The following is a 72089-nucleotide window of genomic DNA, read 5'->3' as shown; positions in this document are numbered from 1 at the left end:
TGGGTTAAATATTACGTCTGTGTTCTACAACCGCAGTGAGATATAATGAGATATTATTGTGCATTCACAAAGTACGAATGTACATGGGTTAAATATTACGTCTGTGTTCTACAACCGTAGTGAGATATAATGAGATATTATTGTGCATTCACAAAGTACGAATGTACATGGGTTAAATATTACGTCTGTGTACTACAACCGCAGTGAGATATAATGAGATATTATTGTGCATTCACAAAGTACGAATGTACATGGGTTAAATATTACGTCTGTGTTCTACAACCGCAGTGAGATATAATGAGATATTATTGTGCATTCACAAAGTACGCATGTACATGGGTTAAATATTACGTCTGTGTTCTACAACCGCAGTGAGATATAATGAGATATTATTGTGCATTCACAAAGTACGCATGTACATGGGTTAAATATTACGTCCATGTACTACAACCGCAGTGAGATATAATGAGATATTATTGTGCATTCACAAAGTACGCATGTACATGGGTTAAATATTACGTCTGTGTTCTACAACCGCAGTGAGATATATAATGAGATATTATTGTGCATTCACAAAGTACGAATGTCCATGGGTTAAATATTACGTCTGTGTTCTACAACCGCAGTGAGATATATAATGAGATATTATTGTGCATTCACAAAGTACGAATGTACATGGGTTAAATATTACGTCCATGTACTACAACCGCAGTGAGATATAATGAGATATTATTGTGCACTCACAAAGTACGAATGTACATGGGTTAAATATTACGTCCATGTACTACAACCGCAGTGAGATATAATGAGATATTATTGTGCATTCACAAAGTACGAATGTACATGGGTTAAATATTACGTCTGTGTTCTACAACCGCAGCGAGATATAATGAGATATTATTGTGCATTCACAAAGTAAGAATGTACATGGGTTAAATATTACGTCTGTGTTCTACAACCGCAGTGAGATATAATGAGATATTATTGTGCATTCACAAAGTACGAATGTACATGGGTTAAATATTACGTCTGTGTTCTACGACCGCAGTGAGATATAATGAGATATTATTGTGCACTCACAAAGTACGAATGTACATGGGTTAAATATTACGTCTGTGTTCTACAACCGCAGTGAGATATAATGAGATATTATGGTGCAATCACAAAGTACGAATGTACATGGGTTAAATATTACGTCCATCAGCATGTTAACGGACGTGTGAAATGATATGGAAACACGTTTATCAAATGTTTATGTTCCCAGTGAATGTAAACTTTATCGCTAAAAAGCTTTGCCTTATATGCATGTCACGTAAGTATTTGTTAAGATGTTTATTTTCTTATTAGGTCTATGTTTCTTGTTATAAATACTTGTGCATTTACACAGGAGGGATTTCCAATGGATTCCTGGACATTATCCTCAAAAAGTATATGCATCGCTACTTCGAAATAATAGGACATCATAACCGCAATACCTGTATTGGGACTTTGTTTTTGTAAACTGTATTGAAAAGGGTACCGAGCGTACCAGGCCCCCGTGGGATGACAGCTTAATATATCTATCCAAAACAACTTTACAAACAGCCTGTCTCTGAAACACATGTCTTTGTTATACACCACATCACACAGCTGTGTAGTTTACTTTTGGTCTGGAAGGCAACTTAGTGTAGAGGTATTTGTGCAATTAAATCAAATACGTTTCATGCCGCGCTCTACAGATTTGGCAAATGATGTCATGATGCCACAAGGCACCATGCAGTGCTAAATATGCATTTATTGTTGGCACACGTGCTTATACACAAGGAAATGTCTGAACAACGCAGCCGTTCAAATGACACATAATTTTTCAATATATCACCATATGCACTTACTTAGGTCGTATAATACCCCAGGCTTCTTGGCAGTGTTAGCACGAAAGCGAGTGAAAATACAGATAGCTTTAATATATAAACTGTAAAAGAGAATAGTAACATGTCCATCAACAATTCTGAAATATTACACATGGTTATGTACAGACAGGTATGTATTAGCCCAAAGCCAAATTTGAATTGTGTGGTATGAGTAGTATTTGATTAAATTGTACAAGCACCACAACGCAATATTACCCGAGCATTACTATTAACGACGAAGACTCGACTGAGGGTCTTAAGTTAGTGTATGGCATTGTCCATCGATCAGTGGATCCTGGAACACACCATGCAAGCGAGGTTCATCTTTCATGAGAATAACCAACTCTATGGGAGAACATCTTATCGTGTGCTTCAGTATCCAACTTGACTGTTCTCACGCACACATATGGTGTCATATGAGTGAGTGAGTTGGGTTTAACGCCGCTTTTAACAGTATTCCAGTTATATCATGGCGTGTCAGCTTAATGTGGGAGGAAAGCCCGAAGTGATGCAGGTCTAAGACGTTTACCACTTCGGTGAAACCCACGAGCACGGGTATGGTGCTGACAAACCTAGAAACATAATCGTGGTGAACCGGGATTCGAACCCACAATCATAGGTTTCTGGCGTGACCAGGGGATGGTGTCTAATGATACATGATGCAAGGACCCAAGGTAAAGCAATAGTCGTACACAAACATAGTAAATGTTGCACGCATGATGCTATTGGGTACAACGAAACATGATCAGGACAGTTGGTTCACTGATATATACGAGGGTTGATTGAAATGCTCTGAACCTCACATGTGAATGGGACATCATTGTACTCATCCCGGACAACGTACTACAATTGCATGGTTACTAGGGTTGGTTGGCACTCAGCAATATTCCAGCTATATGACGGCGGTCTGTAAATAATCCAGTCTGGACTAGACAATCCAGTGATTAATATCATGAGCATCGATCCACGCATTTGGGATCAATGACATGCATCAACCAAGTAAGCGAGCCTGACCACCCGATCCCGTTAGTCGCCTTTTACGACAAGCTTAGTCACCTTTTCCGGCAAGCATGCTGAAGACCTATTCCACTCCGGAATCTTCACGGGTCTGGTTACTAGGGGGACCAGAGTAACATGTCTGTATGAGTAGGTGGTAAGCCATCCTGTATGATTTGGGGGACCAGTGTGGACACACGTATGATTTGAGGAACCGGTGTTTCATCCCTGTATGGTTAATGTGACAGATGTATACCAGTAATTTGGGTGACCAGTGCCACCACTCATCATGATTTCGACGTTACCTGCATGATTAAAGTGATAAGTGTATCATCCATTCATGACAAGGACTACCAACGTGCCATTCACGTATGTTTCATTTGGACAGTGAGGTTGTCATTGGAACTACGCGTGTACAGACAGCCACACTGAAGTGAAAACCATATGGCAAGTTGATGCAGATTTGTGGTGAGCCATTGTAATGTAAAATAATATACTCTACAAAACCCTACAAAATTAATACCAAAAATGTATTCGTCATTTTACATTGATTGGGATTGATTTGTGCGGAAAGAATGAGGTACTGCAGAAATTTGGGGAAAACATGTGTAAATCGCAAAAACACAATCACGTGAGAGCCTGGCGCCGAAAAACACCAACATGACCAGCGCGTGAACTGCCTGAACATTAGTTGCTGCTCTATAAAAACGTTGGGTTTTCATTTGCATGTAATCACAATCTTACAGCAAGTGAACAACGAAAACATGCCACGAATGACGGAGGACCAACGCAACAACGCCATCGGCCGACTGCAAACAGGAGAATCATCTTCAGCTATAGACAGGTTTTTCCACGTAGCACCAAGCACCATTTAGAGACTGTGGAACCATTATCGGTTACATGCCTTCCCATGTATATCTACTAGAGTACAGGACAGATTCAAACGGCAACGTCACTTACGTGAAAGAACCCCCACGCCCACCACTACAACCATGGCAATACCAGGATTGCGTAGGATATCAGCCCAAACAATGAGGAACCGTTTACGTGCTTAAGGTATACGCGCCAGACCACCAGTTGCATGTGTTATTTTGACGAACCTGCATCGTCGGCTGCGACGTCAATGATGTCAAGGTCACAGAGAATTGCCACAACTGTGATGAAGACAAGCTTGAGATTCTTCGGCCTCTTCCTTCCCCTTATGCAACAAAAGAACGTCATATTCCAAAAGACACAACGCCCGACCGCACACGGCAAGATTGACACTTTTTTTTCAGGGATCACAGCATCAAGGCGCAACCATGGCCCTCCAGATCTCCAACCCTATTATAGGATGCACTTGATCAACGACTGCGAGCACGTCAGCAACAACCACAGGACCTCCGACAGTTGTGAAGATTCCCCATGCCACAATTCGGGATCTGATTGCTTCCATGGGACGATGCTGCCAGTCAGTTTTGGACTTTAATGGTGGTCCTACATCATTTTGAGAATAGATGACCGAAACCTTTAAAGATCTACTGTTCCATGTGTACCATACAGAACCTGGGTCAATAACAATGATGTATGCCAATTTTGAACAATCGATTACCATTTGTTAATTATCAATACCATATTTAGAATATACACCTAAAATTCCTTTTTGCGTTTCCTTTTTGGCAGAGTTTAGTTGATAGACGTCGTGTAAATTATGGCCAACGAACGTTTCTTCCAAACGCTGCTTTATTTCAATCGGAGGTAATATTTTCGTACACATAAGTCCCTACTGATAGCTATGACACCTGTGCTAAAAGGAAATTCCATTCCATTTTTAATATTTTTAGGTCACGTGTTCCATTAAGTCTGCCTGTCCTTTGGTATCTCTTGATGGTTGCCTTTAATGTCGAATGCTGCGTCAGGTGGAGCAATACGCGTTCGCATAATATCCTTTCATACATATGAGTATAATCTGTTGACAAAAAGTACCTTTAAAGCGGTCAAAAAGAATGTAGAGAAGGTGCATAAAAATAGAACTCATGAATAAATTGTAACCAAGTTATCACAAACTCTTCGACGTTGTGTATGGTCTCCAGGCGGTGAAGTGGCCCTGTGATTAAAACGCTCGCTCGTTGCACCTAAACGCGTGGATTCCCAGGATTAATCATATATGCAGCAATGTGTAACAGCGTATGCCATTTCACAATACAAATGTGAGCACAGTGTTTGACAATCCTAATGGGCATTCTCTTTGTAAGACTAAACTGTCTTAACTTGCAATACTGATTTTTTAAAGTAATTATTCATGAACTCGTTATGAACCAGTCAGGCTGTGCTTGTATCAAACAAGGTCGTAATTTTATTGTGCCCATCAGTTCATCCGGTTCATGAACATATAAAAATATAATTGCATGTTATATAATCCTTTGAATATCTCTCTTTATGTATATCCAGAGGACGTCATGATTAAGCACTACATTCCAATTGCTTTTTGATAAATGCATACACCGGAGCAACTTTACAGTCATGCCAGTATTTTCAGTTTATTCACAACCCAATTCTTAAAATGATACCAAACGTCTATAATAAAATAAAAACAACATATCTGCGCATAGAAATTCAAAATGATGGCAATCTGTACACCAAGCAGTGTGACAAAAGGCTATATTTCCATTTTCCCATCGTAAAGTCCCCCTTTATGTCAGTATGGCATCTTCTTTTCCCCGAGCATGTTCGTAGTAGTCACATTTAACGGAAAGACATCAAAGCTTGGTGAAGATGTATATCTAAAGCCTCATGTGTATGGATGAATTTATATCGCTCAATAATGGTAAAAAAGCCAACCCCCTTCCACTGAGTCACCAACCTGAACTGGAAATAAAGAAGACCAGTCAGACTGCTTGATGTGTTACATATTTAGATATATGCATACAGATTCATAGTGACAAAACATTCTCGACAAGGCTGTATGACAAGAGGCATGTCTTCAACCTTCCAAAAGTCAACTTTCCCTTCACAGGTATGTCGAGCAATATCCCTGCTTCAGCCTTTGGGGTTTACATTTCACAACCTTTAAGGTAGATGCTGATTTTACCACGATTTCAAAGAACGTGTCACGACTCTTGCTCAGAAGTTGTTTGATCACGATTGCAACATTCAAGGCCTCGTACATCTTTCAAAAACAGCCCATTTCCTTCCACTGAATTACCGACCTGACATAGAAATAAAAGAGACCAGTGAGACCGCCTCATCTGTTTTGTATTTTAAAATATGCATAAAGATTCAGAGTGAATCGATCAATATTCCAACAGCTCAAGCCGTTGGTGTCTACATTTCACAACTTTTGAGGTTACGGGAGCATGCTGTTTTTACGAAGGTTTCAAAGAGCGTCATACATTCAAGGTCTTAGTAAAGCTTTCGAAACGTTTTATGGTAGAGATGTGGACGCATTTCATTTGATTTCCTACTTTGACGTGTACCATATGTTCCCGTGTCTTAACGTGGATAGTTGAATAGCCTTTGCATGTATTTGTGATGGGTGCCACCTGTGGGGCAGGATACCCTGACCTTATTGCGAACACCTCATATTTTCGCTATTTGATGGTGATTCGTGAACACATCTTTATGACATGGTCGGAATCGTACAATGGGCCATGTTTGTAGTAGAGATATTTTATGATTATGGAAGGGTTTCACTTTAATGGATCGGGTGGTTAGGCCAGGTGGCCTGGTGGACAACGTGATGTACCCAAACGACGTGGAATATTTTTCATAATACTGATCACTGGATAGTCTCGTCCAGACACGATTGTTTTTAAGTCGCCGTTGTATGACGAGTATTTCTGGATGTCTTTGGCAACAAACACTTACTCGTCCCCTAAGCTCTGTATATGCATTAGGTATGCTTCATATATATTTAATGATTGTACAAAAAAATATATTTTACTGTGCTACATTTTTATGCTCGGTGTGTTTGGTAAAATGTATATGTTTTATTTATGTTTGGAAACGTGTCTCGTAAGCTTTTATTTGGCTGGATATTTTACATTTTACTGTTTATATTACATGTTATACTTTTATTCTGTATACAATGTGTCTCTATACTAAAACATATCTTATCTTTAATATTGCTGAGTCAGGCGTTACACAACAAAAAAAACGAATGCGGACTTGTTCGTTTGAATCACACAACCGACTCCCTCTTCAGAAAACGTAAGGCATTACTTCTACATGTAGGTGTAATGTCTGCTCTTTTAATATCAAGCATCAAATTTATGCCATTGGTCTTTTTTCGTTTCCAATTCTTATGATTTTCACAGCTATTTTTCCCGATACGCCAAATGGAATCTGTTTCGAATGATAATCTAGACTGGTTGTTTAATGTTTATGTTTTTATATTCATGTATCACCGGACGAAAATTCCAGCTATATCTGCAAATCTGATCGAATCTGGACCGAACAAACCAGCCGAGGACATTTGGAGGAATTTCCAACCCTGTTAAATTGCCGTAAAAGGCGACTATGCTTATCGTAAGCGGCGACTAAGGGGATCGGGTGGTCAGGCTCGCTGATTTGGTTGATGCACGTCACTGTATCCCAATTGTGTGGAACGATTCTCCTATCGGATTTTTTGGCCCAGACTCGATTATACACCGACCGCCGTCATATAGCTGGAATATTGCTTAATGCGGCGGTAAACAGCAAACAAACAAACAAAATCCAACCCCGCTGCGGTACGAGGACAGACATTCAACTAATTAAGTCAGTTAGATTAGCATAGTATTTGATAAGAAAATTTATCATCCCTTTACAATTCAATACATAATTGTAATTTCCCTACCAGACCCTGTAGGAGGGCTAATCCCTGTGTATTGTAACGATGGGGCGTTACGGTAGATCGTCCTTCATACCACACTCTCTCGTGTAGTTATACAACTTGGCATGCGTGCTAGGTAATGTGTTATATATATTATGCAAACTCTTACATAACCAACGAAATTCATATCAGATAAAACGATAAGCCTTACCTCTATAAAGCCCTGGCCTGTTATAAGTCTCGTCTTGAATCTGTGCAGCTGGATATTAGAGATAGGATATTCTCTGGCGTTATGGTTTTATGTATCATAAATCCTTGTTTAGCAGCACTTTTGATGAAATGCATGTCATTACGCAAATAATATTTGTTCACAACCTGCGCTTGGCCTACTATGTAAGAAGTTAGAGAGTATACATGTCACGTGACATTTACTCCAACCAATAGGAATTTTCCGTGTTTACTGCTGAATCAGGAGTGAGGTGGAAATGAGAGGCACTCACTCATAACTGAAGCCCGCTGCTCAAAGTGGTTTCAGCGCAACGACTATCGTAAACCTATGTGAAAATATGGGAGTTACGATCATGTCAGTGATAACATTGCATTACGATGAAGACTGTGTGTGTGTGTGCGTGCGTGCGTGCGTGCGTGCGTGCCTGCGTGCGTGCCTGCGTGCGTGCCTGCGTGTGTAGGGGGGAGGGGGCCAAACTCTTTTTCAATCAAACCATTATTATCTTTGAGAAGTTATTATCTTTACCAGAACATGCCGCATATTCAGTGTAATATTAAAAAACCCTAAAAGGCTTCATTTTTGCTTTAGCTTAGAGGCCCCTCAAAGCATTTCAGTACGAGATAAACGTTATGAAAGCGGATTGTCGTGCATTCACAAAGCGCTTGGGCTCATATGATGGTTGGCAGGTCGGGGTATTGAAAAAGGCAAAAATAGGGGAGGCATAAGGCATAACGTATACTGGTTTAGAATTTCTCTGTCAATGTAAAATATATTGTTAAAACAGAGTTGTGAAAGAGTGTTTTGACATGTTTATTTCATATTAATGAGGGAAGAATGAATTAATATCTACACGAAAAAGGAATGTATCAATTTAGGGCTGCTTACGAAACATACTCAACAACACCTGTCTTTGTTAAACAATACAGTGCACGGAGCAATAAAGATCACGTTTCGAATGATATTGGAGGTTACTCAGAGCTGTGGGATCGAATGTGGCATTTCATGATGTCACATGGCATCCTACCGTGTGAAATGTAGAAATTTATTGTTGACACACATTCATATAAACAAGAAGATGTCTGAACGACGCAGTCGTTCCAATGACTCAGAAAATAACTATCTTCGGCACTGATCTAGGTAGCTGTTATTTGTCGTGTGCTGTTTGTACGAAGATTTCAAAGAGAGCCCTATGCCCTATGTTATGATATAGTCGGAATCGTAAAATCGACTCTGCTTTAAGTAGAGATTTCTTATGAATATGGAAAGGTTTGTTTGTTTTATTATTTAACCCCGAACTCTTTACACTGGTGTGGACTGAAAATACAGCTGGCCTTTATAAGCAGAATATGCACATGCTAATCAACATTTAGATATTGTTATGTTCAGGTATGTGTCTAAATTGTACCACAATACTGTATTACCTTCCCGGTGCCTATCGGATCCACTGGTTTCGAATGTCAGATTCATCCCGAGTTAACAGTAATACAGGAAAGCCCGAGGTGATGCAGGTCTTAGACGTTTACCACTTCGTGAAACCCACGAGCACGGGTATGGTTCTGACAAACCTAGAAACATAATCGGGGCGAACCGGGATTCGAACCCACAATCATAGATTCCTGGTGTGCCAAAGGGACGCAACTCTGCACAACGAATCACTGCCCCTTAGACGACAGGGCCACCCGTGACCCCTCATCCCGAGTATTGGTATTAACGCCGATGACTCGACTGTGGGTCTTAATCTGTAAGTCCATCGACGACAAGATTGTATATAGATTTGGTGTAAGCAGAGAGATAATCCTAACCCGGAACCCTGACGTGCCGGTTGTCCAATCTTTTAACGCACAATAACAAAGTTGATACAAAATAACAATTATCCACAGCTATTTCCCCAAACGATGAATACTCACGTCTAGAGTGTGGTATTTTTGTTTAAGGCTGAGTGTTTGATCTCCATGAACTCGGAAAGGGGGAATTTGCAGAAACGTTATTCAGTGAGTTGAGGGTAGTCACCTGGTGCTCCTTATAAGAGCTGTTTATTTCTACTATGAACCACCAACATTATGTACTGTCTCTTTAAGTGTGATGATAAAATGCACAAGATCTAACAATATTTACCCGTATTCAAATAATGATGACTCCCTCAATAAAATCCGACCTCGGCAATGTCGGGCAAGTCCATTTTATGCACAGGTGGGTATTTCCCGCATATTCTCACAATCCTCATGTCCATTACCTGCACTATTTTTTCTCAATACCGATTGTCATATCTCTCCCGCCTTTGGATGCGATCGTTCGGCCCTTGTGTTTATCTGCGTTGTCAAGCTACATCTATGTTAACAACTCATACCGTCGTCCAGTACACGACATCATTTAGTTGCGAGCTCATGTCCGAATCTCCACAAATGACGCCATGATAGAACAATGTTTTATCGTGAAACAAACCAAAGTTCGTTTTTCATTGTTCTTGGCGATGTATCGCGGAGCGATCTTGTATATACGTATACGTCACAACTTATGGTAATAACACTGGTGTCTGCACAGAAAGGAAATTCCATCGTTAAGTCGTTAGGTCACGTGTTACATTAGCTCTGCCTGTCTTTGAGTATCGATTAATGATTTCCTTTAATATTGAATGTATCTGTATATAAGTTTGGCTGAAAGGGCACTCCGGGTGCACATAATACTCTTTTATACGTATCAGTATATCCATCAAAAATAAGTATCTTCAACACGAGCTATATTCGAAGAATATATTGAGGTAACCTAATTATTACAAACTATTTAACTCGTGATATCGATGTCTCTGTGGTCTCGGGGCCATGAAGTTGCCTAGTGGTCAAAGCGTTCGCTCGTCACACCGAAACGCGGTTCCATTCCCGCCGAGATATTGCTAGAATAGTGTAAAAGCGGCGTAAAAGTATATTCACTCACTGTCATTATGGTCCGACAGAACCCGATTCTGTTTTCCAATATCGGCACTCCGGTTGTCTCGAACTACGGGTAACACGGGACATCGTACTTGGTTTCCATCATCAATTATATATGAACACATATTTAACAGCAAATAAAAGCGAGAAAACCCTCTCCATATTCACTATAAAGCTCTGCTAAAAGTAGAGTCGATTGTACAATAACAACCATATCGTGAGTATGTGTCTTTGAATCACTATCAAACAGGGATGATAGTTCGCAAATGTTCGCGACAAATGCATGCTAGTGTATACTTACGGCCCTGCACGCTCTTTGTGACCGACAAACAGCTTACTTTACGTAACTGTATTAACTTGATTTTAAAGAATAAACACATTGTATGACCATGTTTACGAATCAGACTAAGTGTACCGCATAACGTCGTGATTATGACCGCTCACAGTGGGGATTCGGGTTTATGATCATTACTATCATATTAGATGCTATTAAATCACAAGGCATGTGACCTAAATAATATTTGTTAGCTTGTAGACATAAATTTTATATGCCTCGTAGTAACTTCGGATGATGTCTGATGGAGAACTTCGGCATGCAACCAACAGTATATTACTTGTACCAAAAACAAACGCAAGTTTGGATTTGGGTCACTGTTTATCCAGTGACGGGACCACAAACAAATTAAATAAGGAAACAGATTATATAAGACAAAAGCGTTGACAATTATATAAGTGGATATCTGTGATGAGACCAGCTGTTCGCGAAAAGGGTACATGTCCATCCATACAGGTGATGAGATGATATGGGGTTTAACGTCGTGTGTGTGGCTGTTTGTACTAGTCCGGACTGATGCCGATGTAATGCACCATACATCATGGGAGCACTGTTGACAAATCAAATGCAGTGTCATTTTGTCTTGTTTTTTTCACATCCACACATAGAATTATCTCCAAATTGTTTTTTTATGGATTAGATGTTTTATGAAGATTAACATCATTATCATTATAAAAGACACACATGCGCATATCCGTATCGTCCGTTTTAGGCTACCCTCATTTGACTTCAAATAAATCTGACATTGCTGTTTTCCTGTAAAATTGTCAATAGGACTCCTTGTGACTGAAATACTTCAAACCACGGATAGGTATATCGGTACTTACTCGATATTTCAATGGCAACAGTCTCCGAAATATTCTATGTTTTAACGGACAGAAAACATTTTTCTAGCATTTCCGACAAGACACCTAACTTGCCCGTAGTGTACAGGTCTTCTTTCAGCTTTGGTTTGACGGCTTTAACAATTATTCTGGGAGGACACTCTGAAGATATATATGGACGACACCTGGGAGAGTTACCATATTTGTCGAACACTTGACCAAACATGGATAGGACATACACTGTTCTGATGGTGTTGATCTGTCGAAAAGTAAGATAGTACATAGCAATTAGCCGCATCTGTTATGCAAACTGCCTGCTCAAAAGTGGGATCATTTCTTCTTTGGCAACTTGAAATTCAGACCTCATAGCTTAAATCATCAGATTGATTTGTTACCTTGCATAATCGGCCACTTTACACGCCAAATAAGGATTTTCATGGAAAATGATAAATACAAAATTCTTTGGTATAGGCCCGTATACAGCTTCAGACGTATCCAGGCCAACAAACCTGATCTTGTCCTTTTTCATAGATCCAATGAAATTAGTTACATTATTGAATTTTCCGTCCCTTTTGACGTTAATGTGATTGAAAGAATCCAAAGAAACATGGCAAATATGCAGACCTCGCTTATGAAATGTCATGCTTACATCCCAAGTACCAAGTTGTCCGACTCCTCATTGTTCTCGGTGCCTTAGGTAACCCCCAATCTGTTGACTAGCATTGGGATAGTATCCAGGTGTAATATAATTTTAGTATGTACATCATCATCATCATCATCATCATCATCATCATCATCATCATCATCATCATAATATGTGCACTCCATGCTCAAAGCGCTAACGAAGGGCGGTCGGGTAGCCTAGTGGTTAAAGTGTCGTCACGCCGTAGACCCGGGTTCGATTCCCGACATGGGTATAATGTGTGAAGTCCATTTCTGGTGTGCCCCTCCGTTACATTGCTGGAATATTGCTAAAGGCGGCGTAAGACCGTACTCACTCACTCACTCACTCACTCACTCACCCAAAGCGCTAACGCCATTTGTCAGTTGATCAGAGTGCATTTGACTTCCAGTCTCAGCTCCCGGGCAAGTATACAGCCTGTGAGGCGCTAGAAGGTCAACAGCCATATTACCATCTCATCTCTCCGGCTACCTATTCAGCCACTTGCCCAAGGAGACACCACATGTGCTACAAGTGCTTCAGTGATAGGCAAGACCAAAGCACTAGAAACCCTCGCACGTGGCCGCCCATCCAACTACTCTCCGCTACAGACTTTGTTTAACTTCACCAGATTTGTGACCTGTGCGCTGTGCACAAACCACGTGCCACCTTACATTCCCATAGTACAGTGAGTGAGTGAGTGAGTGAGTTGGGTTTAACGCCGCTTTCAACATTATTCCAGTTATATCACGGTGTGTCAGCTTAATGTGGGAGGAAAGCCCGAAGTGATGCAGGTCTAAGACGTTTACCACTTCGGTGAAACCCACGAGCACGGGCATGGTGCTGACAAAGCTAGAAACATAATCGGGGTGAACCGGGATTCGAACCCACAATCATAGGTCAAGTCCCCCCCCCCCCCCCCCCCTCCATCATTTGTGTTAGTCATGGTACAATAATGTACCCGCATTTGCTTCCACATAGTCGAATCCTTATTGCGCCATCACAACTTTTATTGACTGTTCAAGCAGTTGCAAATGGTTAGATTCAGATAAGTGATCCCTAATTGGCGCACGGATAATGTGGTATGACGAGCTTTTTCCGCCTGACATGTTTCACTTTACCATAGCTTTGACAGTAATGTGTAGATAGCAAAGACCCTGTGTAAAAAAACATGCATAGTTGGAAACAATATCTTCTTCAGAGTATATCAGACTTCATCATGTTCATTTAAAAAGCAATTACGGCCCAGACAGTCGTCCGGATTTATTTACAACGTGAGAATTGAATGCATTACAATGCATAAATAGGAGCAACGCTTCATGAATATTGCATAAAAAGAACACAAGATGTGTTTATCATGCGTTCCCGCTGCGACCACGTATGTTGCAAGATGCTGTAGGCGTATAAATCCCACGATGAACAGAGTTTAATAGAGCCATGTGTTTATTCCAGTAAATGACGAAACCAGGCGTGACAGCACAGGTTGTTATAGAGTGATAACATATGTAAAATTAGGGGATACGACATTTAGGCATCCCCATGGATCTTTGCTGATCTGTTTCTTTATTCATAAAGAGGTCTTCAGCAACCCATGCCTGCCATAAAAGGCAAGTTTGCCAGTCGTAAGAGACGACTAAGGGATCGGATGGTCAGGCTTGCTGACTTGGTTGATGGATGTCATCGTATCCCAATTGAGTAGATCGATGCTCATGATATCAATTACTGGATTGTCTGGTCCTGACAGCACTGTCAACTCTTCATCACTGTTAACCCCGCAGCACTGTCAACTCTTCATCACTGTTAACCCCGCAGCACTGTCAACGCTTCATCACTGTTAACCCCACAGCACTGTCAACTCTTCATCACTGTTAACCCCGCAGCACTGTCAACTCTTCATCACTGTTAACCCCGCAGCACTGTCAACTCTTCTTCACTGTTAACCCCGCAGCACTGTCAACTCTTCATCACTGTTAACCCCGCAGCTCTGTCAACTCTTCATCACTGTTAACCCCGCAGCACTGTCAACTCTTCATCACTGTTAACCCCGCAGCACTGTCAACGCTTCATCACTGTTAACCCCGCAGCACTGTCAACGCTTCATCACTGTTAACCCCGCAGCACTGTCAACTCTTCATCACTGATAACCCCGCAGCACTGTAAACTTTTCATCACTGTTAACCCCGCATCACAGTAAACCGTGTCTCAGAGTCAACTGTGTATCGCCGTTAACACGGTTCCTCAGTCAACCCTCCATCACAGTTAACACTGCATCACTTTTAACCCCGCATCTCAGTCAACTATGTCACCGGAATATTCTATATAATGTCCCCCTGTCCCCGGTATATCATATAGAATGTCCCCCTGTTCAGGAAATATTCTACAGAAATGTCCTCTGTCCCCGGACACACACACACACACACACACACACATACGCGCGCGTGCACACGGACAGTCAGTTCATTTCAGTATTTAAGACCATTTCACCCATTTATAAATGAGAAATTCGAAATTTTTGTCCACTCTAAATCACAAATTACATTTTTTAAAAATTAAATTCAACAACAGATTTTATTTTATTTCCACAATGTGAATGTAATAAATATCATGTTAAATTTGACGTTACATGCCACCTCTGTTTACAATTACATTGTGGAGCATTTCAGAAAAATACAATATGACTACTTTTTATTTTGATGTACAAAGCATATTTAACTCAGGATAAATTATTCCTACATGTTTTAGCCTGTCTTTAAAAAAAATATCGATTACCTACCTACCTACCACATGATGTTCATCTTCCAGTATATAAAAAAAAACATTACTCAATGCCACAGTGTCATCAACACAGCATTTGCTCTTTCTAACACATTGTATAGAAAATAGATTAAAACACTACAAAATTATCACAATACTTTTCCATATTTACCATCTGTTACACATAATATATATTTTTCACATTCTAATTACGATTTATAAGTTGAGTTAAAGACTAGTGTCCTTTTCGATATGAGATAAGAATGTCAGTGTTGTGCTGTAAAGTCTAATATTCTCCTTTTCAAACTAACATTTAAGCTTTGTTCATTTCCTAATTCATGAGTTCTTCAAACAATACCAAAACCATAAGTGAATACCACATTTCTAACATGAGTTCCCAATTAGGCTTTTTTGCTACCACATCTACTTTTTAATATTTGGTTACAGTGATAGATGTATCTGTGGAATATTGGTAATATTTCCTATGCTTAATCGGGTACCTGCCACATTCCCCATACACTACAGCAATGGGCAATCTCTATTAACTTTGAAGCATGAACAAGTGATCATGAACACACTCTATGCGTTCTCTTTCACTGAACCCCTTATCCACCCATCGGGTTTTTGTACTGAAAAAATCCGCCCTCCTTGGTCTTGACAGATACAGTAAGCCCAGGGAAGAGATAAAATTAGGGAGGCAAAGTTTGCTTTTTTTTAGGGGTCAACCTTTAGTATTAGGGGACGGTCGAGTGGCTCTGGGGTTTTGTATCGAGACTACATATTTCTTCAGCAGCAGCTACACTACCAGGTATATTTTTGTTACTTAAAACTTTGATCCAAACTTGTTTTCAAGAAAAATACCTTGCAACAACGTATTTTCTGTGGCAGGTAATTATTTTTTATACAACAGTGTGAAGCATAATCATTTTATCACAGTTAACCATGTGTCAAAGTTGGCTCTGCATCCCAGTTTACCCGTATCTCAGTTTACCCTGTGTCATAGTTGGCTCTGCATCCCAGTTTACCCGTATCCCAGTTTACTCTGTGTCATAGTTGGCTCTGCATCCCAGTTTACCCGTATCACAATTTACCCTGTGTCAAAGTTGGCTCTGCAATCAGTTAACCCGTATCACAGTTTACCATGTGTCATAGTTGGCTCTGCATCACAGTTAACCCGTATCCGAGTTTACCCTGTGTCATTGTCGACACGTATCCAAGTTCATCGCGGATTACATTAACCTTTAGAGTTTACCCTAGTGCTTGACACACGTGCATCATTGTAAACCCCGCATACATTAGATCAAGCACGATGGTTAACACTGCATAAAGTTAACTCCCCATTATAGGTTACCCTTCGTCATGTTAATCCTGCATTGTAATTAAAGTCAACATTAGGCAATCAGAAAGAAGTAGATATTTTCGAGCCATACGGCACATCGCGCAGGCTTCGATCTGAAAAATATTTTGACAAAGTCATCGATTTAGAATTGAACGAAAGGAAATTCTGAAATGTCCTGTATATAATCGAAGCTGGACCAGACAATCCAGTGATCGACATTGTGAGTGCAACCTTTTTTTTCTTTTATAGCAATGTTTTCTGGTTTTCAAAACTTGTCATGAAATGTGAGCATAGATTCATGCTATCGCGGGACGAAGACACGCAATCAACCAAATCACCGAGCCTGACCATTCAAAAGATTTGGTCAGACCCCATGGGTATTGCCCTATGTAAAAAGGCTAATTTCCTTCTCAAAACCGGTCGTGCTGAATAGAATATTTGCGATGGGGTCTGGCGTTAACGGATTAAAGATTACCATTCAACATCACAGCTCCACTGCCTCCAAAGGTACAATGTACATGTGACTGGACATGCCGAGCTGACAGGACCCGACGGGTAGCGAGGACAAGGCTGACTTGGCCCTATTCACGATACCAATGAACGAGCGTGATGCTTGACAAAAGTTGACTCGATAACAATGAGCCCGGTAGTGAGTGTTTCAATGAGGCCTTCATTGTCGGTTGTTACACTCAGCTTTGCTCCAGGGCATGTATGAAATACACAAGATGGTTCAAACTGAGGCGAGGGTAGGCGAAATGGGGCATAATCTAGCGTCCAGTATTTATGCTCTTACGTAGCGGTGCGCGTGCGTGCGTGCGTGCGTGCGTGTGTGCGTTTGTGGTTGCTTGTAGTTGTCCGGACTAGACTTCTAGCCCATGGATATCCACCTCAAACACAGTATACCGATTTTTTTATAGAAAAAGGTTTTATTTGAATCAAGTTGAGGACACGTGATACTTGTACAAATATTATATTATATTATTACTTAATTCTTGTAAAGGTGATTTTGGCTATATGCAAGACTTGGTCTAGAACCGAGAAATTAAGGTTTCGCCCTTTGTTTATTGTTTAACGCCGCACTGAGCAATATTCCAGCTATATGATGTCGGTCTGTACATAATCGAGTCTGGACCAGAACATCCAGTTACTTTGTGAGCCTTGCTTGGGTCAGGACTGGTGCTTCTGTGAACCAACACCAAAGTCGCTATCAGTTTCTGCAAACCTGTAAAACGTTATTGTTGTCTAATTCTGCCTCTCCAAGTAAGGGAGCACGGGTGGCCAAGTCGCCCAAGACGTCGCAACTCGCTGTGCAGACTTGCGTCCCTTCGGAACACCAGAAACAGGTGGGTTCGAATCCCGGTTCGCCCCGATTAAGTTTCTAGTTTTTTTAGGTCGGGGTTATAATTAAAACTCTCCCTACCTACGCAGAATCAATTTAACTCTTAGGTGCTACACTAAACTCTACACTAAAATAAGCAAAGTGTCCTGAAATAGACAAATCAACCTACCTCGGCGTTATCAGTCGATATCCGATGGTGAAACTGGTAAAACGTGGAAAAGGTTTAAATAATCAACCAGCGACTGTGAACCCTCAGCGATTAGTGATACCTGGCGATGCGAGATGAAGTGACGGTTTTTGTGGGCATCACCCGTACAATGTCAAGGGGATGGAGGAGGTTGGTCACGTTCGGGCAGTCAGCCAATGCCGTGTAGGGGTATTATCTTGGTGACCGTAGAGTGTCCTTCAAATATAAAAGGAATTACTGTCGGAGGACGAGATGGCGAGTAGCCTGTGTATCCCGAGCCCTGAGATTTAAAAAGTGTGCGTGTGGTGTGTGTGTGTGTGTGTGTGTGTGTGTGGTGTGTGTGTGTGTGTGTGTGTGTGTGTGTGTGTGTGTGTGTGTGTGTGTGTGTGTGTGTGTGTGTGTGTGTGTTGATGATGTTGATTGTATCTTATTTTCCCGATCACCACCACTCTGCAGTGTGTTGTGTTGTGTTGTGTTGTGTTCGGTGCGGTGCGGTGCGGTGCGGTGCGGTGCGGTGCGGTGCGGTGCGGTGCGCTGACTTAGTTGATAGCGTGTTATCGTTCCCCGACATGGAGCGTTGTTCACAATATCGACCACTGGATTATCTGGTCCCGACCGCCGTCATTTCGCTGGATTTCTGCTGTCAAACAAACAGCGTTGCGTTCAACAAACCATTGAATTAAATTGACTTGAGACAGCAGTTTGCTAAGAGTTAGCTGTATCATGGCCTCAACGTGCAACCATAGTGTCACAAGTCAACCAATCCGCGCCCTCCAGTAAAGCAAATACTTATGTTTACCATATAATGGGTAAGTTTCTCGGCAGGATAAATATACACATATATAAGGTCATGTATGTACTACTTTCAGTGTTTACAATCAATCATGGCGTCTATAGGCTATTGAGTCGGAATGGACCATCGGGGATCTGGACAAATTACTGAGATAATTCTTATCACTATCACTATCTAAATAATAGTCTGAAATAAATTAGTATTTAAAAGGGGCGGAGGTGAGGCCTTTCACAAGTGGAGATAATTTTAGAGATATAAATTGTGAAGACATTCAGCGAGGACGGTCGGGATGTCATTATCAGTTTGCATACCTGTGCTTGTAAACATCTGCGGCCTGTGGGTCTTTTTCCGATTTAGAAATAGCTGGATTTGGCCGAAATATGTGCCTAATTTTACCTTGTTTCATTTTGTCGCTGTGTGGGATATTTAACTGCATTTCGCAATCACACTGACAATGACAATTACTCTAGCGGGGGAACCGATAGATTATCGCGAAAAGCGACCCCTGACCAAACTGGAACATTATCAGTAGGGAATGGTCTTTTTTTCCTATATGGTCGTGACTATTGTCCTCGCCACTTGAGACCGCCTCCGTGGTCTAGTGGTAGAGCGTCCGCCCGGAGAGAGGAGGGTCTGGGTTTCGATCCCCGACCGCGTCATACCAAAAGACGTTAAAAGATGGTACTTGTTGTTACCCTGTCTGGCGCTCGGCATTAAGGGGCTAAAACAAGGACTGGTCGGCTCGGAGTCAGTATACTGTTTCTGAGTAGGGTATTCCGGCGATTACGAATATCATTTACAGTTATGACAAAAATTGCAAAGTGAGCTTTTCAAGAAATATAATGCATTTTGTTAGCGATTTTTTACATCATCATTAAGTTTTAATTACGTGCTTACAACCCGGTTGATGATCGGCAGCCAGACTAGTGCGAGCTTGCAAAATACAATGTATATTTCTTATACAGGATATTAACTATCCTAAAACGCTCTCGCGGGATAACGCCTATGGATGCATGCATATAACATAACATGAATGTGCTGTTTCTGATTTATGGCAGTATATAACAAACCTCAATGTCTCTCTGTGGTCGCCGCCATATGGGATTCTACTTTTGATTGATTTTTTTCTCATAAAATGTACTTTATATATGATCGTTTCTTCAAAAGTTCTGCAAGCAAGTCTGATCAAGCATGGGTCGCTGAAGACCAATTCTACCCTGATGTTCACGGGGGGTTAATATGCGTAAGAGTGCAATTTGATTGGCTGATACGCGAACCATGACCTCTCTGGTACTTCTTTTCATTCCTTCATAATGGTATCATCACTATTTGATAGTGATTCATAAACATATGCTCATGATATAGTCATGAATCGTTCAATCGACTATTTTAGTAGAGCCTTTTTATGAATATGGAAAGTGTTTTGTCGCTTGTAATTTCCTAAAAAAACAAGTATGAACACCTAAGATTTATCAATTAAAACAAATTGTGTACATAATGCATTTGTATTAATTTATACAACAAAATCATATATTATATGAACGTTTTATATCAGATATAAAGTAATTGGACCAGCGGGAAATGACAAAGGGAATTAATTATGAGGACTTCGAAATTCATATGTAAAAATGTAAATCGACGAATGCTTACCTACTTACTGTACTTTGTGGTTTTAGGTAGATGATCAAACCACACTGACCCAATAGCGCTCGTTTCTTTTCCCTTGACAAACTAAACTATCTGTAAAATGAGGTTAGGATAACGATGCATTCGTGACCAACTCGTGTTATTCCGGGACAAGCCGGATAGCGACTCGTGCCCCTCTCCATTCGTGACCAACTCGTGTTATTCCGGGAAAAGCCGAATAGCGACTCGTGCCCTACTCATGGTCATTTTTTGCGACTGGGTTCCGCCTTAGCCCAAAAGGGCATGCCTAAAACAATTGTCAACTCGTTGCGTAATGGTTCACATATGTTTCCCATATATTATATATATTTCAGATGCAATTTAAAGCACATCGGGGCATGGGGAATTATACAGTATGATTGAACACATTTAACTGTGTCTTGGGTATATTTTTAGATGCAAGACTTATGTTAAATCAAAACATATTTCTAAGAGATTCTTTGACGAGGAATCACATGCGCTTTCTGATTGGCTTGTCGTATTTTTGCACATAACATTCATCGATGGGTTCTTCTTGCAGGTTCGGAAAGGACCCGGGTGAGTGGTGACGAATAGACAATGATGATGATGATGATGAAGTTGTGATACCAACTGAAAATATGTCTATCATTATTATGCACGAAATGCAATCAGATGACCTAGGTTGACCTACCCAACTCAACAGTTTGAATCTCACAAATAAACTATTATGCTGAAAAACTGTTCTTATCAAATATCGCCACTGGGTGAATTACTGCGATGAAATCCGTCATGTGAAAAAGATTAATACCGTCGAAAATCGTCCTCGATAATGACGTTTCCATAACTTGTGAATACTGACATGTCTGTTAGCTCTTTGTTATCATATTTCAAAGCGGTCTCTATGAACACACAGTGCTGACGTGAGCCAGATCCTTCAAGACCACAGAGTGCAGTAGCATGGAGAAATCAAACTATGTCAGTCGTATCATGCTGATAGAGTTCTTAAAACGGTTCCCTCATCGAAGTTTACAATTTTGTTTAATTTCTCAAATAAATAAGCGGTCTATATTTACACTCTTCAAAAAAATATAGAAAAGCACAGGTAGTATGTAAATCATTGAACCCGATTTCACAAAAGATAAGCATAAGCTTATAATTTGTCATTCAATTGTCAACATTTTCAAGTTCGAAAATGCCGAGATTTGACAGCAAATCGCTTCATGAATCAAATTCTTCAACCTCACCTTCTTCCAATCATTGACCGCCAGCGGGGTCTGTTTCAACAGGACAACGCTTCACCGCACACAGCTCGTGTCACGGTAGAATACCCTCATAATACCATCATCAACGTCTTGCCCTGGCCGTCGAAATCTCAAGATCTCAACCCAATCGAACACCTCAGGGATGAGCTCGTTCGAAGTGTACGTCAAAGTCAGAACACGCTGCAGACACTTCCACAACTAGCCAACGCGTTACAAGCAGAATGACGTAGAATCCCGCAGGACAAAGTGAGTGAGTGAGTGAGTGAGTATGGCTTTACGCCGCTTTTAGCAATATTCGAACAATATCACGGCGGGGGACACCAGAAACGGGCTTCACCCCACGACAGAATTCGTACACTTATCTAGTCCGTGCCGAGAAGATGCAGAGCCGTGACTGCTGACCGGGGCGATCATACGAGATACCGAGTTTAGCGCACCCTTGTGGAAGTATGTGACATGACAATGAACAGTATTCAATGCCTTTGTACAACGACAACATGTGACTATCGAGCTCCAAAATTTCATATTTGTATCTATTAAATCTAATTAAATATATCGACTTCTTTAGGTACAATAAATTTACTAAAAATCTACCTGTGCGTTTCTTTTTTTGAAGAGTGTAGTTCCAGGGATATCACGGTATGCATGCGGGAAGTGATGTGGCTCTATGGTTTTATTTTACATATTTAGTACAATACACACTTTTCTCTCATTATTAGGTCATGGTCAGAGCATAATTCATTAATTACCCTCGGTGGTAGTAAATAGGATACAGAATTCGTTCCCATTTCGTTTCAAGCAAAGTCCCTAAAAAATAGTTCTTCCATGTCCCTCGCTAAAGCTGGGGAAAGGTTTCAAATATTCCACTCGGGACATACTGGAAACTTGATATAAAAAGGGAAGTTTCACATCTTCATCCTTTAGTTCTTATTGAGTAGGTGGGGATATTGTGTTAGTCAGACTTGAGCTATCTACATAACGTTGACTTCATTCATGAGTACATGTATATAAGCCTTTTTCAGTTTGTCACGAAAAATAAACCATACAAAAAATTGAAGATTTTCTTAAATCAGCAATCGTGCATCACACAAACCAGTGGCAGACAGCATGAGCTACAATGTGACACTATTCAGTGTCCGCAGGAAATGAAGTGGATGACCAACATGTACTTCGCATATCATTATATTTAAAGACCATGTTTACGTGTAGTCCTGCTATACAGGTACATGGTGAATACCTACAGAGCAGTTCTTCAAATGCCGCATTCCATCTCTGGACACCTGGACAATGGATAGTTAGAGATTAAATAGTTTGTTTACAGAGCCCCATTAACTTGACCAGGCTATGTCAACATTGACTACAGTCCATTTGGCGCCAAATGAGAACGATGAATTGCAAAATAATATAATCAAGTTTCTGGCCCGTTTTAGGGAACTTGATTATAACTTAATAAGAAGAAGAGGAACGATTACAATCAAGCAGCTTACTGTCAGTGGTGTTGTTTATAACACAGAATACACGAGATGGAACAGCAATACATATAGAATTATAATAATGATAATACATGAAACATATAGAATAATGATCGAACGATTGAAAATGTAAATACTTGAGGGAGAAAGCTGGAAAGGTAGGGGGTAGTGCTAAGCACACTTTCATGTCTAGAGGACCCGTGAAGATTCCAGGGTAGATAGGTCTTCAGCAACCCATGCTTGCCGTAAAAGGCGACTAAAGGGATCGAGTGGTCAGGCTCGCCGACTCGGTTGGTGCATGTCATCGTTCCCAATTGTGTGTATCGATGCTCATGATATTGATCACTGGATTGTCTGGTCCAGACTCGATTATTTACAGACCGCCGTCATATAGCTGGAATATTGCTGAGTGCGGCGTTAAACAACAAACGAAACCAAAAACGATATAAGTGAACATATATGACATCGACAGTTTTTTCAACACATTTATAGTATTTTTTTATTAATTTTATTGGCAAATATTTCACACTAGCTGCTACTGTGGTGAAACTGGTGGTGGGTTACTGGTAGTCTGGGGTCTGGTTTTAATTGATAAGATTAAATCGGTGGAAGAATTGTGTTTTGATTTTGACATGGTTTGTATTATACCCAAACTGTATAATTAAAAGTATACTCAACAACAAAAGTTCTTGTGACACAAATATTTTAAAGTATTTTTCAAACAAGTGAAATTTGGTTTTCAATATTGTAGTACATGTATGGAATCAAGTCACAAAAACGCAACTGCTACAAAAAAGCATGCATTCCATGCAAAAGTTGACTTTTATGCAAGCCCCGTGTATTTCACTATCAAAGAATGGGTATAAAAACATGTGCATTAACGGGATTCCATGTGCATTGTTTAGCATCGTGCTGACAACAATCACTCAGAAAAACAACAAAATTACGCAATTATTCAACATTACGAAATGCCATGCCTGTCCGAAAATGAGCGTCTTCGAGCCATTGGTATGCTTGAAGCAGGATCGAGTCAACGTGATGTTGCAAGACAATGTAACGTCCACAGAAACACCATTTGGTGTTTATGGCAACGTTGGCAACAGACGAATGCAGTCAGAGACCATCCTCGGAGTGGCAGGCCACGCGTAACCAATAATCGACAAGACAACTGGATTCGAACAACACAACTAAGAAATCGATTCCAGCCAGTTCAGTGACTGCAAGAAGCATCCCTGGCCTTCGACGAATATCTTCACAAACCGTACGTCGTCGCCTCAGATGTGCAGGGATTGTCGCCAGAAGACCCGACAGACGTCCCATTTTGACAGGAAACCACCGTCAAGCACGTCTACAGTGGTGCAGACAGCGTCTACGCTGGACGGCCATGCAGTAGGGACAAGTTCTATTCACTGGCGAGTCTCGTTTTCACCTCAGCCACAGCGATGGGCGGATTCGAGAGCTCCGAAGTCCAAGTGAAAGTTACGTCAATCATTGTGTCATGGAAGAAGATCGCGGCAGCGTTATGGTATGGGGTGGGATTACAGCAAGACAGAGTACCCGTTTGATAGTGGTAGAGGGAAATATCAATGGACAGCGCTACCGCGACGAGATCATCGGCCCTGTTGTTCTACCGTTTTTGCGTCGTCATGGCCCAGGCATTACCTTTCAACATGACAACGCCCGGCCTCATATTGCTCGACTTGTTCAGGATTCTCTTCAACAAAACAACGTGAATGTCATCCCCTGGCCGGCTAGGTCCCCTGATCTCTCCCCAATCGAGCATTTTTATGAAATCACGCATTTTCTGAAGTCAGTATGGCGAATTAAACCATTTGAACACATACAGGAGTCTTTTATCTGTTGCAACCCGAAATTGTTTCAGATTTGATAAAAAACATATCTTATTCAATGTCATAGGAACTTAATTTTGTTGTTCAGTATGTATTAAAGTTACTTTTATTATATCCCAATTACATGGATCGATGCGCATGGTGTCAACTGGATTGTCTGGTCCAGACTCGATTATTTTTCATACAGCCGTCATATAGCTGGAATATTGCTGCGTGCGGCGTTAAACAACAAACAAACAAACGCTACTTTCTTGACAGGTATTAACTTGCTCTCCCCGTTATATGGCTGTAATATTGTCAATGCGATTTTACGATGCTTCTGGGACTTAAAAAGCAGAAAAACAACAGTGGCAAAGCACACACACACTCTATTTTATTTCGAAAAAAATCTTGCAAATGCAAAGTATGTATGACACATAATAAATTTATCTCATTCCTGTCGTTTACATTTCCCAGAAAAACAACGGCATTAAACCTTTCTCACTCGCTCGGGTAAATATTCGTCAAATAAACAATGTGGCTTTAAACAAGCAAAGGGACGCAACTCGGCCGATATAGGTCAGGAAAGTAAAGCAAACTGATCGAGTCGCTTCACAGTGAGTGGAAGATTTTTTGTATTTATTCATATATGACACGTCACATAATCACTAAGCACAGATCAAACAATCGCTATGTAGTTTTAATTCGATGATAGACGTGTCTGGTCTTAAAAGGTTCTAACTTAAAACAGCTTTATCTGCTGATTGTAGTGCAATGGTAATCTCGTCATAGTCAGGTAAGGTCTCCAAATGCGCCTCCTAACACTGCTCTACACACGCGGTCTAATAATCTAAGATCATGTGTGTGGCTGGAATAGCAGTAAGGTGATTCTGCTTGACATCAGCTGGCTTTATCAGATCATTAGAAAGAGGAAGCCAATGCCCAGAAAAAACGAGATTGCACGCAAGGAGGGGTAACTCTAATTTGTTAACACCCAGATTCACACTGTATACAGCTTTATTTAGATGGCGATATGTGGGATAATGTTGCAAACACATTCAGGTCTTCATGGGAATACATATCTCAAATTACTGCCGAGTCATCAGTAAATGACACATGCAGCTTGCGATCTGATCTGCAGCCTGCTGTGCAGTGACGAACGGGGTCAGACTAAAACGGCACGGCGTAAAAAAAGTAGTAAAACTGGTTTGTGAACCGGTGTAGGTTGCTCAACTCAATCCCCGGCTGAAGTCACTTTGGTTGTCAGTCTTACAGACCCTGACTCAAATATATATTATCCAATATAGCCCATGCAAGTCTATAATGTTTGGCTGCATTATCAGGATAATGAAGAGAGTCTCTGGGCTCCCTTTTATTATATTTTCATTAAGATAATTGAACAGCTGTTGTTGTTTTTTCTGTACGATATGTTCACTAGATGTTAGTCTATCACTTTTGTAACTTAGGCCTAGGCTAAGATCACCATACAGTGTTTTGGGCATAGGCGAAGATCACTCCCAACGTCTAACATCACTCCACCTTTGTGGGCCCAAATCACTCCCCCTATACTATTACAGAGAGTGAGTGTGGTTTTACGCCGCTTTAAGCAATATTCCAGCAATATCACGGCGGGGGACACCAGAAATGGGCTTCACACATCGTACCTATGTCGGGATTGGACCCCGGGTCTTCGGCGTGAGGACCGAACGCTTTAACCACCGCCCCTATACTATTACAAATGTCCATGGTTGATTGTATTAACCGGTGTTTTAACTATTTCATTAAAATATTATATAACTTTAGTAGCCTTAGGCGTATTTTGCTGTGCTATCATGCTATGTTTGAAATACCTTTATTTCTGAGAGCCGCCCTGTACATTGTCAGGACTTCGAGGATCCGTTTCACTATATATTTATTTCTCCACTCTTTTACAACGTATCTTTCAGTACTCAGTCGGCGTTATCGGCGGTTACGACACTGTCATGTCGACGAAGGCGCTGGGGAACTTTGTACAGTGTCCTGTGTGTAGGACCAGGTAGGACATTTTGGCGTACCTGTGATAATGTTCAAAGCGGCACCATAACTCATCCATTTCTTCGGTTCGCCCTGATTATGTTTCTAGGTTTGTCAGCTCCATACCTGAGTTCGTGGGTTTCACCAAAATGGTAAATGTCCGAGTTCTGCATCACTTCGGGCTTTTTCCCCATATCAACCTGACACGCCGTGATATAACTTGACAAAATACTGTTCGTAAATCCCCAAATCAACCACTCACTCGTTCCTTCCTTAATTTTGTTATTCAGTGATGTTGTTATCAAGTTAATGTTGTTATGCAGTTAGTGTTGTCATTCAGTTAATCTTATTAAGTTAATGTTGCTATTCCGTTCATGATGTTATTCAGTTGGTGTTGTTATTAAGTAAATTAAGTCATTATTCCGTTAATGATATTATTCAGTTGGTGCTGTTATCGAAATAGTGTTGTTATTAAGTAAATGTAATTAATTTAGTGTTGCTATTCCGTTAATGTTGTTATTAAGTTACTGTCGCTATTCTTTGAATGTTGTTATTAAGTTACTGTCGCTATTCTTTGAATGTTGTTATTAAGTTACTGTCGCTATTCTTTGAATGTTGTTATTAAGTTACTGTCGCTATTCTTTGAATGTTGTTATTAAGTTACTGTCGCTATTCTTTGAATGTTGTTATTAAGTTGGTGTTGTGATTCAGTTAATGTTATTATTCAGTTAGTGTTGCTATTCCGTTAATGTTGTTATTATGTTAGTGTTGCTGTTCCGCTAATGTTGTTGTTCAGTTGGTGTTGTTATCAAGTTAGTGTTATTATTCAGTTACTGTTGTTATTTAGCTAGTGGTTTTGTCAAATTAGGGTTGTTATCCAGTGAATGTTGTTATTCAGTTAGTTTTGCTATCCAGTTAGTCTTATAATTCAGTGAATGGTGTTGTATAGTTATTGTACATGTTATTCAGTTAATGATGTTATTAAGTTAATGTTGTTATCCAGTTAGTCTTGTTATTCAGTAAGTACTGTTAAGTTAATTTTTATATCAAGTTGGTGCTCTTGATCTTATTCAGTTACTCTTCTTATCCAGTTAGTCTTGTCATTCAGCGATTGATGTTATGCGGTTAGTGTTGCTATTAAGCTAATGCTGTTATCCAGTTACTGTTGTTATGAAGTTAATGTTTTTCTTCAGTTAATGTTGTTTTCTAGTTGATGTTATTAAGTCAGTGTTGTTACTTAGTTAATGTTATTTTACAGTAAGTTTGTTATTCAGTTACTGTTGTTATTCAATTACTGATGTTATAAGGTAATGTTGTTATGAGTTGTTGTTATCAAGTTAATGTTGCTTTTCAGTTAATGATGTTATTCAGTTGATTTTGTCATCCAGTTTGTGTTGTTATCATGTTGAGGTTGTAATTCAATGAATGTTGCTATCCATTTAGTGTTGTTTTTTCAGTTAATGTTATTGAGTTAATATTGTTTGTCCAGTTAGTATTGTTATTCTAATGTTGTTATTACTTAATATTGTCATCCAGTTAGTGTTGTTATTAAGCTTGTGTTGTTGCCCAGTAAATATTGTTATTCGGTGTATGTTGTTATTCAGTTACTGTTGTTATCCAGTTAGTGTTATTCTGTTGTGATGTTATCTGGTTAGTGTTGTTATTAAGTTAGTGTTATTTAGCTAATATTGTTATCCATTTTGGGTAGTTATTCAGTTTGTGTTGTTATTAAGTGTTGTTATTAAGCTGGTGTTGTTGCCCAGTAAATATTGTTATTCGGTGTATGTTGTTATTCAGTTAATGTTGTTATCCAGTTAGTGTTATTCTGTTTGTGATGTTATCTGGTTAGTGTTGTTATTAAGTTAGTGTTATTTAGCTAATGTTGTTATCCAGTGTGGGTAGTTATTCAGTTTGTGTTGTTATTAAGTGTTGTTATCAAGTTGGCGTTGTTACTCAGTTAGTGTTGTTACAAAGTTAATTAAGTTATCCAGGTAGTGCTGTTGTTTAGCTGGTGCTGTTATCCAGTTTGTGTTGTTATTCGGTTAATGTTGATATTTAGTTAGTGTAATTGAGCTAATTTTGTTATCCAGTTAGGGTTGCTATCCAGTTAGTGTTGTTACAAAGTTAATTAAGTTATCCAGTTAGTGATGTTGTTTAGCTGGTGCTGTTATCCAGTTTGTGTTGTTATTTGGTTTGTGCTGTTATTTAGTGTTGGTATTAAGCTAGTGTTGTTATCCAGTGAAAAGTGTTATTCGGTTAGTGTTGATATTTAGTTAGTGTTATTTATCTAATTTTGTTATCCTGTTTGTGTTGATATCCAGTTGGTGTTGTAACTCAGTTATTTTTTTTACAATGTTAATTGTGTTATCCAGTTATTGTTGGTATTAAGCTAGTGTTGATATCCAGTGAATGTTGTTATTCAGTTAATTTTGATATTTAGTTGGTGTAATTTAGCTATTTGTGTTATCCAGTTAGGGTTGTTATCCAGTTAGTGTTATCCAGTTAGGCTTGTTGTTCAGTTTGAGTTGTTATCTAGTGTTGTTATTCAGTTAGTGTTGTTACTCAGTTAGTGTTGTTACAAAGTTAATGGTGTTATCCAGTTAGTGCTGTTATTTAGCTGATGATGTAAACCAGTTAGCGTTGTTATTTGGTTTGTGCTGTTATTTAGTGTTGTTATCAAGTTAGTATTGTTTTTCAGCTAATGTTGTTATTACTTAATATTGTTATCCAGTTTTTGTTGTTATTAAACTAGTATTGTTATCCAGTGAATATTGTTATTCGGTTAGTGTTGATATTTAGTTAGTGTTATTTAGCTGATATTGTTATCCAGTTTGGGTAGTTATTCCGTTTGTGTTGTTATTAAGTGTTGATATCCAGTTGGTGTTGTTACTTAGAGTTGTTCCAATGTTAATTGTGTTATCTAGTTAGTGCTGTTATTTAGCTGATGTTGCTAACAAGTTTAGTGTTGCTATTCTGCTAATGTTGTTCTTACTTAATATTGTTATCAAGTTATTGTTGTTATTAAACCAGTGTTGTTATCCAGTGAATAGTGTTATTCGGTTAGTGTTTATATTTAGTTAGTGTTTTTCGGCTGATATTGTTATCCAGTTAGGGTTGTTATTCAGTTAATGTTGTTATTTAGTGTTGTTATCCAATTGGTGTTGTTACTCATTTAATGTTGTTATTTTTTTATTCTGTTATCCAGTTTTTGTTGTTATTAAGCTAGTGTTGTTATCCAGTGAATATTGTTATTCGGTTAGTGTTGTTATTGATTTAGTTTTATTTAGCTGATGTTGTTATCCAGTTAGTGTTGTTATTTAGTTTATGTTGTTACTCGGTTAATCAGATACTGTCCACAATAGACAGTGCTACTGCAAATATGTAATAACACTCTATCCCTTTAAAATTGGGCATTATACATGTCAATTGTCTATCTTTGAAGAATAAAATGTTGCAGTCACATCCCCACGAAAGGGATACTTCAAGATGGCGTCTATGCTTCTACCTGTGAAAACTGTGGCCACTTCTTCAAGTTCAAGGCCACAGGTCCTCTCAAGTCCTCGGTTACATTCACCGTCAATGCAACTTCGTACACAGGTACATTTGAGGGAATTGGTGTACTAGTACTTGTCAATAAATTGTAAGTGATGTAGCAGCAGAGAAGTTGCCATCTCATGTAGAAGCTTCAACCCAAACATACCAACATGTTCTACAATACGGTCCTTCATAACCTCGTTGTGATTGCGGGTTAGAACATATGCTTGTCGTAGGAGGCGACTAAGTGTATCGGGTGGTCAGGCTCAATGACTTGGTTGATTGCTAGTCTTCATACCCAGATGCTTGGGACGGTGTTCATAATATACGTTACATGTGTATGGTCGGGAATATTCACAGCCTGTCGTCATAGAGCTAGAATATTGGAATATTAGAGTGTGGCGCTAAACAACAAAAAAACAAACATTATGTGACCCGCCAAGAGAAAAGGGACCTTATGGGTGCTAGGGTACAATTGTGCTATGACGTCATGAAGACATTTGACGTCAACTTACGTCAGTGAAGATCGACATGTGTGATGTCATGTATCTCTGTAATGAATATGAATTGAAGCTTGTGAATTGTATTTTTGTGTTCCGAACATGCAATTTTCAAAATGTGTTTTTTTACCATAAAGGTCCCTTATCTCATGGTTGGTCACATTTTGTTTAGTAATCAATATCGTGTCTCTTTGTTCTTTTTTAGTCTCGTAGACGTTAAATGAACATTGTAGCAAAAGCGTATAAGTGTATGTAATAATACACTAGGTTCGGCACACGTGTTCATTAGTTGTTTTTTCTGTTCACATATATATATATATACAATAAGATGAAGTCATCTTCCCGAGGCAAGGTAGTTAACTGACTACAGAAGTCCAGTTTCCTCCCTTTCCGGAATTTGCCTGGAATATCCAGCCTCGATCGTAGCGCCACCTGTGGCTATTGCGAGTTATGTCCCTTTAATGTCCCTCCTATTGACCCATCAGATACAATTTCTCATATCACTTGTATTTGCTTCAAAGCAAATGGCGCCCCCAGTGAAGACGATCAATTAAAATCTATATTGAAATAAAAGGGGTTTTATCCGCAAAGTTGATCTAATCACTTAAGCACCTCGATTAAAAACATGAAAGATATGCAAAATATCTGTCGACGCCCAGTTGATAGCACACATGCTTTGCAAATCCTGCAGTCGATCGAAATCTGCACGTTGAAATCCATGTTGCTTTCAAACCAGATGTGTAGATTGTTACGCGATTTTGATTGGTGTATGCATAGACTCGTTATTCCAGCTGAAATAAAACTCCGGAGTTCCAGCCTAGTTCGGAAAGGGTGGAAACTGGACTTATATAGTCAGTTAACTACCTTGCCTTGGGAGGATGGATGAAGTTAAAACGGTTTTTGTGCGTGTCGTATCGGAGTAAAAAATCGATTTAATGAGATTGTGGGACATCCATGTCGCGAACATTATCCTTTGCGTTGGTTCTTGCACCCCACACAATCCCCAACACGCCAAGAGCCGTGAAGATCCGGGGTAGAGTAGGTCTTCAGCAACCCATGCTTGCCGTAAAAGGCGACTATGCTTGTCGTAAAAGGCGACTAACAGGATCGGATGGTCAGGCTCGCTGACTTGGTTGATGCATGTCATCGATCCCGATTGCGTGGATCGATGCTCATGATGTTAATCACTGGATTGTCTGGTCCAGAGTGCGCCGTGAAGATCCGGGGTAGAATTGGTCTTCAGCAACCCATGCTTGTCGTAAGAGGCGACTAACGGGATCGGATGGTCAGGCACGCTGACTTGGTTGATGCATGTCATCGTATCCCAATTGCGTTGATCGATGCTCAAGAAGCCAATCACTTGATTGTCTGATCCAGACTCGATTATTTACAGCCCGCCTTCATATAGCTGGAATATTGCTGAGTGCAGCGTTAAACAACAAACTAACAACCAAACGGGTAAATAGCAGCATGTATGAGTAGCTGGTTGTCTGCCAGATACACATTATTACACATTAGAATTTTCAAATTGCAGACCGGTACATTAACTCACCAATTAAATGTACATGTTGTTTCAGCACTCGTTTGAAAAAAAATAAACATCTCTTTCCTAGCTTTTCTGTTGTTTCTGTGATCACTTCTGATATTGCTGGCCTTTTGCTAAAAGCGGCTAAAATCCGACTCACTCATTCACTTAGTTTGTTTCTAACTCAGTTGGCAACCAGTATGCTGCAGCTCTGTCCCTGAATGAGTTCATGAGGTCCCAGGGCGTGTCCTATGGCACCAAGGTGATGTGTATGGAGGGAGGGTGTGGCGTGTGCCTCGTCTCTACCACACTGTATGATCCCATCACAAAGGCCGTGCAGACCTACACAGTCAACTCGGTAAGAGCCTGGCAGTAAACTATCTATATTTGGTTCGATTCTGATTGTATCATTTACAACTTGTCGGGGACTCTCGGTTAGTGTTGGTCCACAGCAACCTCTGCTGGTTGTAAGAGGCGACTAGAAGGATAGGGCGTGTCATCGTATCCCAATGGCCTGGATCGATTTTACAGGCAGCCGTCATATAGGTGGGTTATTACTGAGTGCGGCGTTGATCAACAAAGTAACAAGCAAATGCAAAATTCACTTCCTCGGTACATATACTGAACACAAGTTAGCGATCAAGAATATTTTTTTGATTTTTTTTTTTTAATGAAGACTAAGCGCACAATTTCTTAAAAAAATACCCCCAAAATATTCATCATCTCGATTTTTTATGTTCAGTATAGTACGATTAGAAATAAGGTTACACAGGATAAGAAGAACTACAGATACGTATGATGTATGGTAACAATATTGCTGTTACATGCAGCTATTGGATCAGAGAGACAGAAAGTCTGTTTTAATTTTCTACGTTCTGGTTTTAACAGTGCCTCGTTCCTCTCTACACGTGTGACGGCATGCAAGTGACAACCGTCGAGGGTCTGGGCAACCCCTGGGATGGCCTACACCCGATACAAGACCGCCTGGCACAGTACAATGGCTCTCAGTGTGGCTTCTGTAGCCCAGCCCAGGTTATGAACATGTATGGGTAAGATCTTCAAGATATTTTATGATTTTTGTCGTGTTTGTTTGTTTGTTTGTTTGTTTGTTTGTTGTTTAACGCCGCACTCAACAATATTCCAGCTATATGACGGCGGTCTGTAAATAATCGAGTCTGGACCAGACAATCCAGTGGCTGACATCATGAGCATCGATCCACGCAACTGGGATACGATGGCATGCATCAACCATATCAGCGAGCCTGACCACCCGATCCCTTTAATCATATCTTACGACAAGCATAGTCGCGTTTGACGGCAAGTATTGGTTGCTGAAGACTTATTTTGACCTGGATCTTCACGGATCAGATATATAATGAAGGTAATGACTATGTATGGTACGATCACCGATGGATGTACCTTAAAGGCATCGACTAAATTCATTTGCCCACTATCAAGTACGTATATAAAAAGGTTTTGTTTATGAAAGCTGGAATCCATCAAAGAAGTCCAATGTTTGTTTGTTTATCTGAAGGAACTGTTCATGTCATCAGACAAAAGATAAATAAATGTGTTCCAGGCTGCTGAAGAAAACACCGAACCCGACCATGCAACAAGTGGAAAATGCCTTTGATGTATCCATCTGCAGATGTACAGGTCTGTGTGTCCATTTTATGAAATCTTTTAATTAATTTAAAACACTGAATCTTTAAAACATGAGTGATTGTGCTTGGTTAACAATTCTCAGTATGACATAAGTCTGGAATATCAGACCCAGACGATGATACAATTTACAGACGGAAACAGCAGGTGACCCAACACAGCTGTTCCAATCGTTTTTTTTAGCGTGTGTCATATTTTGTTGCGTTAGCGTGTCATACACAAATGAAGCTTCTCCACATTATCAAGGATAGCTTGTAGTACCTATTGTAGAAACATTGAATGTTAGAGAGCCTCTGTCAGCCATTTTGGGAGGTGGTGGATGTTCTTTCCATGTTTTAACTACGGCTTACCTTGCTATAAAATGAAATATATGTTCTGGGCTAACCATTTCGACGTCAAGTACAGTAACACTTTCACTTTCAAAATGTCGTCATGTCTCTGTACGTATCAACTGCTTGGCAACCGAAAGTATACAGCCATGTTTGATTGTGGCTAAACATTGGGCAACTAAGAAATGGTTATTTCATTGTGATGTATTTGGTATCGGTGTCATCGTTGTTTTGGATCTTACGTTTGCACGATTTCAGCCTAGTACTGTTTTAATAATGTTTGTAATGTTTTGGTCTCGGCCAGGATCAAGGGTGTTTAGTGACGAGTTTGTGAAGTGTTGTTAGTAACATTGTATTTGTAAATGTCTATGCATTCCAAGCATTGCATGGATCTCCCGAATTGTACACTCGTAAAATGTAACCGTTACGTAAAATGTGTAAAATGGGGAGAAGATCCGTGAAGATCCGGGGTAGAATAGGTCTTCAGTAACCCATGCGTGCCGTAAAAGGCAACTATGCTTGTCGTAAGAGGCGACTTACGGGATCGGGTGGTCAGGATTGCTGACTTGGTTGGTGCATGTCATCGTATCCAAATTGCGTGGATCGATGCTCATGATGTCAATCACTGGATTGTCTGATCCAGACTCGATTATTTACAGATCGCCGTCATATAGCTGGAATATTGCTGAATGCACGTGTTTTGTAAAAAAATGTAACATTTTAAACATTTGAATGTACCGTGTGCGCCTGTCTGCTCAACAGGCTATAGACCAATACTGGACGCCATGAAGTCATTCGCCTCTGATGCCGCACCTAACCTTATCGGCGGCACCATTGATATTGAGGTAATATCGCAGAAATAATATTTACTTTTTTCTCAGTCTTCACTTCAATACAACAAGTCAATGATTCGATCAAGGGACAATGAAAGCAATGCACGATTTTAAGCGGGTATCAGCCCAGTGCGCTTTTTGTGAAAAAAAGTATTTCTATTTTACGGATATATAGTTCCGTCCTGTTAACAAACGCTTCCAGTATCAATACATGCATAAAGAACAACAACGAACAACAGATAAACACGGGTTTCTTTTTTAAGGTGGGTGAGGTGAAATGGGGTTTAACGTCGCGTCCGATTTTATTTCATTTAAATAGCGACGTGCTTTCTTAAGGAACTGGACAAGAAGATATGCAGCAAATCCGGGAAGACCTGCACAGGACGCTGTTCATCGGAGAGACAGACTGACACGGAGCACGTCCCCCTGCACATTGTGCTGCAGGGGTCACGGTGGTACAAACCGACCACCAGGCAGCAGCTGTACGCCCTCCTCGGCCAACACAAGGGAGACAACTACAGACTCGTGTTTGGAAATTCAGGATATGGTAACAGAATGATCGTTTTCATCGGTCATCACACGCATTAAGACTTTAATAATTCCTACCAAAGCATGTAACATGTATTGGTATTTATGGCACTGATAACGAAGTCTCTGAATTGGGTTATATTGTAATAAGCACATAATGTAAGTCTTAAATCGTTTACGGTTTTGTCATACCGTCAGATTATGTCAGATGCAGGGATGACCCATTCGTCTAAGGCGCTGCAATTCGCTATGCAGAGTTACGTCCCATGGGTACGAAAGGATCCTATGGTTGTGGGTTCGAATCCCGGTTCATCCCGATTATGTTTCTAGCTTTGTCAGCATCATACCCGTGCTCGTAGGTTTCATCAAAGTGGTACACGCATTTCTCCCACATGAAGCTGATCAAAGCTGTTTTAAACCAACAACTCATTCACTCAGCTTATTTCGAACCAGCCGCAACGAACAACAATCAGATGATGAATTACAGTATAACATCCATTTTTTTTATCCATGATACACACGCCTGACCTACTTTTTCTATTAATGTTACTTGCAGGTGTGTATAAAGAGATCGCCCCCTGGATGTTTGATGTCCTCATTGACCTGCGTGGCATCCAAGAGTTCTATGACATATCAGTAGGTTGATAAATGTTGTTTATCACGACGAACCTTTGTTATAATTGATGAATAATTTAGTACCCTGCCGACATGAAAAACCGACCTGTGAAGATCCGGGGTGGAATAGGTCTTCAGCAACCCATGCTTGTCGTAAGAGGCGACTAACGGGATCGGATGGTCAGGCTCGCTGACTTGGATGATGCATGTCATCGATCCCGATTGCGTGGATCGATGATCATGTTTTCAATCCCTTGACTATGTGGTCCAGACTCGATTATTTACAGACCGCCGTCATATAGCTGGAATATTTCTGAGTGCAGAGTTAAACAACAAACAAACAAACAAACATGAAAAACCTCTTGTGTACATGAAAGACCACAAGCAACCTCATGCTCCAGTGTTTCCTATGCCACAGATAGACTCCTCCAAAGTGATGTTGGGTCCTAGCATCACCCTGACCAACATGATGGAGGTATTTCAGAAAAACAGCACCAACCCTGGTCTGTCCTACTTCCGGGATTTCGCCAACCACGTGGCCGTCATTGCTAACACCGGAATCAGGAATGTGAGTAGCCGTAATTAAAACTTAAGATCGTGTAGTCATTGTCAATCTAATTCTTCTATGTGCCGTTGATCGGGACATCAGACACGGCGTCTTGGTTGTAAGTTGCTGTCATATCAATCAATGGTTTGTCTGGACCTGCTTGAGTATTGATGGCATAAAGCAATATTCACTCCCATCCACACTTGCTTGTCACACTTGCTTGCAACCGTGATAAAGGTTGAGTATTACTGCCGACGGCAATACAACAACGCAACTTATCTGTGCTCATTCTCATTAGACACCCCACTATGACTAAATTGGAAGTATAATGCAATTCGGGGGCACGGATGGCCCAGTCGCTGTGCAGAGTTGCGGCCCCTAGCGACGCCAGAAACCTATGATTGTGGGTTCGAATCCCTGTTCGCCCCGATTATGTTTCTAGGTTTGTCAGCACCATACACGTGCTCGTGGGTTTCACCTAAGTGGTAAACGTCTGAGACCTGCATCACTTCGGGCTTTCCTCCCACATTAAGCTGACACGCCTTGATATGACTTGAATACTGTTAAAAGCGGCGTTAAACCCAACTCACTCACTCACTATAATGCAATTCATGTATATGCAATTCACATCACCTCGACTGCACTGATAACGACCCGGTAAGATTCGGGGTGGAATAGGACTTCAGCGGGATCGGATGGTCAGGCTGGCTGATTTGGTTGATGCATGTCATCGTAACTCAATTGCGTAGATCAATGCTCATGTTGTCAATCACTTGACTGTGTGGTCCAGACTCGATTATTTACAGCCCGCCGTCATATAGCTGGAATATCGCTGAGTGCGGCGTTAAACAACAAACAAACAAACACTGATAACCTCTGATGACCACGTTCTGGTCGGATTCAGGGTGAGAATAGTTTCCCAGGACGAGCTCATATTGGATTCGGCTGTCAAACGTTCTGATTTTGTTGATTGTGTGCCATTTTAGCCCGACGGACGTTTCTCGTGGTACCAACAGTCGCAGTTGGATGGGATATTGCTAAATATTAGACATATTATACAACAAACAAAGCTCTTAAACCATAAACTCGTTCATAGGTTTGTGAATACACTGTTGTGAACTGGGGCGGTAGGGTAGCCCAGTGGTTAATGAGTGTCCATAAAGACAATGTGTGAAGCCCCTTTCTGTGTCCCCCGCGTGATATTGCTGGAATATTGCTGAAAGCGACGTGAAACCATACTCACTCGCAGAGTTGTTCTGCCTCTATTCCAGGTGATATATTAGTGGTGAATTATGCAGTGTTGGATATGAGATGATAAGGGGCCGTGTGTTTCAGTTGGGCAGCTGGGCAGGTAACCTGATGCTGAAGAACCTGCACACTGAGTTCCCGTCTGATGTCTTCACCATGTTCGAGACGGTCGGGGCAACCCTGACTATTGGTGAGATATACATGTAGTTACCAAGTTAAATATCCTAATGGTGATGTTCCAGACAGAGAAATGTCTGATTCACAAACCTTTTCGAGGATGGTGTAATGCGTTCGATATAAATGAGACATAATCATCATCATAAACAAAAACTGATTATGTATATGTCGCTTTTGATATAGAAAGTACACACTGAAGGTATAGTTTAATTTGGTTAATAGTTCAACGATCTCTCAATGTGCTTGTTTTATTTAAATACAAAACATCAACGCCAGAGAACAACCAGTCTCGATTACCAGCCGAGACGGATGCCACTGGACGTATAAGGCAAAATAGCTTTGACAATTATATGAATGGATCACGGAAAATCAGTGATGACACCAGGTGTTCACAAAAAGGCTGTTGACCTGTTCACAATCGTGTCTGTATAATGGGCAAGAATAAGTGCCTTTAATGTTTTACGGTTGCAAACAATGCATTATTTTGTATTTAAACCGAGCATCATGGATCGCTTCCGTCACGTCTCACACGATATGTACTATGTGATAGACCTCGTCCTCTAAGACAGAATGTAGATCCTATAATAGTGGTCTTGTGGAAGAAATAACGAAGGGATAAAGATCTTGCAGTGAGGACATAAGTTGTAGCAGGATCACGAGGGGTACATGGGGTTTTATGCTTGCTTACTTACTATTGGAGATTTAACTTGCGCTTTCCGATATATGCGTATTTCGCACAAGGAAGGTTTTCTGCGTCCCGGGTTAGGATTTTATACCACGAGCCAGAGCCACTAGGGAAGCGCATTAAACCGACAGGTTTGAATATGACATTGTAAAAGAATTCAAACAAATTCAAAATTGATAAAAAAACAGCTGTTCGATTGAGCTGAGGTTAGCTTCCGCTATGTCACATGACGCCTTTCTGCTTTGAAGCGGGGTATAAGGGATTTATTCTGCCTCTCAGACATCCACGAAAGCCTGATTTATTCGTGGCGGGGTATAAGAGATTTATTCCTCCGCTGAGAAATCTATTCTCATACAAGGCGTGTTACACAGTATTTTATCACAATTATGTTGACCAATCAGATCTCATCATTCTGACATGGAGGCATGATAACGAGATTCGTACCACTCCATCGTCACTGATCTAGATATCATTGTGACATAAAGTCATAATTAATGAAAAGATATTCCATTGTTGAAATTGTTGAAGAAGGTCGAGTTACAGTTCATTGTCTCTCTTGTCAATGTTCCTTGAAGGTTCGAGTGATGGTTCGGAGAAATCAGTCAGCCTCATTGAGTTCCTGAACCTAGACATGAAGGGGAAGGTCATCCTGTCCGTCATGCTTCCGACGTTCCCATCCGGAAACGTGCATGTTAAGACCTTCAAGGTTGCCCCCAGACATCAGGTACAGGATACTGATACGTTCATATCACGAATTCAAGCACTGCTGATGACTTGCAAAGGCAAAATTATGTCTGAGAAATTAACTGTGATGAATGGAAACTCACTGTTAATAGAGTCAAAACTAAAATTATTGTATTAAAAAATAGTTGCAAACATGCCAAAAATGAAAAAAAATAATCCTTTAAAGTTGAAACTTTGAAGGTGATTCCACACTACACATATTTGGAAGTTTATTTTAGTAACAATCTAAATTGATCTATTCAGACAAGAGAAGCATCAGTTCAGGCCAAAAAGATTATATTTGGTATACTGGAGAATATACAAATCCTTGGTGATATGAGGAACAGGATCTTTAACGTTAAAATTACCCAATTTTATTTTACGGTGCTGAAATATGGGGGCTTGTATTTTTTTAATGATATCGAAAAGGTTCATTTATATGTATGTAAATGATTTCTTGGTGTAAAACCCATCACATTTAGGGTAATGGAGAATTGGTAGATTTCCTCTATTTATATATTCACAGCTGAAAGCCTTAAAGTACTTTCTGAAACTCCTCAAAATGAATTCACTGAGATATCCTAACAAATGTTACAATATGATGATGTTATTCGATACGAATGGAAATAATAACTGGGTAACTGATGTGAACAAAATGTTATTCAACAATTGTTTTGGAATGTTTTCGAATAAACAGTCTGTACAATCTGAAAGTGTATTTATCAATTCTTTTCTACAGAGGCTAAAAGATATTTATCCGCAGTCGTGTTTATTTTCGTTGACATTATCGAAATTCTTTTTAGATTATAGAAAGTTGGATCCTCATCTATACGCTGAACAGTATCTATTTTATATAAAGTTTTCTATGTTACCTTGAGATGGGACGCCGCTGGTACTGTGACTTATCTTTGAAAAGCATTGTGTGGTCCAATGAGAATACTGAGAACTGGCGTTGAACATATGATTGTTGTATTGTTTGTTGGGTGTGTGGTATTGTCATTATTCACCACGCGCTTCAGAATGCCCACGCCTATGTGACAGCAGGCTTCAGGATGCAGCTGGACAGGAACATCAACTTCAAAGTCAAGACAAAACCATCCCTGGTGTACGGCGGCATCAACAAGACACTGGTAAGTCAAGAATATCACGAGCAGACAATAATCACATTTCTAATTTACCCTGTTCTTGATATGATACTCGGTGGCACAGGTAGCCTTGATGTCCGAGGTTCCGTATTCCGCAGTGCAGCTGAGTTCCAACGCTAGATTCGCCCAAGTTATGTTTCTTGATTTGTCAGCACCATATCCCTACTCGTGCGTTTCACGAGTGGTAAGCATTGAAGACCTGCATCACTTCGGGTTTTCTTTCCACATAAAGCTGACACTCCGTGATTTAACTACACAGCTCACTTTGACCAAACCGGCAACATACTAAAGTGACACTGGACTGAACTCAAGAAGCGTATGGGATTGTTTTACCTGCGTGTTTCATCAGTAGCTACACCTCTCGTGACTGACCGGAACACGGAATGCCATCTTTTAACATGTCATTAACAAGACAGCTTAACATAGTGATTAAAAAAGAAGTACGCACGTTTAGAGGACGCCATGGCAAAGCTGGATGAAGTGTGCTCACGAACAAATATATATGTTATATACAATTCCAATGTTTCCCTGCACGATTTCCTCCTTTGTGTGGTCTTTTATTTTGTAACGATAGGCTTGCGATGTTTGTTTGTTTTTTTGGCCAGGTTCACGCCAGCAACACAGAGACGTTCCTACAAGGCAAGGAGTTGAGGGATTCTACAGTACTCAAAGGTAGGTGACAGGAGCTCTTAGTCAGACTAGATGCTGAATGACCATGCTTTCTCAACATACAAGTAAAGTAGATATATATGAATGAACTTCGTTCATCTGTCTCCAGATGCACTTATGGTATCACGCACCCATATGGCCAGTGCCATAGGATCGTTCATGCGACCCATGTGATTTTTCAGTGATCCATTCATTCAATTTTCACCATCATTTTCCCTTTTACGCCCAATGGAATCAGTTTCGGACGGATATCGAGGTTGATTATTCTCTGGCTTTGAGGGGGCACGGGTGGCCTAGTCATCCAAGGCGCTGCGATTCGCTGTGCAGAGTTGCGTCCCTTGGGAACGCCAGAAACCTATGATTGTGGGTTCGAATCCCGGTTCGCCCCGATTATGTTTCTAGGTTTGTCAGCACCAAACCCGTGCTCGTGGGTTTCACCGAAGTTGGTAAACGCCTGAGACCTGCATCACTTCGGGCTTTCTTCCCACATTAAGCTGACACGCCGTGATATAACTGGAATACTGTTAAAAGCGGCGTTAAACCTAACTCACTCACACATGCGTTGACGTTTTATATTCAACTGGAAGCCAATCTTATGAGCGCACCAATGACTAAGAATATATGTTTGTCATTACGTTTACGTTTTTGGTAAATGTACACACAGCGTGACATTTCTTTTAGTTTGCAGGCATTAGTTATATAGCTTTTAATAGTGTGGACAAATTGGCAACATTTAGATAAGTCATTGCTTCAGGTTTATAATTATTAAAAATACAAAAGCAGAGTCCAGACAGTTGTCATTGTTAAAACTCTTTGTGTGTGTCTGTGTGTGTGTTCATGTGTGTGTGTGTGTTTTCGTGTGTGTGTGTGTGTGTGTTCGTGTGTTTGTGTTCATGTCAGTGTGTGTGTGTTTGTTCGTGTGTGTGTTCATGTCTCTGTGTGTGTTCGTGTGTGTGTGTGTGTGTGTGTTCGTGTGTGTGTGTGTGTGTGTGTGCGTGCGTGCGTGCGTGCGTGCGCGCGCGCGTATTAATCTCGATGCCAAACCTAAATACAAATCATAGAATTCATATGGAATGGCAGTATGATACAGCACCGTTATTCCGTCTGTATCGCCAGAGAGTCAATGAGTAAGCTGCAACAGAGTTGTTATACTTATAACATACATCACAACAACAATTTTATTCATCAATTTTATGCACTCTTTTCACTCAACGGAGTGTTTATCCAATGTGTTCATATATTTAAAACATGTTTGACAGATGCTATAGCCACTCTTACGGCCGAACTGGTTCCCGACACCACCCCTGGCCTGTCCAGTACAACCTACAGGAAGAACCTGGCCGTCTCCCTCTTCTACAAGGTCAGGCAGCGTCTGTTTCTATGATTTGTTTACATGAATGGCTTATCTGAAAAGACGAACATGTGCTTTAAATGTTTAAAAGAATTATGTATTAATGATGAAGCAGCTAAAACTCATTTGGGACACTATTTGACCTCATGTATAAGGGCGATTCGCTGTGCAGAGTTGCGTCCCTTGGGCACGCCAGAAACCTATGATTGTGGGTTCGAATCCCTGTTCGCCCCGATTATGTTTCTAGGTTTGTCAGCACCATACCCGTGCTCGTGGGTTTCACCGAAGTGGTAAACGTCTGAGACCTGCATCACTTCGGGCTTTCCTACCACATTAAGCTGACACGCCGTGATATTACTGGAATACTGTTAAAAGCGGCGTTAAACCTAACTCACTCACTATTGTATAAGGCACATGTAATGTAACGTATTTTAGGCAATGCATTATCGAGGCATTGTGTATCATAACATTAATCGGTTTCTATTCAAATGTTCTTTGTTATTTTTTGCAGTGTTTATGCTGTTTGAAAGGAACAAATGATAGTCCGACTTCTAAAATTTATTTCAGTATGTGCTCGGCGTGTGTGGTGAGAAAGCAGCGAAAAGATTCCAGAGTGGTGGCACCAACTTGATACGGCCAGTTTCATCCGGCACTCAGACATATGACAGTCGTAAAGATGAATACCCTTTGACTAAACCTATGACCAAGATGGACGCGACCCTACAGGTACATGTACATATGTTGGTCAATGTCGTCATTTAAGCGTTACCGTTACTACTGGTATTGTCAAAGCTGGTATTCAGATTTAGAACAGGTCCCCATCAAACTGGGGTCACTTCTTCATGTTCAATACGACTACATCAGTGGTCTTATGGTAGCGCGTCCGCCCAGGTTCGATCCCCGACCGCGTCATACCAAAATACATTTAAAGATGGTTCTTGTTGTTACCCTGCCTGGCGCTCGACATTAAGGGGCTAAAACAAGGACTGGTCGGCTTGGAGTCAGTATACTGTGTCTGAGTGAGGTATTCATGTTAAACTGCGGCATGGTATCCGAGTGGGCTAGCACTATAAATCGGCATCAGTCCGGACTAGTACAAGCAGCCACACAAACACACACACTCGCATGCACGTCGCTATATAAGTGCAATAATCTTGGACGCGACGTTAAACCCCATTTCACCTCACTTCATGTTCAATACCATGTGTCATCTCATGTCCTTCAAATAGAATGTCTCAAGTAGAAGCTTCAAACCGAAGATGAAACATCTTCTACAATACGCCCGTTAATAACCTCGTAGGGATTTCAGGTTAGATGATACCAGGTGTTCGCGAAAAGGCGAGCCTATCCTACTCCACCGGTGAAACCCACAAACACATGCAAAGGCTAGTCAAGCGTTTACCTGAACAAAATCGAAAACATAAGATACACGTCAAAATAGGAATTGCATCCAACTTAATTTTTGTCACTGTTGTGTCAAATATGGAATTGCCCTCCAAATGTCTTGCATCAAACTCTTTGAAAGCTTTTACTGGGGCCGCGAATACTGTTACTGTCAATGAAATGTTGAGCAAGAGTCAAAACAATGTGAGTTATGTCAGTTGCGTTCGCTTCCAAACTCGGCTTTGCTTACAGGACGCCGTGATGCAAGGCCGGATTCCAAAAAGGGATCTTAGCGCTATGACTATCGTAAGCCTATGTTCAAGTATGGGAGTTACGTTCACCTTAGGGCTATGACTATCGTAAGCCTATGTTCAAGTATGGGAGTTACGTTCACCTTAGGGCTATGACTATCGTAAGCCTATGTTAAAGTATGGGAGTTACGTTCACCTTAGGGCTATGACTATCGTAAGCCTATGTTCAAGTATGGGAGTTACGTTCACCTTAGGGCTATGACTATCGTAAGCCTATGTTCAAGTATGGGAGTTACGTTCACCTTAGGGCTATGACTATCGTAAGCCTATGTTCAAGTATGGGAGTTACGTTCACCTTAGGGCTATGACTATCGTAAGCCTATGTTCAAGTATGGGAGTTACGTTCACCTTAGGGCTATGACTATCGTAAGCCTATGTTCAAGTATGGGAGTTACGTTCACCTTAGGGCTATGACTATCGTAAGCCTATGTTCAAGTATGGGAGTTACGTTCACCTTAGGGCTATGACTATCGTAAGCCTATGTTAAAATATGGGAGTTACGTTCACCTTTGTGCTACGACTATCGTAAGCCTATGTCAAAGTATGGGAGTTACGTTCACCTTAGTGCTACGACTATCGTAAGCCTATGTTAAAATATGGGAGTTACGTTCACCTTAGTGCTACGACTATCGTAAGCCTATGTTAAAGTATGGGAGTTACGTTCACCTTAGTGCTACGACTATTGTAAGCCTATGTTAAAGCATGAGAGTTACGTTCACCTTAGTGCTACGACTATCGTAAGCCTATGTTAAGGTATTGGAGTTACGTTCACATTAGGGCTATGACTATCGTAAGCCTATGTTGGTGTATGGGAGTTACGTTCACCTTAGTGCTACGACCATCGTAAGCCTATGTTGGTGTATGGGAGATACGTTCACCTTAGCGCTAAGATCGCTTTGTGGAATGGGTTCAGCTCTAACATTACTGACTACAGTGTTGAACAACACTCTCGGGAATGATTAAGATTAAGGACAACGTCAGGATAGCCTTTGTTACTTTGTTGATATTGACAATGCTGAAATGAGCAACAACAACACACGTCATCAGTGTAACATATCCGTGATAAGCTGTCATTTGTTTTCAGACATCAGGTAGGGTCAAGTACGTCAACGACATACCACCAGTTCAAGAAGAAGTCTTCGCTGCTTTCGTCATCAGCAGCGTCGGCAACGCCGACATCGACACCGTGGACACATCCTTAGCTCTGGTGACCTTCATGATCATATACTTGAAAATATCAAGTGCTAATATTCACGTATTTGAGCCGAAATTCACAAAATTAAATGATCGCTTCAAAGTGTGCAAGCTGATGTTGTGTACAGATGCTGGTGTAACTGTGGTTACTGTCGAGTCATTCACTGAACCCATCTTGGGGGAGTTAGGATAGCATTATCTTTTGCCACGCATTTTCTGGATAATTGCTGTAAGCACCGAACACAACCCCATATTCTTTCTATCATCCACCAACTTTCAAACATGACATGTGTAGCGAGTCATACACTGATTGGAATGTTTCTTTGTTCCCACAGACGTATCCTGGAGCCTTGAAGTACATATCTGCAGCTGATATACCTAAAGGAGGCAGAAACAGCTTCAGGGAACCTACAGTCGAAGTTGAGGAGGTAAACATCCCCACATCCCACATATAGGCAGCATCTCAGGTTTGATATCTCACTTTCTCTGCGTGAGCACCATTGCCTTGTGCCTCGTAAACCCAAAACTGGGAGCATCGACGAACAAATGCCGATCAGTATATTAACAACAAGATGGCTTGTGATGGGTGCCACAGGTCGGACAGGATACACTCACCTTTTCGCGAGTCATCACTTTTTGATAGTGATTCATAAACATATGCCCATGATTCAGTCGGAATCGTGTCGGAATCGTACAATCGGCTCTGCGTTTAGAACAGAGTATGACCATGGAAAGGTTTTTTCGCTTTTTTAGGATTTTGTTTGACATCCTATTCTTTGTCTTTTGATAGTTGTTTTGCAGTGGGAAGGTCCTGTACAGTGGACAACCAATTGGCATCATCGTTGCAGGTAGGTGTGCCGTGGACAACACATTCAATGGTCACCTCTCATATATGTACGGATGATTATAAAAACAGCCAAGAGAAGTTTGTCTTATCAACTCACTGATCTTTCTGCAGCGTTACTGCAACATATCAGTGCTATTTGATTGGCATTTGCAATGCGACAACATATATGCAACTGTCGTAGACAGTTGTGAATTTAGTCCTGCAGCTCTTGCCGCAACAGTATGGCTAAATATGACTGTCACCTGTATTATAACTTCCACCTGTGAAGATCCGGCTTAGAACTGGTCTCCAGCAGCCCATGTGTATGGTAAGAGGCGACTAGCGGGATCGGGTGGCCAGGCTTGCTGGTTTGGTTGATGCATGTCATCGTATCCCAATTGCGTCGATCGATGCTCATGATGTCAATCACGGGATTGTTTGGTCCAAATTCGACTAGTTACAGACCGGCGTCGTATAGCTGGTATTTTGCTGAATGCGGCGTTAAATTACAAACAAATAATTAACACATCCACAAGTTAATATTCTTTGAAGGGCTGTATTAATAATTTAAGTTTTTCTCTTTGAAGAAGACTAAGAGTTTAATTTCGATCACCCAAAAAAATGACCAGTAGTAATATGGCAGACCAATAACCCGAACACTCTCATCATATGAGTATGTATGATGGAATGGTGTGTGTTGTCTTGTTCCAGTGGACCAACCATCAGCGGACACAGCAGCCAGCATGGTGAAGGTTACCTATAAGAACGTCCAGCCTCCCATCATTACAATGGAAGATGCCATTCAGAAGAAATCCATATTTCCAAATGCTGCCCAAGAGTTTAAAAAGGGAGATGCTGCAGGTAGACCATTGATTCTGGTGTTTTGCCCTGAGTACGGTTTAGAGTGAGTGAGTGAGTTTGGTTTTACGCCGCTTTTAGCAATATTCCAGCAATATCACGGCGGGGGACACCAGAAATGGGCATCACATATTTTACCCATGTCGGGATTCGAAACCGGGTCTTCGGCGTGACGAGCGAACGCTTTAACCACTAGGCTACCCGACTGTCCCTCCGGTTTAGAATAAGTGCCAGTGCCTGAATGTGTGACAGTTACTTCAATGTCGTGGTCTTTACTCATACTATCGACCACTCGTTTTCCTGTTGACCTTAAGGCACTTACTGGACAGTTTGCCTGAGAAGTACATGTAGTATTACCGCGTACGGGTAAAATCCTTTCCCTCAGTGACGTCTTATTGTGCATTTCACATTCATCATTAATAATACTTCATGACATTGAGGGGGCACGGCAGGCCCAGTCGTCTAAGGCGCCGCGATTCACTGTGCAGAGTTGCGTCCCTTGGGCACGCCAGAAACCTATGATTGTAGGTTCGAATCCCGGTTCGCCCCGATTATGTTTCTAGGTTGGTCAGCACCATACCCGTGCTCTTGGGTTTCACCGAACTGGTAAACGTCTAAGACCTGCATCACTTCGGGCTTTCTTCCAACATTAAGCTGACACGCCGTGATGTAACTGGAATACTGTTAAAAGCGGCGTAAAACCCAACTCACTCACTCACTCATGACATTGTGCCTGTCCGCCCTCCGCAGAACTCCTACACCGTTAGATAATTCTCGTTGAAACTTGCTATACAGATCAGCCTTATGATGCCTTTTGCTCATTTGGCATTATTTTATTTTATTTTTTATGTTTTCATGACAAGTTGGAAAATGAAGGTAGTGCTCGTTGCCTGTGCAGAACTCAAAACCGTTGAATTTGTTCAGGTGGAACTAGCAATACAGATCAGTCTAGTGGTGAACTGGTGCCTTTTGATGTTCTGGGTGTAGAAAAAGTACTGAACAGCATTATTTTTGCTTGCATGAAATGAATGTATCCAATGGCAATGAACCAAATGTGGGGTGTAAGTAACTCCATTTTTAGACTCGTAATCATACGATGAACTCTTTTTTTCAGCAGAGATTTCGCATGATTGTGGAAAGGTTTTCCGCTATTATTTATCTCGTGTAATCCAGCCTCGATCGTGGATCGTCCCTCATGCTTTCATTCGTGTGTCTGAATTGAGCAATTTCAAACCTCCATGTGATACCTCAGACTGCGGCGTTACACAACATTCACCCACTCATTGAGTTTACCTAGATTAAAGATGGTATATTTATCACGATTTTGAAATGGATTGATTGAATGTTTCTTTTGTAGCTGCAATAGCTGGCTCAGACAAGCAGATATCAGGTCGAATCAAAGTAGGGCATCAGTACCATTTCCAGATGGAAACTCAGGTGAGGTTGCGATGTTCTCAGCTTAGATGTTCAGATGTTTGCTTATATTATGTTGGCTCTTGTTGAACCAGTAGAGAATTGTAAAGCATTGCCCGACGAGCAAAGGTTGGGTGGTTCGATGCCCGGACCGCGTCATACCAAAATACATTAAAAATGTACTTGTTGTTACCCTGCCTGGTGCTCGGCACTGATGGGATAACACAAGGACTGGTCTGCTCGGAGTCAGTATACTGTGTCTGAGTGAGGTATTCATGTTAAACTGCCGCATGGTATCTCAGTGGGCTAAAGTAAATTGTTGTGGTGAAATGGGCATTGACGGGGTCGTCAAGATTATCAGCGACGCTGTGGGAAATGAACGACTTTGACATCATCTCGATTATTACTACTATCACGATGGTGACAACGCCTCGACAGTACCACCTATTGTTATATATATATGTGTTTGACCCCGTCGTTGATCGTACGTATCCCAACGGTGTGGGTCAATGCTCATGATATCAATCACTGGATTGTCGGGTCTTGATTCGATTATTTACAGTCATCTTACTTTGGTTTTGGTTGATTGGTTTGTTGTTTAACCCCGCATTCAGCAATATTCCAGCCATATGACGGCGGTCTGTAAATAATCGAGTCTGGACCAGACAATCCAGTGATTAATATCATGAGCATCGATTCACGCTATTGGGATCGATGACATGCATCAACCAAGTAAGCGAGCCTGACCTCCAGATCCTGTTAGTAGCCTTTTACCACAAGCATAGTCACCTTTTACGGCAAGCACGGGTTGCTGAAGACCTATTTTACCCCAGAATCTTCACGGGTCAGTCATCTCACTGAATGTGAGGCATGTAAATGCATGAGGCATGTTTGTTTGTTTATTTGTTTGTTGTTTAACGCTGGATTAAATGACTGCGGTCTGTATATAATCAAGTCTGGACCAGGGAATCCAGTGATTGATATCATGAGCATCGATCTAAGCAATGAGTCATGTAGTGCGACGAGTGGTTGGATGTGACCGTTAGTGGTTACCTTGCCACATCAAACATCTCGTGATACATGTACGAAGGTTAAAAAGTTACTATCTTTTACAGGTGAGCATCTGCTACCCAGCAGAGGATGGGGTGGGCGTGAGTCTTCTCTCGTCAACACAGTGGTCGGATATGGAACAGTTGATCGTTGCCAAACTCCTTAACATCCCTGAAAGCAGGTACTAGTGAGATTGTCGTCAAAAACTGCGTTGTCAGGTCACGCACAATTAGTCAAATAGAGAAAGGAAAAAGGTTAAAAACGATGGTTCATTTACATATAAAATTGTTAAAAAAAACCTTCTCAATTACATAGTCAAGAATCGTGTATCCTATAATTGGTCATATTTGGACAAGTTTGGTGAGGGGACACGGGTGGCCCAGTCGTCGTAGGCGCCGCGATTCGCTGTGCAGAATTGCGTCCCTTGGGCACGCCAGAAACCTAAAATTGTGGGTTCGAATCGCGGTTCGCCCCGATTATATTTCTAGGTTTGTCAGCACCATACCCGTGCTCGTGGGTTTTATCGTCTAAGACCTGCATCATTCTGGGTTTTCCTTCCACATTAAGATGACACGCTGTGATATGACTTGAATACTGTTAAAAGCGACGTTAAACACAACTCGCTCACACCAGTTGCGTAGATCGATGCTGATGATATCAATTTTTGGACTCGATTATTTACAGACCGCAATCGTACAGCTAGAATATAATAAATTAATATTATATTGTCGATCGATAGAGGTGACTAACATGATACGGTGGTCATGCTCGCTGACGTGATTGATGTATTGTATTCCAATTGCGCGCGCGTGTGTGTGTGTGTGTGTGTGGAAGGGGGGGGGGGGGGGGGGGGGTGGTTCGTTCTGACGTAACCCGTAATGGGATCTCCTCAGATCTTTGTTTAGCGGCAGCGAGTACTTAGATCTGATTTTAACGAGATTGTAAACGTCTGAGACCGGCATCACTTCGGGCTTTCCTCCCACATTAAGCTGACACGCCGTGATATAACTGGAATAATGTTAAAAGCGGCGTTAAACCCTACTCACTCACTCGCTCAGGTTTGATGACTTAGTGGATCGGGTGGTTAGGTTCGATGACTTGGTGGATCAGGTGGCTTAGTGGATTGGGTGGTCAGGATCTGTGGCTTGGTGGATCAGGTTGTCAGGTTCGGTTACTTGGTGGATCAGGTGGTCAGGTTCGGTGACTTGGTGGATCAGGTTGTCAGGTTCGGTGACTTGGTATATCAGGTGGTCAGGTTCGGTGACTTGGTGGATCGGCTGGTCAGGATCTGTGACTTGGTGGATCGGCTGGTCAGGTTCGGTGACTTGGTGAATCGGCTGGTCAGGTTCGGTGACTTGATGAATCAGGTGGCTTAGTGGATCGGGTGGTCAGGGTCTGTGACTTGGTAGATCGGGTGGTCAGGGTCTGTGACTTGGTAGATCGGGTGGTCAGGATCTGTGACTTGGTGGATCGGATGGCTTAGTGGATCGGGTGGTCAGGATGTGTGTCTTGGTATATCAAGGGGTCAAGTTCAGTGACTTAGTGGATCGGGTGGTTAGGATCTGTAACTTGGTAGATCAAGGGGTCAGGTTCAGTGACTTGGTGGATCGGGTGGTCAGGCTCAGTGACTTGGTGGTTCAGTGACTTGGTGTATCAGGTGGTCAATTTCGGTGACTTGGTGGATCGGCTGGTCACGTTCGTCGACTGATGGATCGGATGGTCAGGTTCGGTGACTTGGTAGATCGGGTGGTCAGGTTCGGTGACTTTGTGGGTCAGGTGGCTTAGTGGATTGGGTGGTTAGGTTCGGTGACTTGGTAGATCAAGGGGTCAGGTTCAGTGACTTGGTGGATCGGGTGGTCAGGTTCGGTGGCTTAGAAGATCCGGTGGTCAGGTTCGGTGACTTGGTAGATCAAGGGGACAGGTTCAGTGACTTGCTGGATCAGGTGGTCAGGTTCGTCGACTGGGTGGATCGGGTGGTCAGGATCGGTGGCTTAGAAGATCCGGTGGTCAGGTTCGGTGTCTTTGTGGATCAGGTGGTCAGGTTCGGTGACTTGGTAGATCGGGTGGTCAGGTTCGGTGACTTTGTGGATCAGGTGGCTTAGTGGATTGGGTGGTTAGGTTCGGTGACTTGGTAGATCAAGGGGTCAGGTTCAGTGACTTGGTGGATCGGGTGGTCAGGTTCGATGACTTGGTGGTTCAGTGACTTTGCGGATCGGTTGGTCAGTATCAGTGACAAAGTGGATCGGGTAGTCAGTTTCGGTGACTTGATGGATCGGGTGGTCAGGTTCGATGACTTGGTGGACGAGGTGGCTCAGTGGATCGGTTGGTCAGGTTCAGTGGCTTAGAAGATCGGGTGGGCAGGTTCGGTGGCTTAGAAGATCGGGTGGGCAGGTTCGGTGACTTGGTGAATCGTGTGGGCAGGTTCGGTGACTTAGTGGATCGGGTGGGCAGGTTCGTTGACTTGGCTAGTTGCATGTCATTGTACCCTGATGCCTTGATACGTTGTTAATTATATAAATCACCGTTTTATCTGGTCCAGATTCGATTGTATAGGCCGTCGTCATATAATTGGAATATTGGTGTGTGTGGCGTTCAACAACAAACAGAAAGCATATATTATATCGTTTTGTTTCAGTGTTAACGTTACGGTCACCCGTCTGGGGGGATCATACGGATCCAAGATTACACGTGCACACCAAACAGCATCAGCAGCTGCACTGGCCACACATATCATGAGGAGGTGGGTGAAACGTAGATCCTGGTTGCACATCCTGATAGCACTTCGTGATTGCACATCCTGAAGTAACAGGTCAAAATTTACCATAGGTTATTTTTACGCATATACTAATCCACTTTTGTTGAGTGAACCGTGAAGATTCCGGGGTAGAATAGGTCTTCAGCAACCTATGCTTGCCGTAAAAGGCAACTATGCTTGTCGTAAAAGGCGACTAACGGGATCTGGTAGTCAGGCTTGCTAACTTGGATGATGCATGTCATCGATCCAAACTGTTTGGATCAGTGCTCGGGAGATTAATCACTGGATTGTCTGGTCCAGAGTGCGGCGTTAAACAACAAACCAACCAACCAACAAACCAAACACTTTTGTTGGGGATATATGTATCTTTCCATGAAACACAAAACTTGTTCATAAAATACCACTAAATAACGTTAAGGACCATCCGATTCTTTCATATTACTGTTGTTGATCAGTCATGTTACTATAGTTAACTGTTTTTGAGTGGTATATGTCAAATGTATATTTTGACGTAATAAGCGCCCAGGGCGCCCAGGGCGCTCTCAATATTAGAAATAGGGGGCTCTTATAAGAATATAATTTTGGTGAAATAAAAACAGAGCTGAAAGATCGTCAATTTCGTGGTTTATGATGACAGACTGAAATGATACCCCAAAAAAGTCTCTTCGTATAATACACGACAGATATATTTTCCAGAATTTAATTGCCCATAATTAATGGTGCATATATCACACGAGTGCGTATCATGCACAAATAAATAAGTCCTGTGTATATTGATCAATCGTAAGGGGTGCTAATTGCTAATTTCACTAGCCAATATATTAGCAAATATCGCCGTGGGCGCTTATTAGAGTGGGGCGCTTATTACGTCGCATACGGTATCTGATTATCCCTTTCACATTTTGAGTAGTGTCTAATATGAATGAGTAGTAAATGATATCAATGGCCAAGTAAGTAACTATTTTAAAAGGCTAAAGCAAAGGAAACTATTGCAAAACGCTACAGGCGTGTTGGTTTCATGACATCACTTTGGGGAGCTGGAAGTCCAAATGGAATCAGCCATAAAAAGAGTGCAACACTGTTAGAAAACAAAATCTTTTTTATTTGTACAATGTCAATATAATGAGCAATGTTTGATTTCAATTCAGTTTGTAAGCGAGAAGATGTTGTTAATTATCAAACGTACAAGATAGTGTATTGTTTTTCGCAAATGTATGGTCGACGGTACTGTTTATGTATTCCAGGCCAGTTCGACTCAGTATGAACTTCCACACCAACATGAAGACAGTCGGGAAACGTTTCCCTTATCTTGCAGATTACAAAGTAAGATCTTTTATTCTAGCTATAGAAATTGCCATGCTCAGAACCGCAGGAATCATGTTTCAGAGATCATGTAAGGAAAGTAAGGTTACATCACTGCGTACGTCTTCATTCTATCAAATATTATCACATGCGATTATGTGGGTATGCATGCATATCCTAGTCTATCAGCCGCACATATGCATGCATATGTGTGACTGACAAACTGGGATATGCATTTATCATATAATGGGTAGGTTTCTCGACAGGATAAAGCCAACGGATAAAAACGATATCCGTTAGGGTCATATGCGGATAGAGATGCAAATATCAAAGGTCAAGTAGGACTACTTTCACTGTTTGTAAACAAACATGGCGTCGCCCTCGTCATTCGGCGATCGAGTCAGAATTAACCATCGGGAATCTGGATAAACTACAGGGATAATGGCTATCATTATCAAAAGAACAGTCTAATATACTGAGAATCAGTGTCTAACTGTGACGTAGCTAAGGCATTTTATAAGTTTGGGCAACTTTGGAGATATAAATTTTGAAACAATTTTGCGAGGGTACGAGGCCTAGCCAAGCGGGATCAGTAGCCTTATCTGTGCTTGTAGAACTCGGCGGCTTAAAACCTTCTCCACATATTAAAATAGTTGGATTGGGCCGAACTATGTTTGAATTGTTACCTTGTTTCGTTTTGTCGCTGTGTGTACATCTGACTACACTTCTTAACGTAATGACAGGACAGACCGACTGTCAACAACGTCTGACCGTGGCCGTGACGTCTCATAGACTAGGGTTAGAGTAGCTTCCCTTTGACAAAGGGCAGTTACTCTAGCGGACAGACCGATGGATTGCCGCGAAAGGCAATTAAAAACAACTGTTGTTTTGCGTATATGTTGCTTCGCCACTATATAAAAAACAGATTTCAGTTGGAACTATATTGGCCACTATCACTGTCCGACTGACACATCACTTACCCTGTGACGTAATAAATATTAATGCGCGCATTCCAGGAAAACTCGCAATGTTTCGGTAATGTTTGTGAGAGAGGGAAAGCGATTTTGAAGCACAGAATTAAAGAATGACATTATATGATAAAGAGGTTATCACGCTTGTGTGTTTGGGGATGGTAAATATCCTGTATTAGGAATAAACACTATGTATTCCTAATGCAGGATATTTACCATCCCCAAACACGCTCGCGTGATAACCTCTGTGTATGTGTGTGGCTGACAGACTGCGCTATGCATGCATATGTGTGACTGACAGACTGGGATATGCTGACAGACTGCAATATGCATGAATATGTAGCTGACAGACAACTTTACGAATGCATATGTGAGACTCACTAGCCGTGATATGCATGCATATGTGTGGCTGACAGTCGACAGTGATATGCATGGATTGGTGTTGGTTACAGACCGTTATATGCACGTACATTACTTGCATGAAAAGATTGTATTTGTTGTTAATCGGTAGATCGGCGTCAACAATGACGGCAAGCTGAATGGAATCCAGATGACTCTTAACACTGACTGCGGTGCGTCCCCCAATGACAACATCTTAGCGGCAATTCCAGAATGGTTGGACAATGGTAACAGTGCATCCTGCTTCTCCACACACAATATATAACTATTTCAATATATGTGACTCACTATGAGATAAGGGGGAAAATCACAATTTTATTTCTCATCATATTTTAAAACTACAGGATCTTAGGAACACAGAAATACAATTCACGTGTTTCAATTCATATTTATTACAGAGATAAATGGAATCAAACATTTAGACTCATTTTCCGGAAACTTACATTTTCAGACTTAAAACAGTTTATGTAATTGCAGTTTACATACATAATATCAGATTAATTGACGTAATACATTATGAACTGATGGGAGAAAAATAACATATTTCTGTACAGTCCGCACACATGGCGATATTTACGGAAGTAAGTTGACGTCAAACATCTTTCTTTTTATCGTAACAGCACAATTGTGTCCCAGCACCCATGAGTCCCTTTTCTCCTGGTGGGACAGATATAACAATTTCAAGTTAACTTCCGGTTGATCACAGTAATGTTCCCTTTTCAGCCTACTTCTGTCCTGCGTGGGACTTCAAACCTGTAGCCCTGAAGACAAACCTTCCCGCCAACACCTATTGCCGGGCTCCGGGTGAGGCTCGCAACTACATATACAATGTCAATAAAACCAAAACACCACCTCCGGGGTTTAGTGGACAGAGCGTCTTGCCGAAGAGCAGAAGGTCGGTCACGCCATACCAAAAGACCTTAAAAGATGGTACCTGTTGTGACCCTGCCTGGCGCCCAGCATAAAGGACTGGTCGGCTCGGAGTATACTGAGTAGGACGTCCATGTTTAAACCACACACACGCACGCACGCACGCACACTAACACGCACGCACGCAACCTTAAACACATCACCAATTTGATACCAAATAAAACCAAAAGCATTATAATGTATGTAAAGATACATTGGTTGTTCGCCTCTATTATGTTCTGTTTTATCGCCATTTTTAGAAGTTGGTAAGTAACGGTAACGACGAGATATCTTTATGGATGACAACTTCTTAATTCTATTACGATGCAACGTTTCTGCATGGATCCTTATACAGTTGTCACTCTTGATCTATACCGAAAAATCGCATCATAATAGAATGAGGCAGTCGTCATCAATAACGATGTTTTGTCTTTATTATATTCACATTGATGCTTTCCTTCTGGATGACACAGAGGTATGACAGAGGTAAACCGACGCGTTGCATACTTGCCATGGGTGCTAATGTACCTTTGATTGTCAAGGGCGTTTAAAAAGAGAAGCAAAATTAAATATTTTGATGCGCCATTCAAGCGGGTAAAAGTAACATGCCCATCTTTCTGGCAGGATCCTGCCCCGCCATCTTCATCATGGAAGCCATGATGGAACATGTGGCCAAGGTTTTCCACAAAGACCCGCTGGAATTCAGGAAGTTAAATTTGTTCGACAAAGGTCAGGTATGTAAAGGTCAAGAAGGTATACCCGAAATATCTCTCAGGCCACACATATCCTATTTGTTGGCTCACGACTCATGTAAATGTGTAGCTATATGCCTGAGACTGGTTTACATTTTAACTAACTGACATGTGTATTCACCTCAAAGCTATTTATCGCAAACGCAATGCTACAGGAAAGACCTTTATTCAATATCTATCATTGTCAGATATTGTGTTAGCAGTTTTGGTAATAAGGGGGAAACATGAAACGGATGTAGAACATTCTTGAAAACAATACATAGGTACGGCCTCATTACACAGTTGTAGGCATGGTATCATGTCACAGTTGTAGGCATGGCCTCATTACACAGTTGTAGGCATGGTCTTATGACACAGTTGTAGGCATGACCTCATTACATAGTTGTAGGCATAGCCTCATCACACAGTTGTAGGCATAGCCTCATTATACAGTTGTAGGCATGACATCATGACACAGTTGTAGGCATAGCCTCATTACACAGTTGTAGGCATGACCTCATTACACAGTTGTAGGCATGGTCTTATGACACAGTTGTAGGCATGGAATCATTACACAGTTGTAGGCATGGCATCATGACACAGTTGTAGGGTGGCTTCATGACACAGTTGTAGGCATGGCTTCATGACACAGTTGTAGGCATGGCATCATGACACAGTTGTAGGCATGGCATCATGACACAGTTGTAGGCATGGCTTCATGACACAGTTGTAGGCATGGCATGGCATCATGACACAGTTGTAGGCATGGCATGGCGTCATGACACAGTTGTAGGCATGGCCTCATTACACAGTTGTAGGCATGGTCTTATGACACAGTTGTAGGCATGGCATGGCATCATGACACAGTTGTAGGCATGGCCTCATTACACAGTTGTAGGCATGGCATCATGACACAGTTGTAGGCATGGCATGGCTTCATGACACAGTTGTAGGCATGGCATCATGACACAGTTGTAGGCATGGCATCATGACACAGTTGTAGGCATGGCTTCATGACACAGTTGTAGGCATGGCATGGCATCATGACACAGTTGTAGGCATGGCATGGCATCATGACACAGTTGTAGGCATGGCATGGCATCATGACACAGTTGTAGGCATGACCTCATTACACAGTTGTAGGCATGGTCTTATGACACAGTTGTAGGCATGGAATCATTACACAGTTGTAGGCATGGTCTTATGGCACAGTTGTAGGCATGGCATCATGACACAGTTGTAGGCATGGTATCATGACACAGTTGTAGGCATGACCTCATTACACAGTTGTAGGCATGGCTTCATGACACAGTTGTAGTGATGGCATCATGACACAGTTGTAGGCATCTAAAATCTTAAAATGCGGACAATATATGAAGAACATACATTTATCCGATCTTTTAATAGATATAATGGCTGTAGAATGAAATCAGGTTGTTCAGCTTACCTTACCTTCTCAGGCGTCTGTCACTGGAATGGTTCTGAAGTACTGCAACATCAAGGACATGGTGGCTCAGCTGGAGAAGTCAGCCGATGTCCAGACAAGGAAACAACAAGTTGCAGCTTTCAACCAGGTACAGGGGCTGATATACATGACAAGGAACTGTAGGGGTGATACGGTAGACACTGTTTGTTTTTTAGGGGGCTGATACTTCCAAATAATAATGCCCTGGTTACTCATATGACGTCCCTATCGAAGACAACCCAAAGAAATGTACTGTGGATCAAGGGGGATTTAACGTATTTAACCAAATAAAAAAGTATATAAATCATTATGGGACTGAAGGTGAAGCACAGTTCTAGCGTTCCCGCGGTGATATTGCTGAAATATTGCAAAAAATATTAACATATTTAACCAAATAAAAAAGTATATTAATCATTATGGGACTGAAGGTGAAGCACAGTTCTAGTGTCCCCGCGGTGATATTGCTGAAATATTGCTAAAAAATATTAACGTATTTAACCAAATAAAAAAGTATATTAATCATTATGGGACTGAAGGTGAAGCACAGTTCTAGTGTCCCCGCGGTGATATTGCTGAAATATTGCTAAACATATTAACTTATTTAACCAAATAAGTAAGTATTTTAATCATTACGGGACTGAAGTTGAAGCACAGTTCTAGTGTCCCCGCGGTGATATTGCTGAAATATTGCTAAAAATATTAACTTATTTAACCAAATAAATAAGTATTTTAATCATTACGGGACTGAAGTTGAAGCACAGTTCTAGTGTCCCCGCGGTGATATTGCTGAAATATTGCTAAAAATATTAACTTATTTAACCAAATAAGTAAGTATTTTAATCATTACGGGACTGAAGTTGAAGCACAGTTCTCGTTTTCCCGCGGTGATATTGCTTAAATATTGCTGAAAATATTAACTAATTTAACCAAATAAGTATTTTTTTAATCATTACGGGACTGAAGTTGAAGCACAGTTCTCGTGTTCCCGCGGTGATATTGCTGAAATATTGCTAAAAGCGACGTAAAACCCCTCATGAAACATATTGTGTTCACCCCGCAAGTATGTTTTTGCCTATTGTATTGCAGGTATATTCCATTCTTGCCAAAGACCCGGGTTTGATTCCGCACATGGGTACAATGTGTGAAGCCCATTTCTGGTCTCCCCCGCCATGATATTGCTGGAATAGTGCCAAAAGCGGTGTAAAGCCATACTCACTCACTCACTCATTGAAATATGTTTGTACATGCACTTGCCCTGAACATATTTCACCTGTGTCTGCCAATTATCACCCAGGCCAACAGATGGAAGAAGAAGGGTATCTCTGTGATGCCTCTCCGATGGGACCAGGACTACGCAGGCAACAATCCCAACTACAACGTCTACATGACTGTCTACCACGGGGATGGTTCCGTCGCTATTTCGATCGGCGGTGTGGAGGTGGGCCAGGGAATCAACACCAAGGTAGGTGACATGATGGAATACTCGTTTATCATCGTATGTCGACAGTAATCTACGTTTATCCTTTCTATAATTGCACTAGAAACGCCCCATTGTCATACAACTACCTTTTCGTGTATACGTTTACAAATATACATACAGATTATATTATTTTTTAGCATAAAGAGTTAATAAAGTTAACTCGTTAAAGTAAAACCTTATCGTCTAGCACTGTTGGCGCACTGACGTCACATAATAAATTAAATATTAGATAATTAAGCGTCAATTTATTCATGTCCATTCAAATGACTTTGTAGAATATTCATTGCATATATTGTCCAATCAGTATGTAGTGCGTACGTACTTCTGTAAATGTATTCACTATGTATAAAACTGCATACTTGTGCTTATGTAAAAGCCGAGGAGGACACGGCCAGAGTGGCGCTCGACCCACGGGACTCGGGACCCACGGTGGTCATACTCTTGGTCGACGCCTACCACTCTCCGTGTATTTAAGACATGATTTACAGAAGGACGTAACACTTATGTCTTATATGCGATCCTATCGCCAGTTAGGAGGTGGCTGTTACTCATGTGATACTCATGTGTAACGATCCCCCAGTGCCAGTTCGACTTGGTCTCACACAGAAGTAACAGTAACAATCACCATAGAAGTAACACTATCGCCATGCTTGGTAGGAGATGGATTTTTTTGTTTCTGACACTGACGACACATATGGGCGTCATCACATTGGTTGTGTACAACCGTAAAGCCGTTATCTCATGGGTAAACAGATTCAGTACTGTAGGCATCAAGCCCCATAGCACAATGCAGATTGGATATTAACATTTATCACGTTATGTACATGATTAGATTTTTTAATCAAATTACATATTTCTCATTATAAAGACATTTTTAAAAAATACAGAAACAGAATGGATCATGTCGGGATTTTCAGAGTTTAGCAAATTTATCATTATCTGATGGTCGTTAAAGTAGTAGTATGGGAGGAAATTAATACTTTCAATGGGAATACGTTTAACATGTAAGTAGGACATGGTATTCATGATCATCCTCTTATTCTCCGTATGAACAGTTTGTAAAAATAGAGTTCATAATATCACCGTCTTTGGACCAGCGACATACATTCACATTAAAATTGTGAAAAGAAGGTTTCCAATAAGCTATGATGAAACCTTTATCATTTAAATAAGTTAGATATCTTTCAGTTTGTAACAATGATTTTACTTTGCTGTAATTGCTAAGATAAAGTGGTACAGAAATACTTTGGTGCCACAGTTGACAAAATATATCCTTTTGTCTTTACTTAAATGAATATAAGAATAACTGTGGTAAAGGACGATCCTGATCACATGGACAATGTACAGTTAAACCCCGTCTTTAAGTTTAAAGACAAAGCTTAAATACCATGTATTTAACTAAACGTAACGGCGTTACTCCCTCTCTTTCAATAATTGTGTAGGATAGAAATGAATATAACCTGATTATGTTTCATAACAGATGATGCAAGTCTGTGCCTTTGAGCTGGGTATTCCTATGGACACGATCAAGGTAAAGCCAACGACAACCATGGCTGACTCCAACTCCAACATGACCGGTGGCAGCATCACCAGCGAAGTCAACGCACTGGTAATTTGAATGATGTAGTTCACATTCCTCCATTTTCTGATCAGGTGGCCTCTTCACAACATTTAAGATGCTATCTTCAAAATGACTATGGCGGATAATACGCCTGGACCTACCGGAACCATATATCGATATCCGTGATTGTAGGTCTCCAAAGTGTTGAACCATTCTATTATTCCGGCTTTACACTAAACTTGCTGTTTACACATTATTGCATATATATTAAAGAAACACAAATACGATACATTTTGGTTAATATATGAAGAACTACTCATGAATACTCAAGAGATATTTGATTGGTTCGATAAACAAACGAACATACCGGTATGTTGTGTAAATCGACGCTCATGAACGCATCATGTGACGTCATAGATCCATGACTCGAGATGCCCCATTTGTCTCGTGCAGGATTAGCGTGTAATGTTTGGAAATCACGTACAGCTTATCCGGATAAGAATAAAGTGTCTCTCTGGAAACACTGGACTGATTGTTAGTTTTGTCATTAAGTGGTACACATTTGAAACTTTTCTTCTTTACGTACATACTTCTCAAAATGTTGAAATGGTTCGCGTTTCTTTTTTAGGTGAGTATATAACAGTCTGTCCAAACACCCTCACTCACTGACGCATTTCCTCACTTACTCCTCTTGAAGCTGTGGTTGGAGGCAGATACCTTAACTGAACTATAAACTGACAAATAGAATCAACATCTTCCCTGAAAGTGTTCGCTCGTCACGCCAAAGGCCCTGGTTCGAATCCCGACATGGGTACATTGTGTGAAGCCCATTTCTGGTGTTTCACAGCGTGAAACTGCTGGAATATTGCTAAAGGCGACGTAAAACCATATTCCCTCTCTCAATTGCCTGAAAGACAGCCAATGGCTTAATGTGAATAAGCAAAAAGAACCAAATATTAAAAATATATGTAAGTGTTTCATATATGGTAATTCTAGAAAATATCTTATAATATTTCTTATACTTATCGCCAAATTGCCAGAGTGGTATGTTGCAGTTAATAAATTGTCAGTCCAACTCTTGATATCGCAACACACACTGCTCGTTAAAAGCATATCAATGTTTCTTAAGGGAGTCGTGCAGTGTTGTCAACAGTTAAAGACTCGGATGGCCCCAGTCAAAGCCAAGATGGTCAACCCTACCTGGCTGCAGCTGGTCACTCAATGTTTCAATCAACGAATGGACCTATCAGCCAAAAGCTAGTAAGTTTTTAGTTTAATATCTACATGTTTGTCATGCTCTGAAAAAAGTCGAAACCATGTTCAGAATGATGAGTGAGTGAGTACGGTTTTACGCCGCTTTTAGCAATATTCCAGCAATATCACGGCGGGTGACACCATAAATGGGCTTCACACATTTCAGAATGATGACTTGATGAGCCGCAGACATGCTTGACAAGAAGGATGCCTGTCTCCCTTGACATTTGCCTCAGTGTTATGTGCATCAGATGAAGTTAAGATAAGTACTATAATAATTTAGTTTTTTTTATTGACATAACTAGCTTACATTTCAACCAACCTGATACGTTCTTGTCAATCAAGACCGCCTCCGTGGTCTAGTGGTAGAGTGTCCGTCCATTTCTGGATCCCAATCCGATGTTTTCCTTGAATATGTCTAAAAGGGAGTAGAACTATGCTTACCAACTCACTGTTTTGCTCTGGACTGTGTAGGTACAAGAAATCCAAATTGTCTGTATCGAAATTTTCAGTACCAATCCAACAGGAGAGTCCAGTAACTACAACATCTACGGTGCAACGTGCACTGAGGTCGAGGTTGACGTTTTGACCGGGGAGAACCAGATCAACCGAGTGGACATCCTGTATGACTGTGGAGAGAGGTGAGACTACAGAGTGGCCATCCTGTATCACTGTGGAGAAAGGTGAGATGACAGAGTGGACATCCCGTATGACTGTGGAGAAAGGTGAGATGACAGAGTGGACATCCTGTATGACTGTGGAGAAAGATGAGACTACAGAGTGGACATCCTGTTTCACTGTAGAGAAAGATGAGACTACAGAGTGGCCATCCTGTATCACTGTGGAGAAAGGTGAGATGACAGAGTGGACATCCCGTATGACTGTGGAGAAAGGTGAGACTACAGAATGGACATCCTGTATGACTGTGGAGAAAGATGAGACTACAGAGTGGACATCCTGTTTGACTGTAGAGAAAGGTGAGACTACAGAGTGGCCATCATGTATGACTGTGGAGAAAGATGAGACTACAAAGTGGACATCCTGGATGACTGTGGAGAAAGATGAGACTACAATGTGGACATCCTGTAAGACTGTGGAGAAAGGTGAGACTACAGAGTGGCCATCGTGTATGACTGTGGAGAAAGGTGAGACTACAGAGTGGACATCCTGTATGACTGTGGAGAAAGGTGAGACTACAGAGTGGACATCGTGTATGACTGTGGAGAAAGGTGAGACTACAGAATGGACATCGTGTATGACTGTGGAGAAAGATGAGACTACAGAGTGGACATCCTGTTTGACTGTAGAGAAAGGTGAGACTACAGAGTGGCCATCGTGTATGACTGTGGAGAAAGGTGAGACTACAATGTGGACATCGTGTATGACTGTGGAGAAAGATGAGACTACAGAGTGGACATCCTGTAAGACTGTGGAGAAAGGTGAGATTACAGAGTGGACATCCTGTATGACTGTGGAGAAAGATGAGACTACAGAGTGGACATCCTGCATGACTGTAGAGAAAGGTGAGACTACAGAGTGGACATCCTGTATGACTGTGGAGAAAGGTGAGACTACAGTGTGGACATCCCGTATGACTGGAGAGAAAGGCTAGACTACAGAGTGGACATCATGTATGACTGTGGAGAAAGGTGAGACTACAGAGTGGATATCCTGTATGACTGTGGAGAAAGGTGAGACTACAGAGTGGACATCCTGTTTGACTGTGGAGAAAGGTGAGACTACAGAGTGGACATCCTGTATGACTGTGGAGAAAGGAACTTCATACAGATACATCGCCCAGACCGAGATTCATCGGGCTTGAGGTTTGTGACGATCGGACGCGAGCGAAATATAATGTAGGGTTGTTCTTTGTGGTGAGGGCCTGCTTGGCTTAAGGGTTACTCGGGGTAGGGTTGTACAAAAAAAGATTAAGGTGATGTTTGGATGTGAGGGGATAAGGGTGTGACGGGGATTGATGGATTAAGGTTGAGCTGTAAGGAAGGAGTACGGTTGGCTAAGGATATGGGTGATTATGAGTGATTATGGTTTTACGCCGCTTTTAGCAACATTCAAGCAATATCACGGCGGGGGACACCGGAAACGGGGTTCACACATTGTACCCATGTCGGGAATCGAACCCGGGGCTTCGGCGTAGCGAGCGAACGCTTTAACCACTAGGCTACCCGACAGCCCCGGGGTGATTATGAACACGAGAAGAGGAGTTGAGAATGGGTTGTTTTGTTTGTTTGTTTGGTGTTTAACGCCACACTCAGCAATATTCCAGTTATATAACGACGGTCTGTAAATAATTGAGCCTTGACCAGGCATCCAGTGATTGGCATACGATGACATACATCAACCAAGTCAGCAAGCCTGACCACCCGATCTCGTTAGTCGCCTCTTACCACAAACATTGTCGCCTTTTACGGCAAGCATGGTTTGCTGAAGATCTCTTCTACCCCGGATCTTCACGGGTCGCTTTGCTTAAGGACATACTGCTGGTAGTGTCGTACCAGCAAAGATTTAGGTGACATATTGATGCGGGGGGATAAGGGTGTGACGGGAATAGGTGGTGGGTGGGCTACGGTTGAGCTGTAAGGATGGAATACGGATGGCTAAGGATATAGGTGTTTATGAACACGAGAGGATATGGATTTAGGCAATAGGTATTTAGAATGGGTTCGGGGGTCACAGGGTGAGTGAGTGAGTGAGTTGGGTTTAACGCCGCTTTTAACATTATTCCAGTTATATCGCGGTGTGTCAGCTTAGGAAAGCCGAAGTGATGCAGGTCTCACACGTTTTCCACTTTGGTAAAACCCACGAGCACGGGTATGGTGCTGACAAACCTAGAAACATAATCGGGGCGAACCCGGATTCGAACCAGCAATCATAGGTTTCTGGCGTGCCCAAGGGATGCAACTCTGCACAGCGAATCGCGATGCCTTAGACGACTGGGCCACCCATGTCCCCTGTGATATGGTAAGGATGAGACTAGGTTATGGATGTTGGTAGGGTAGGGATGTCTATTGGGATATACTTGATGGTTAATGTGATTACTCTGTTTACGAGGGTGGGACATTATCACCAATTTTCCATCAAGGCCTTTTAATCCTGCCGGTGATACGCCCTCCTTTTCGCAAGGACCCGGTGTCAATGATTCCTGAACCCATGGTCATAGTACAGACGGAATCCAACCATGGACCTTTAGTTGAGATTCGTAATGTAAAGGAGAAAACACACATCCGAGGTTTTGTTGAAAATGTAAACACGAGGGAGAAGGATTTACCAATTCCCGTGTGTTTACATTTTCATTAAGAACCAAGGGATATTGTCTTCTCTGACTTATAAGCCATCAAAAGAGTTTAATTTAAACAACAACAAAAAACAATTTACATTTGGCGCGTTATAACGAGACAATTGTAAATCCTGTTCACGTGTACGACTGTTGGCGAAAGCAGTCGCTGAACGAGAATTTCGAAGTCGTGTCGAGGTTTTATACCAGGTGAATGCTGAGAAAAAAATAGAAAGAGTTGTGTCGTTTTTTAAGCATACTGAGCAGGGCGAAGACAATATGTAAATATGTTTTATCCTCTGTCAGTTTGTAAGTTCACTATATTCTATAGATATATGGCGATATATGAAGTTTCACTCTTATAAACATATGTTTCTTTAATGGTTGCAACAGCATGAACCCCGAGATTGATGTAGGACAAGCAGAGGGTGCGTTTGTGATGGGCTTGGGCTACTGGATGACCGAACAGATGATCTTTGACCCCACGACTGGCACCGCCCTGACGGACGGAACTTGGGTACGTTAGTAACCATTGTAGATTGAAAGGTTTACACAACAGCATCGTACCATGAGTGATCCCGGTAAGTGAAGTGCTTTTGATAACACAGCCACCTCGTGGCGAGTGAGTGAGATGGGTTTAACGCCGCTTGTAGCAATATTCCAGCAATATTACTGCGGGAACACTAGATATGGGCTTCACACAGTGATCCTGTGTTGGAAACCTTCGCGTCAACCACTCGGCTCCGAAAACGTCCCACAAAGGGAGCACCCAATACCATAACACACAGTGTTCTGGTTGCAGAGTGCGCTATATTACACCAGTATGTTATGTAAGATTCACGTTTTGGATTGCTCGTTGAAACAACAGCTCAACACAGGTTGAGTGGGAAGAACGGGACGAGTCGTAGACAAAGAATCATTCCACACCCATCAATCGAGAAGCTCTTTCTTCTCTTGACTGCAATGTTCGAGGATGCCAAATAAAGACTTACTTTTGCATACTGCAATACGTAGAGACATCATGTCATTCCAACATATCATGTTATATTATTATTTTATATTTGCACAGGAATACAAACCTCCACTGGGCAAGGATATTCCTATCGACTTTCGGATTCAGTTTCTGAAGAATGCCCCCAACCCACGTGGAGTCCTGAGATCCAAATGTGAGTGCTTTGTTGTTTGTTTGTTTGTTTGTTTGTTTGTTTGTTTGTTTTTTTTCACGCCGCCCTCAGCAATAGTCTCGCTATATGACAGCGGTCTGTAATTTATCAAGTCTGGACCAGGCAATCCAGTGATTGACATCATCAGCATTGATCGACATCATAAGCATTGATCGACGCAATTGGGATACGATGACAGGCATCAAGCAGGTCAGCAAGCCTGACCATCCTGTTAGTCGCCTCTTACGGCAAGCATGGGTTACTGAAGACACGGGAGTCTTCACTGGACCAGTGCGTTGTTGTGTCTGATACAGACTAGAGCATTATACTAGAGCCTAAACATTATATGTATGATGATAAGCCGGGCTAATCAGATGTGTCACACTTCTGGCCTTTCCCTGTGGAGATTACGGGTTAGAATTGGTCTTCATCAACCCATGCTGGACGCAAGAGGCGACCAAATCCTGACTTGTCTACTGGTAATACCCCATCACCATCATCCCTTATAGGAGAGGCTAGTCCATTACTGAAAACATATTGAATTAGCTTACCCCTTACCCATCAGTTAGAGGTTTTCTGATCAAAGAAGCGTAGCAAAGTCCTTCAACACTTTCTGTTACAGCTGTCGGAGAGCCGCCCTTATGTATGGCTGCATCAGCGTTGTTTGCTCTGAAACATGCTATCGAGGCTGCCAGAAGCGAAATATCAAAGGACACGTTCTTCCCCCTGGGTATGACTATTTATGTAGTCCTATTTGTATATTAACACTTATGATAAAACAGAATTGATATAGTATAAACATTAAATTACAAAACCACCAGACGCACAATATAGAAAGTTTGTTTTGTCATTATTGTACAGATGTTGTAATGGACTGTCCTGTTTTAACATACAAAAGACTTCTACAAGGGAATACAGTTGAACACATGCAGCAAGTTATTACATCTGCAGAGATCAGCAATCGTATAACCATATTACAAAATATGTATTGGCGAACACCTGGTGTCATCACCAATTTTCAGTGATCCATTCATATTATTTTTCACTGCTGTTTTGTCTTTTACGCCCAATGGAATCTGTTTAGGCTGATACTCCCGAATGATTTATCTCTGGCGATTATTCACATTATTTACTATGATTAATCCCAGTGGTCTGAAGGGCGGTGGGGTAGCCTAGTGGTTAAAGTGTTCGCTCTTCATGCCGAAGACCTTGGTTCGATTCCCCACTTGGGTACAATGTGTGAAGCCCCTTTCTGGTGTCCCCCACCGTGATGTTGCTGGAATATTGCTAAAAGCGGCGTAAAACAGTATTCACTTACTCCTGCGAGAGGATACATTGATCGAGAGTTCAGATCCTTAGTCCGGTAGCTGCTTACACCCACCCATACCATAGTGTTGAGTATCCACTGCCTGATTCACTATCAAACCGTTATTATCTGCTGTTGATGTTATGTTTCTTATCAACTGATATATTGCAACACCTATTTTACAACAGACCTATTGCTTATTGTCAACTGATATACTGAAACACCTATTTTACAACAGACATATTGCTTATTATCAACTGATATCTTGCAACACCTATATTACAACAGACCTATTGCTTATTATCAACTGATATTATGCAACACCTACATTACAACAGACCTACTCCTTATTATCAACTGATATCTTGCAACACCTATATTACAACAGACCTATCGCTTAATATCAACTGATGTACTGCAACACTGATTCAACAACAGACCTACCGCTTAATATCAACTGATGTACTGCAACACCTATATTACAACAGACCTACATGTACTCCTTATTATCAACTGGTAAAGTGCAACACCTGTTTCCATGTGCGTATTTCAGACGGTCCAGCAACAGTCGAGGTGATCCAGACCGCCTGTCTGGTTGACAGCACTCAGCTGATATATGGGACATAGCCAGCTGGTGTATGGGACATGGTTAAGGACAAGTGTATGGGACACACCCCGGTTTGTCATGCTATAACGTCCTGGCATGGCGTGATCGCGTATAGTCAAAGGTTAACCTCAAACTGATGTTGAATAATACATATAGTGTTTCTTGCGTCTATATTTAGTCAGTTGGTCCTTGCCCATCAATATTTTCAATAAGCGTTAGAATCATATTTAAGAGATGCCTATTGTACCCAAGTGAATAGGTTCCAGACGTCTCGAATCTCTCGCTTTAGATCAGCTGCACCTCTTTAATATTTTTCTCAACGTCTATTATTTTTCATTAATTTGTTTTCAATAATATTGGCATGTGGTGATTATGCCTGCGTAGGACGATCAGGTCACTCCCCAGGATCAAATCACTCTGGACTGATTTCATCCCAGGATCAAATCATTCCCCTTTCATCATAACATTCCCTAGGAAGAACACACTCCTCTTATACTTTCTGCATACTGTATCGGCGGTTAGCAGTGCCCTGCCACAACTAATTAACTTTCCAAATCTTTACATTGGCTATAGTTTGAATACTTAAATCATTCGCCAAGATGTAATACAACAATACCCCTAACTGGAAAGTTCTGTTAATTTTGTTAAAAGATATTTGTTTATACAAAAAAGGTAAAATTGAAAATGCCTTGAAAGAATTACACTTTTTACAGCCCATGTATGTTGCTCTGTAGTTTGTAATCCTGAACTCCAGGTTCTCTTTTAACGGGCGAATTACTATCCTGGGAAATGTAATCATTTCCTTGGAATTGCTTAGCGACTACAGTCCGCAGGAGAGAATCCACAATTTCCTTATATTTATGAACATGTAACATGCCCATATGATCAAACTGACTTACATCTTCCTGGGGCAAGAGAGTTAACTGCTTATTAAAGTCCAGTGTGACCCTTACCGTGCCAGGCTGGAATTTCTGGGCTCGATCGTAGCGTCACCAGTGTTTTCGAGTTGTGTCCCTTTCTATTCCTCTCCTATTGACCAATCAGATTCCTCCGCTTGTGTCACATCCATTTGCTTCAAACAAAATTAATGCAAAGACTCACTAGTCCAGCCAATTATAACTTCATAATACCAGCCTAGCTCGGCAAGTGACAACTGGCCTTTTAAAGTCAGGAAACTCACTTGCCTCGGGAAGATGACTGAATTAGGGCTGCCGACCCTGACACAGAGTGAGGTATTTTCCGCTAAATTGTTTTCTCCAAGAATAACCTTGCATTCATCAGAACAGATAACTTTACTCAGGTGATTAGCTGGTTTGATATCCCATTGAATTTTTCACATTGTAATCACGAAGTCTTCCTCATTAAACGAATTTATTTTCCTAAGGTTTCGACTTGATGGTTCTTTTTACAACAGGACGATATTAATTTTCATAGAATCTTGCAGGCATGTTTTCGAAATATTGAGTTCTGTTTGACCTAACCAAGTTTAAAAGTTGTGTCTTCGGTGGATCCTCCCTCTGATAACGTCTATAATGTCTGTATTTCAAAACATTCCGAATTCTTGGGCGATTGTTAGCAATGTTGGCATACTGTCTGCAAATGTTTTGACTTAACCGTCCGTATAAAAAAACGTGACTGCAATATGCCTGCAGTGTGGTAGCTCACCTGCCACATGTCATAATTTGGTGGCAATAAACGACCGGAACTGAATCATATTTTATAAGCTTTTTTGTTTACTCATGTGCATAAGAAATATGGCAACAAGATCTAGATCTTATCTTATGGCACTTCTAATTACAAATTAGATCATACTCAGTATTCAGTATGTAACGTGTTTTTATCATATATTCCAGGTTATAACGGTTTCTTCATTTCTTCATGTGAAAAATGTCGGACCCATGCTTCTTTGAAATGTCATCATTTACCAAGCTCTAGTTTTTGTTTCTGTGTCAAGATGATTCTGACAAGCACTCAACACCAGTACTATCCAACATTGTGAAACCACACATGTCAGCGGATATCTGATGCTGTATTATTCACATTTACTACGAACTGTGAAAACCATTTTTGTGTCATTGTTTTCAAATATAACACTCCATTCCTGGTGTCCCCTGTCGTGATATTGCTGGAATATTAGTAATGGCGGCGTTAAATATACTCTCACTCACTCTCTCAAATGATACGTGATATGTTTGCAAAGACTGAAACAAATATTATTATGACTGATTTGAAATAAACGACTAAATAACATTGTTCCTTTTTCATTTGTGTGGTTCACGGATGTCCAAGGAAAGGTAAGGTGCGCATCTGCTGTGAAGAAACATGTGATCGTGGACTCGAACACCAGATTCGCCCTGAATATGTTTCGTGGTTTGTTCTGTGCTCGTGGCTTTCACCACGTCCAGAGCCTGCATACTTTTGGACTTTCCTCCCATATCGCGCTGCCAGCGCCACGACAGAGCATACACTGACCCAGTTGAAACCAACACGTACCACCTCCG

General features: G+C 41.3%; 1 protein-coding gene across 1 annotated transcript; it reads left to right on the top strand.

Moving 5' to 3' along the window:
* Positions 1-25848: 25848 nt before the first annotated feature.
* LOC139478117 (uncharacterized) lies at positions 25849-71823 on the top strand. Its single transcript, XM_071260435.1, has 36 exons — positions 25849-25891; positions 27221-27309; positions 30745-30884; positions 33035-33204; positions 33735-33895; positions 34426-34502; positions 35600-35682; positions 36007-36217; positions 36755-36834; positions 37232-37381; positions 38696-38798; positions 40046-40194; positions 41213-41323; positions 41944-42010; positions 43267-43367; positions 43926-44084; positions 46137-46259; positions 46582-46674; positions 47037-47094; positions 47784-47933; positions 49288-49372; positions 50464-50574; positions 53029-53133; positions 54393-54471; positions 55933-56047; positions 56544-56624; positions 57354-57463; positions 58921-59034; positions 60220-60387; positions 61886-62014; positions 63096-63226; positions 63733-63861; positions 66906-67029; positions 67582-67678; positions 68298-68405; positions 69535-71823. The coding sequence occupies exons 2-36, from the start codon at positions 27257-27259 to the stop codon at positions 69606-69608; spliced, it is 3999 nt and encodes a 1332-aa protein (XP_071116536.1). The 5' UTR covers positions 25849-25891; positions 27221-27256; the 3' UTR covers positions 69609-71823.
* Positions 71824-72089: the final 266 nt, after the last annotated feature.

This window comes from Haliotis cracherodii, unplaced genomic scaffold, assembly GCF_022045235.1.
Source record: "Haliotis cracherodii isolate W230 unplaced genomic scaffold, xgHalCrac1.p SCAF_39, whole genome shotgun sequence".
Lineage (NCBI taxonomy): Eukaryota > Metazoa > Mollusca > Gastropoda > Lepetellida > Haliotidae > Haliotis > Haliotis cracherodii.
Note: the sequence above shows the minus strand (reverse complement) of the source record. Positions and strands in the feature narration are given on the sequence as shown.

Coding starts and splice junctions, on each gene's coding strand:
- LOC139478117 (XM_071260435.1), top strand. CDS start 27,257: ATGTCGACGAAGGCGCTGGGGAACTTTGTACAGTGTCCTGTGTGTAGG. Junction 33,896..34,425: donor CAGGTTATGAACATGTATGG/GTAAGATCTTCA, acceptor AATGTGTTCCAG/GCTGCTGAAGAAAACACCGA. Junction 62,015..63,095: donor CCAGCGAAGTCAACGCACTG/GTAATTTGAATG, acceptor ATGTTTCTTAAG/GGAGTCGTGCAGTGTTGTCA.